This window comes from Coregonus lavaretus (genome assembly GCF_964263955.1).
Source record: "Coregonus lavaretus genome assembly, chromosome: 12".
Classification (NCBI taxonomy): domain Eukaryota; kingdom Metazoa; phylum Chordata; class Actinopteri; order Salmoniformes; family Salmonidae; genus Coregonus; species Coregonus lavaretus.
The window spans coordinates 1-72089 of NC_139999.1; the positions used below are offsets into that span (position 1 = coordinate 1).

A 72089-nucleotide genomic window follows, 5' to 3' on the forward strand; every position below is an offset into this window, starting at 1 on the left:
GATCACATGGACGCCTGCTTCAAAGACTCAGACTATGGTAACTAGAGATATCTAGAGATATTATACATGTTCTACTAGAGATATGATACATGTTCTACTAGAGATATGATACATGATCTACTAGAGATATGATACATGTTCTACTAGAGATATGATACATGTTTTACTAGAGATATTATACATGTTCTACTAGATATATGATTCATGTTCTACTAGAGATATGATACATGTTCTACTAGAGATATGATTCATGTTCTACTAGAGATATGATTCATGTTCTACTAGAGATATGATACATGTTCTACTAGAGATATTATACTTGTTCTACTAGAGATATGATACATGTTCTACTAGAGATATGATACATGTTCTACTAGAGATATGATACATGTTCTACTATAGATATGATTCATGTTCTACTAGAGATATGATACATGTTCTACTAGAGATATGATACATGTTCTACTAGAGATATGATACATGTTCTACTAGAGATATGATACATGTTCTACTAGAGATATGATTAATGTTCTACTAGAGATATGGTTCATGTTCTACTAGAGATATGATACATGTTCTACTAGAGATATGATACATGTTCTACTAGAGATATGATACATGTTCTACTAGAGATATGATACATGTTCTACTAGAGATATGATACATGTTCTACTAGAGATATGATACATGTTCTACTAGAGATATGATACATGTTCTACTAGAGATATGATACATGTTCTAGTAGAGATGTGATACATGTTCTACTAGAGATATGATACATGTTCTACTAGAGATATGATACATGTTCTACTAGAGATATGATACATGTTCTACTAGAGATATGATTCATGTTCTACTAGAGATATGATTCATGTTCTACTAGAGATATGATACATGTTCTACTAGAGATATGATACATGTTCTACTAGAGATATTATACTTGTTCTACTAGAGATATGATACATGTTCTACTAGGGATATGATACATGTTCTACTAGAGATTTGATACATGTTCTACTAGAGATATGATACATGATCTACTAGAGATATTATACATGTTCTACTAGAGATATGATACATGTTCTACTAGAGATATCTAGAGATTCATGATCTACTAGAGAGATGATACATGTTCTACTAGAGATATGATACATGTTCTACTAGAGATATGATACATGTTCTACTAGAGATTTGATACATGATCTACTAGAGATATGATACATGTTCTACTAGAGATATGATACATGTTCTACTAGAGATATGATACATGTTCTACTAGAGATATGATACATGTTCTACTAGAGATATGATACATGATCTACTAGAGATATTATACATGTTCTAGTAGAGATATGATACATGTTCTACTAGAGATATGATACATGTTCTACTAGAGATATTATACATGTTCTACTAGAGATATGATTCATGTTCTACTAGAGATATGATACATGTTCTACTAGAGATATGATTCATGTTCTACTAGAGATATGATACATGTTCTACTAGAGATATGATTCATGTTCTACTAGAGATATGATTAATGTTCTACTAGAGATATGATACATGTTCTACTAGAGATATTATACTTGTTCTACTAGAGATATGATACAGTAGAGTTTCCACTAGAGATATATAGTAGTTTCCTCTAGAGATATGAAATATGTTCTACTAGAGATACAGTAGAGTTTCCACTAGGCTAGAGATATGATACATTATCCATTAGAGATGATACATGTTCCATTAGAGATATGATACATTATCCATTAGAGATGATACATGTTCCATTAGAGATATGATACATTATCCATCAGAGATGATACATGTTCCATTAGAGATATAATACATTATCCATTAGAGATGATACATGTTCCATTAGAGATATGATACATTATCCATTAGAGATGATACATGTTCCATTAGAGATATGATACATTATCCATTAGAGATGATACATGTTCCACTACAGATACGATAGATATTCCTCTGACTAACTGATGGCTGTCAGTTCTAGACACAGGGTCTATGAGAGAAGGTATTTAGCTGAGACAGTGGTTATACAGCCTGTGATTGCAGAGTGGTGCTGGGCCTCTACCCTTCCCTCTGCTAAGGGGAGAGAGGGAGGGATGGTAGGAGGGAGGATGCAGCTGCTGCACAGCTGGAGAGAGAGTAGGAAATCATAATCCAGTTAATGGAGGGGAAACCAATGCACATCATCATCGTTATTATCAACACGTGGAGCAATTAGATTGGTTGGCCTATGAAATGTGTTGGATAGAAATATGCCACTTTCAGGAATGTAACCTTTTAGAATATTGAGAAGAGCAGGAGCAAACGAGGATGAAGGAGGAAGACATAGAGACTGTTGAGCTGTGGAAGACATACAGTGAGGGAAAAAAGTATTTGATCCCCTGCTGATTTTGTACGTTTGCCCACTGACAAAGACATGATCAGTCTATAATTTTAATGGATGGTTTTTTTTAACAGTTAGAGACAGAATAACAACAACAAAAATCCAGAAAAACGCATGTCAAAAATGTTATGAATTGATTTGCATTTTAATGAGGGAAATAAGTGTTTGACCCCTCTGCAAAACATGACTTAGTACTTGGTGGCAAAACCCTTGTTGGAAATCACAGAGGTCAGACGTTTCTTGTAGTTGGCCACCAGCTTTGCACACATCTCAGGAGGGATTTTGTCCCACTCCTCTTTGCAGATCTTCTCCAAGTCATTAAGGTTTCGAGGCTGACATTTGGCAACTCGAACCTTCAGCTCCCTCCACAGATTTTCTATGGGATTAAGGTCTGGAGACTGGCTAGGCCACTCCAGGACCTTAATGTGCTTCTTCTTGAGCCGCTCCTTTGTTGCCTTGGCCGTGTGTTTTGGGTCATTGTCATGCTGGAATACCCATCCACAACCCATTTTCAATGCCCTGGCTGAGGGAAGGAGGTTCTCACCCAAGATTTGACGGTACATGGCCCCGTCCATCGTCCCTTTGATGCGGTGAAGTTGTCCTGTCCCCTTAGCAGAAAAACAACCCCAAAGCATAATGTTTCCACCTCCATGTTTGACGGTGGGGATGGTGTTATTGGGGTCATAGGCAGCATTCCTCCTCCTCCAAACACGGCGAGTTGAGTTGATGCCAAAGAGCTCTATTTTGGTCTCATCTGACCACAACACTTTCACCCAGTTCTCCTCTGAATCATTCAGATGTTCATTGGCAAACTTCAGACGGCCCTGTACAGTGGGGGGAAAAAGTATTTAGTCAGCCACCAATTGTGCAAGTTTTCCCACTTAAAAAGATGAAAGAGGCCTGTAATTTTCATCATAGGTACACGTCAGCTATGACAGACAAATTGAGAAAAAAAAATCCAGAAAATCACATTGTAGGATTTTTAATGAATTTATTTGCAAATTATGGTGGAAAATAAGTATTTGGTCACCTACAAACAAGCAAGATTTCTGGCTCTCACAGACCTGTAAATTCTTCTTTAAGAGGCTCCTCTGTCCTCCACTCGTTACCTGTATTAATAGCACCTGTTTGAACTTGTTATCAGTATAAAAGACTCCTGTCCACAACATCAAACAGTCACACTCCAAACTCCACTATGGCCAAGACCAGAGAGCTGTCAAAGGACACCAGAAACAAAATTTTTGACCTGCACCAGGCTGGGAAGACTGAATATGCAATAGGTAAGCAGCTTGGTTTGAAGAAATCAACTGTGGGAGCAATTATTAGGAAATGGAAGACATACAAGACCACTGATAATCTCCCTCGATCTGGGGCTCCACGCAAGATCTCACCCCGTGGGGTCAAAATGATCACAAGAACGGTGAGCAAAAATCCCAGAACCACACGGGGGGACCTAGTGAATGACCTGCAGAGAGCTGGGACCAAAGTAACAAAGCCTACCATCAGTAACACACTACGCCGCCAGGGACTCAAATCCTGCAGTGCCAGACGTGTCCCCCTGCTTAAGCCAGTACATGTCCAGGCCCGTCTGAAGTTTGCTAGAGTGCATTTGGATGATCCAGAAGAGGATTGGGAGAATGTCATATGGTCAGATGAAACCAAAATAGAACTTTTTGGTAAAAACTCAACTCGTCGTGTTTGGAGAACAAAGAATGCTGAGTTGCATCCAAAGAACACCATACCTACTGTGAAGCATGGGGGTGGAAACATCATGCTTTGGGGCTGTTTTTCTGCAAAGGGACCAGGACGACTGATCCGTGTAAAGGAAAGAATGAATGGGGCCATGTATTGTGAGATTTTGAGTGAAAACCTCCTTCCATCAGCAAGGGCATTGAAGATGAAACGTGGCTGGGTCTTTCAGCATGACAATGATCCCAAACACACCGCCCGGGCAACAAAGGAGTGGCTTCGTAAGAAGCATTTCAAGGTCCTGGAGTGGCCTAGCCAGTCTCCAGATCTCAACCCCATAGAAAATCTTTGGAGGGAGTTGAAAGTCCGTGTTGCCCAGCGACAGCCCCAAAACGTCACTGCTCTAGAAGAGATCTGCATGGAGGAATGGGCCAAAATACCAGCAACAGTGTGTGAAAACCTTGTGAAGACTTACAGAAAACGTTTGACCTGTGTCATTGCCAACAAAGGGTATATAACAAAGTATTGAGAAACTTTTGTTATTGACCAAATACTTATTTTCCACCATCATTTGCAAATAAATTCATAAAAAATCCTACAATGTGATTTTCTGGATTTATTTTTCTCATTTTGTCTGTCATAGTTGACGTGTACCTATAATGAAAATTACAGGCCTCTCTCATCTTTTTAAGTGGGAGAACTTGAACAATTGGTGGCTGACTAAATACTTTTTTCCCCCACTGTATATGTGCTTTCTTGGGCAGGGGGACCTTGCGGGCGCTGCAGGATTTCAGTCCTTCACGGCGTAGTGTGTTACCAATTGTTTTCTTGGTGACTATGGTCCCAGCTGCCTTGAGATCATTGACAAGATCCTCCCGTGTAGTTCTGTGCTGATTCCTCACCGTTCTCATGTTCATTGCAACTCCACGAGGTGAGATCTTGCATGGAGCCCCAGGCCGAGGGAAATTGACAGTTCTTTTGTGTTTCTTCCATTTGCGATATATAGACAGTGTTGAGCTGTGGAAGACATTTAGACAGTGTTGAGCTGAGACATATAGACAGTGTTGAGCTGTGGAAGACATATAGACAGTGTTGAGCTGAGACATATAGACAGTGTTGAGCTGAGACATATAGACAGTGTTGAGCTGAGACATTTAGACAGTGTTGAGCTGAGACATATAGACAGTGTTGAGCTGAGACATATAGACAGTGTTGAGCTGAGACATATAGACAGTGTTGAGCTGAGACATATATACAGTGTTGAGCTGAGACATATAGACAGTGTTGAGCTGTGGAAGACATATAGACAGTGTTGAGCTGTGGAAGACATATAGACAGTGTTGAGCTGAGACATATAGACAGTGTTGAGCTGAGACATATGGACAGTGTTGAGCTGAGACATATAGACAGTGTTGAGCTGTGGAAGACATATAGACAGTGTTGAGCTGTGGAAGACATATGGACAGTGTTGAGCTGAGACATATAGACAGTGTTGAGGTGAGACATACAGACAGTGTTGAGCTGAGACATATAGACAGTGTTGAGCTGAGACATATAGACAGTGTTGAGCTGAGGAAGACATATGGACAGTGTTGAGCTGTGGAAGACATATGGACAGTGTTGAGCTGAGACATATAGACAGTGTTGAGCTGAGGAAGACATATGGACAGTGTTGAGCTGAGACAGATGACAGTGTTGAGCTGTGGAAGACATATAGACAGTGTTGAGCTGAGACATATAGACAGTGTTGAGCTGAGACATATAGACAGTGTTGAGCTGTGGAAGACATATAGACAGTGTTGAGCTGAGACATATAGACAGTGTTGAGCTGAGGAAGACATATGGACAGTGTTGAGCTGTGGAAGACATATGGACAGTGTTGAGCTGAGACATATAGACAGTGTTGAGCTGTGGAAGACAAATAGACAGTGTTGAGCTGTGGAAGACATATGGACAGTGTTGAGCTGAGACATTTAGACAGTGTTGAGCTGAGACATATAGACAGTGTTGAGCTGAGACATATAGACAGTGTTGAGCTGTGGAAGACATATAGACAGTGTTGAGCTGAGACATTTAGACAGTGTTGAGCTGAGACATATAAACAGTGTTGAGCTGAGATATATAGACAGTGTTGAGCTGTGGAAGACATATAGACAGTGTTGAGCTGTGGAAGACATATAGACAGTGTTGAGCTGAGACATATAGACAGTGTTGAGCTGAGACAAATAGACAGTGTTGAGCTGAGACATATAGACAGTGTTGAGCTGAGACATATAGACAGTGTTGAGCTGAGACATTTAGACAGTGTTGAGCTGAGACATATAGACAGTGTTGAGCTGTGGAAGACATATAGACAGTGTTGAGCTGAGACATATAGACAGTGTTGAGCTGAGACATATAGACAGTGTTGAGCTGTGGAAGACATATAGACAGTGTTGAGCTGTGGAAGACATATAGACAGTGTTGAGCTGAGACATTTAGACAGTGTTGAGCTGAGACATATAGACAGTGTTGAGCTGTGGAAGACATATAGACAGTGTTGAGCTGTGGAAGACATATAGACAGTGTTGAGCTGAGACATTTAGACAGTGTTGAGCTGAGACAAATAGACAGTGTTGAGCTGAGACATATAGACAGTGTTGAGCTGAGACATTTAGACAGTGTTGAGCTGTGGAAGACATATGGACAGTGTTGAGCTGTGGAAGACATATGGACAGTGTTGAGCTGAGACATTTAGACAGTGTTGAGCTGTGGAAGACATATAGACAGTGTTGAGCTGAGACATATAGACAGTGTTGAGCTGAGACATTTAGACAGTGTTGAGCTGTGGAAGACATATAGACAGTGTTGAGCTGTGGAAGACATATGGACAGTGTTGAGCTGTGGAAGACATATAGACAGTGTTGAGCTGTGGAAGACATATAGACAGTGTTGAGCTGAGACATATAGACAGTGTTGAGCTGTGGAAGACATATGGACAGTGTTGAGCTGTGGAAGATATATAGACAGTGTTGAGCTGAGACATTTAGACAGTGTTGAGCTGAGACATATAGACAGTGTTGAGCTGAGACATATAGACAGTGTTGAGCTGAGACATATAGACAGTGTTGAGCTGAGACATATAGACAGTGTTGAGCTGAGACATATAGACAGTGTTGAGCTGTGGAAGACATATGGACAGTGTTGAGCTGAGACATTTAGACAGTGTTGAGCTGTGGAAGACATATAGACAGTGTTGAGCTGTGGAAGACATATGGACAGTGTTGAGCTGTGGAAGACATATAGACAGTGTTGAGCTGAGACATATAGACAGTGTTGAGCTGTGGAAGACATATGGACAGTATTGAGCTGTGGAAGATATATAGACAGTGTTGAGCTGAGACATTTAGACAGTGTTGAGCTGAGACATATAGACAGTGTTGAGCTGAGACATATAGACAGTGTTGAGCTGAGACATATAGACAGTGTTGAGCTGAGACATATAGACAGTGTTGAGCTGAGACATATAGACAGTGTTGAGCTGTGGAAGACGTATAGACAGTTTTGAGCTGAGACATATAGACAGTGTTGAGCTGAGGAAGACATATGGACAGTGTTGAGCTGTGGAAGACATATGGACAGTGTTGAGCTGAGACATATAGACAGTGTTGAGCTGTGGAAGACAAATAGACAGTGTTGAGCTGAGACATATAGACAGTGTTGAGCTGAGACATATAGACAGTGTTGAGCTGTGGAAGACATATGGACAGTGTTGAGCTGTGGAAGACATATGGACAGTGTTGAGCTGAGACATTTAGACAGTGTTGAGCTGAGACATATAGACAGTGTTGAGCTGAGGAAGACATATGGACAGTGTTGAGCTGTGGAAGACATATGGACAGTGTTGAGCTGAGACATATAGACAGTGTTGAGCTGTGGAAGACAAATAGACAGTGTTGAGCTGTGGAAGACATATGGACAGTGTTGAGCTGAGACATTTAGACAGTGTTGAGCTGAGACATATAGACAGTGTTGAGCTGAGACATATAGACAGTGTTGAGCTGTGGAAGACATATAGACAGTGTTGAGCTGAGACATTTAGACAGTGTTGAGCTGAGACATATAAACAGTGTTGAGCTGAGACATATAGACAGTGTTGAGCTGTGGAAGACATATAGACAGTGTTGAGCTGTGGAAGACATATAGACAGTGTTGAGCTGAGACATATAGACAGTGTTGAGCTGAGACAAATAGACAGTGTTGAGCTGAGACATATAGACAGTGTTGAGCTGAGACATATAGACAGTGTTGAGCTGAGACATTTAGACAGTGTTGAGCTGAGACATATAGACAGTGTTGAGCTGTGGAAGACATATAGACAGTGTTGAGCTGAGACATATAGACAGTGTTGAGCTGAAACATATAGACAGTGTTGAGCTGTGGAAGACATATAGACAGTGTTGAGCTGTGGAAGACATATAGACAGTGTTGAGCTGAGACATTTAGACAGTGTTGAGCTGAGACATATAGACAGTGTTGAGCTGTGGAAGACATATAGACAGTGTTGAGCTGTGGAAGACATATAGACAGTGTTGAGCTGAGACATTTAGACAGTGTTGAGCTGTGGAAGACATATGGACAGTGTTGAGCTGAGACATTTAGACAGTGTTGAGCTGAGACATATAGACAGTGTTGAGCTGAGGAAGACATATGGACAGTGTTGAGCTGTGGAAGACATATGGACAGTGTTGAGCTGAGACATATAGACAGTGTTGAGCTGTGGAAGACAAATAGACAATGTTGAGCTGTGGAAGACATATGGACAGTGTTGAGCTGAGACATTTAGACAGTGTTGAGCTGAGACATATAGACAGTGTTGAGCTGAGACATATAGACAGTGTTGAGCTGTGGAAGACATATAGACAGTGTTGAGCTGAGACATTTAGACAGTGTTGAGCTGAGACATATAAACAGTGTTGAGCTGAGACATATAGACAGTGTTGAGCTGTGGAAGACATATAGACAGTGTTGAGCTGTGGAAGACATATAGACAGTGTTGAGCTGAGACATATAGACAGTGTTGAGCTGAGACAAATAGACAGTGTTGAGCTGAGACATATAGACAGTGTTGAGCTGAGACATATAGACAGTGTTGAGCTGAGACATTTAGACAGTGTTGAGCTGAGACATATAGACAGTGTTGAGCTGTGGAAGACATATAGACAGTGTTGAGCTGAGACATATAGACAGTGTTGAGCTGAGACATATAGACAGTGTTGAGCTGTGGAAGACATATAGACAGTGTTGAGCTGTGGTAGACATATAGACAGTGTTGAGCTGAGACATTTAGACAGTGTTGAGCTGAGACATATAGACAGTGTTGAGCTGTGGAAGACATATAGACAGTGTTGAGCTGTGGAAGACATATAGACAGTGTTGAGCTGAGACATTTAGACAGTGTTGAGCTGAGACAAATAGACAGTGTTGAGCTGAGACATATAGACAGTGTTGAGCTGAGACATTTAGACAGTGTTGAGCTGTGGAAGACATATAGACAGTGTTGAGCTGAGACATATAGACAGTGTTGAGCTGAGACATTTAGACAGTGTTGAGCTGTGGAAGACATATAGACAGTGTTGAGCTGTGGAAGACATATGGACAGTGTTGAGCTGTGGAAGACATATAGACAGTGTTGAGCTGTGGAAGACATATAGACAGTGTTGAGCTGAGACATATAGACAGTGTTGAGCTGTGGAAGACATATGGACAGTGTTGAGCTGTGGAAGATATATAGACAGTGTTGAGCTGAGACATTTAGACAGTGTTGAGCTGAGACATATAGACAGTGTTGAGCTGAGACATATAGACAGTGTTGAGCTGAGACATATAGACAGTGTTGAGCTGAGACATATAGACAGTGTTGAGCTGAGACATATAGACAGTGTTGAGCTGAGACATATAGACAGTGTTGAGCTGAGACATATAGACAGTGTTGAGCTGTGGAAGACATGGACAGTGTTGAGCTGAGACATTTAGACAGTGTTGAGCTGTGGAAGACATATAGACAGTGTTGAGCTGTGGAAGACATATGGACAGTGTTGAGCTGTGGAAGACATATAGACAGTGTTGAGCTGAGACATATAGACAGTGTTGAGCTGTGGAAGACATATGGACAGTGTTGAGCTGTGGAAGATATATAGACAGTGTTGAGCTGAGACATTTAGACAGTGTTGAGCTGAGACATATAGACAGTGTTGAGCTGAGACATATAGACAGTGTTGAGCTGAGACATATAGACAGTGTTGAGCTGAGACATATAGACAGTGTTGAGCTGAGACATATAGACAGTGTTGAGCTGAGACATATAGACAGTGTTGAGCTGTGGAAGACGTATAGACAGTTTTGAGCTGAGACATATAGACAGTGTTGAGCTGAGGAAGACATATGGACAGTGTTGAGCTGTGGAAGACATATGGACAGTGTTGAGCTGAGACATATAGACAGTGTTGAGCTGTGGAAGACAAATAGACAGTGTTGAGCTGAGACATATAGACAGTGTTGAGCTGAGACATATAGACAGTGTTGAGCTGTGGAAGACATATGGACAGTGTTGAGCTGTGGAAGACATATCGACAGTGTTGAGCTGAGACATTTAGACAGTGTTGAGCTGAGACATATAGACAGTGTTGAGCTGTGGAAGACATATGGACAGTGTTGAGCTGTGGAAGACATATAGACAGTGTTGAGCTGAGACATATAGACAGTGTTGAGCTGTGGAAGACAAATAGACAGTGTTGAGCTGAGACATATAGACAGTGTTGAGCTGAGACATATAGACAGTGTTGAGCTGAGACATATAGACAGTGTTGAGCTGTGGAAGACATATGGACAGTGTTGAGCTGAGACATTTAGACAGTGTTGAGCTGAGACATATAGACAGTGTTGAGCTGTGGAAGACATATAGACAGTGTTGAGCTGAGACATATAGACAGTGTTGAGCTGAGACATATAGACAGTGTTGAGCTGTGGAAGACATATAGACAGTGTTGAGCTGTGGAAGACATATAGACAGTGTTGAGCTGAGACATATAGACAGTGTTGAGCTGAGACATATAGACAGTGTTGAGCTGTGGAAGACATATGGACAGTGTTCTGGATAATATATGATCAGGGATGGTTTTGTTTACTAGCCCTGGTCGAAACTCTGGGCGATGCGATATTTGAAAAGACAAAATGTATCTCGCCGGCGGGCTAGTTCGGCAACCTTTCTTCTAGCCTGGTCTGAAAAGTACTAGCCTCACTAGCTTAATATCCATCCCTTTACATGAGTGGTATATATGAGTGTTATATATGAGTGTTATATATGAGTGTTATATATGAGTGTTATATATGAGTGTTATATATGAGTGTTATATAACCAGATGGTGTTTGTCCCAGTTTACCCATCTCTAGAGTCTGAAGAGGATAACCCTGTCTTCAAATCCAGATCCAAGAAGAGGAAAGGCTCAGACACTCCATACAGCCCCACAGGTACACTACACCTGTCACTACTATAGACTATAGATCTGCTCAACATACGGTGCATTCGGAAAGGCTCAGACACTCCATACAGCCCCACAGGTACACTACACCTGTCACTACTATAGACTATAGATCTGCTCAACATACGGTGCATTCGGAAAGGCTCAGACACTCCATACAGCCCCACAGGTACACTACACCTGTCACTACTATAGACTATAGATCTGCTCAACATACGGCGCATTCGGAAAGGCTCAGACACTCCATACAGCCCCACAGGTACACTACACCTGTCACTACTATAGACTATAGATCTGCTCAACATACGGTGCATTCGGAAAGGCTCAGACACTCCATACAGCCCCACAGGTACACTACACCTGTCACTACTATAGACTATAGATCTGCTCAACATACGGTGCATTCGGAAAGGCTCAGACACTCCATACAGCCCCACAGGTACACTACACCTGTCACTACTATAGACTATAGATCTGCTCAACATACGGTGCATTCGGAAAGGCTCAGACACTCCATACAGCCCCACAGGTACACTACACCTGTCACTACTATAGACTATAGATCTGCTCAACATACGGTGCATTCGGAAAGGCTCAGACACTCCATACAGCCCCACAGGTACACTACACCTGTCACTACTATAGACTATAGATCTGCTCAACATACGGTGCATTCGGAAAGGCTCAGACACTCCATACAGCCCCACAGGTACACTACACCTGTCACTACTATAGACTATAGATCTGCTCAACATACGGTGCATTCATCTGCTCAACATACGGTGCATTCGGAAAGGCTCAGACACTCCATACAGCCCCACAGGTACACTACACCTGTCACTACTATAGACTATAGATCTGCTCAACATACGGTGCATTCGGAAAGGCTCAGACACTCCATACAGCCCCACAGGTACACTACACCTGTCACTACTATAGACTATAGATCTGCTCAACATACGGTGCATTCGGAAAGGCTCAGACACTCCATACAGCCCCACAGGTACACTACACCTGTCACTACTATAGACTATAGATCTGCTCAACATACGGTGCATTCGGAAAGGCTCAGACACTCCATACAGCCCCACAGGTACACTACACCTGTCACTACTATAGACTATAGATCTGCTCAACATACGGTGCATTCGGAAAGGCTCAGACACTCCATACAGCCCCACAGGTACACTACACCTGTCACTACTATAGACTATAGATCTGCTCAACATACGGTGCATTCGGAAAGGCTCAGACACTCCATACAGCCCCACAGGTACACTACACCTGTCACTACTATAGACTATAGATCTGCTCAACATACGGTGCATTCGGAAAGGCTCAGACACTCCATACAGCCCCACAGGTACACTACACCTGTCACTACTATAGACTATAGATCTGCTCAACATACGGTGCATTCGGAAAGGCTCAGACACTCCATACAGCCCCACAGGTACACTACACCTGTCACTACTATAGACTATAGATCTGCTCAACATACGGTGCATTCGGAAAGGCTCAGACACTCCATACAGCCCCACAGGTACACTACACCTGTCACTACTATAGACTATAGATCTGCCCAACATACGGTGCATTCGGAAAGGCTCAGACACTCCATACAGCCCCACAGGTACACTACACCTGTCACTACTATAGACTATAGATCTGCTCAACATACGGTGCATTCGGAAAGGCTCAGACACTCCATACAGCCCCACAGGTACACTACACCTGTCACTACTATAGACTATAGATCTGCTCAACATACGGTGCATTCGGAAAGGCTCAGACACTCCATACAGCCCCACAGGTACACTACACCTGTCACTACTATAGACTATAGATCTGCTCAACATACGGTGCATTCGGAAAGGCTCAGACACTCCATACAGCCCCACAGGTACACTACACCTGTCACTACTATAGACTATAGATCTGCTCAACATACGGTGCATTCGGAAAGGCTCAGACACTCCATACAGCCCCACAGGTACACTACACCTGTCACTACTATAGACTATAAATCTGCTCAACATACGGTGCATTCGGAAAGGCTCAGACACTCCATACAGCCCCACAGGTACACTACACCTGTCACTACTATAGACTATAGATCTGCTCAACATACGGTGCATTCGGAAAGGCTCAGACACTCCATACAGCCCCACAGGTACACTACACCTGTCACTACTATAGACTATAGATCTGCTCAACATACGGTGCACTCGGAAAGGCTCAGACACTCCATACAGCCCCACAGGTACACTACACCTGTCACTACTATAGACTATAGATCTGCTCAACATACGGTGCATTCGGAAAGGCTCAGACACTCCATACAGCCCCACAGGTACACTACACCTGTCACTACTATAGACTATAGATCTGCTCAACATACGGTGCGTTCGGAAAGGCTCAGACACTCCATACAGCCCCACAGGTACACTACACCTGTCACTACTATAGACTATAGATCTGCTCAACATACGGTGCATTCGGAAAGGCTCAGACACTCCATACAGCCCCACAGGTACACTACACCTGTCACTACTATAGACTATAGATCTGCTCAACATACGGTGCATTCGGAAAGGCTCAGACACTCCATACAGCCCCACAGGTACACTACACCTGTCACTACTATAGACTATAGATCTGCTCAACATACGGTGCATTCGGAAAGGCTCAGACACTCCATACAGCCCCACAGGTACACTACACCTGTCACTACTATAGACTATAGATCTGCTCAACATACGGTGCATTCAGAAAGGCTCAGACACTCCATACAGCCCCACAGGTACACTACACCTGTCACTACTATAGACTATAGATCTGCTCAACATACGGTGCATTCGGAAAGGCTCAGACACTCCATACAGCCCCACAGGTACACTACACCTGTCACTACTATAGACTATAGATCTGCTCAACATACGGTGCATTCGGAAAGTATTCAGACCCCTGGACCGTTTCCACATTTTGTTACGTTACAGCCGTATTGTAAAATCAATTAAATAGTTGTTTTTTTCTCCTCATCAATCTACACGCAATACCCCATAATGACAAAGCAAAAACAGGTTTTTAGACATTTTTGCAATTATTATTATTTTTTTTAACCCGGAAATGTCTAATTTATTCATTATTCAGACCCTTTACTCAGTACTTTGTTGAAGCACCTTTGGCAGCGATTACAGCCTCGAGTCTTCTTGGGTATGACGCTACAAGCTTGGCACACCTGTATTTGGGGAGTTTCTCCCATTCTTCTCTGCAGATCTTCTCAAGCTCTGTCAGGTTGGATGGGGAGCGTCTCTGCACAGCTATTTTTTCATGTCTCTCCAGAGATGTCCGATCGGGTTCAAGTCCAGGCTCTGGCTGGGCCACTCAAGGACATTCGGAGACTTGTCCGGAAGCCACTCCTGCATTTTCTTGGCTGTGTGCTTAGGGTCGTTGTCCTGTTGGAAGGTGAACTTTCGCCCCAGTCTGAGGTCCTGAGCACTCTGGAGCAGGTTTTCATCAAGAATCTCTCTGTACTTTGCTCTGTTCATCTTTCCCTCGATCCTGACTAGTCTCCTAGTCCCTGCCACTGAAAAACATCCCCACAGCATGATGCTGCCACCACCATGCTTCACCGTAGGGATGGTGAATCTTGGCTTTCAGGCCAAAGAGCTCAATCTTGGTTTCATCAGACCAGAGAATCCTGTTTCTAATGGTCTGAGAGTTCTTTAGGTGCCTGTTGACAAACTCCAAGCGGGCTGTCATGTGCCTTTTACTGAGGAGTGGCTTCCGTCTGGACACTCTACCATAAAGGCCTGATTGGTGGAGTGCTGCAGAGATGGATGTCCTTCTGGAAGGTTCTCCCATCTCCACAGAGGAACTCTGGAGCTCCGTCAGAGTGACCATCGGGTTCTTGGTCACCTCCCTGACCAAGGCCTTCTACCCCGATTGCTCAGTTTGGCCGGGCGGCCAGCTCTAGGAAGAGTCTTGGTGGTTCCAAACTTCTTCCATTTAAGAATGATGGAGGCCACTGTGTTCTTGGGGACTTTCAATGCTGCAGTCATTCTTTGGTACCCTTCCCCAGATCTGTGCCTTGACACAATCCTCTACGGACAATTCCTTTGACCTCATGTCTTGGTTTTTGCTCTGACATGCACTGTCAACTGTGGGACCTTATATTGACAGGTGTTTGCCTTTCCAAATCATGTCCAATCAATTGAATTTACCACAGGAGGACTCCAATCAAGTTGTAGAAACATCTCAAGGATGATCAATGGAAACAGGACGCACCTGAGCTCAATTTCGAGTCTCATAGCAAAGGGTCTGAATACTTATGTAAATAAGGCATTTATTTTGTTATGTTTAATACATTTGCAAAAAATTCTAAAAACCTGTTTTCGCTTTGTCATTATGGGGTATTGTGTGTAGATTGATGAGGATTATTTTTTTTAATCCATTATAGAATAAGGCTGTAACGTAAAGATTTTTGTAAAAAGGGAAGGGGGTCTGAATGCTTTCCGAATGCGCCGTAACTGATTTAGTTAAACAGTTGAAGATGATGTGAATATGTGTGGGTGTTCTGACCTGGGAGGTGAGCATGTTTTGGTCTCTGTGGTTGTAGTGCATGTGGGTCCCAGTAGTTATATTCAGTTTGAAGTTGTATTGATCAATGTGTCTGTCTGTCTGTCTGTCTGTCTGTAGCACGTGTCGGTCCCTCTGTGCTTCGTCAGGCGAGGCCGGCCAGAGAAGGAGCGCGAGTGGCGTCAATAGAGACAGGACTGGCGGCTGCCGCAGCCAAACTCTCTCTCCAGGTCAGTGGGACTAACTAACTGTTGCCACACAAAAACTACCCACTTGGACCCTATTGAATTGAACCCACTTGGTGGTTTGAGCTCTTACCAACTGAGACTCGACCCCAGAACACTACATGCAGAGTCTGTATGGCTCCCATAGGGCTCTGGCCACTCTGTATGGCTCTGGCCACTCTGTATGGCTCTGGCCACTCTGTATGGCTCTGGCCACTCTGTATGGCTCTGGCCACTCTGTATGGCTCTGGCCACTCTGTATGGCTCCCATAGGGCTCTGGCCACTCTGTATGGCTCCCATAGGGCTCTGGCCACTCTGTATGGCTCTGGCCACTCTGTATGGCTCCCAGAGGGCTCTGGCCACTCTCTATGGCTCTGGCCACTCTGTATGGCTCCCAGAGGGCTCTGGCCACTCTGTATGGCTCTGGCCACTCTGTATGGCTCTGGCCACTCTGTATGGCTCTAGCCACTCTCTATGGCTCTGGCCACTCTGTATGGCTCCCAGAGGGCTCTGGCCACTCTGTATGGCTCTGGCCACTCTGTATGGCTCTGGCCACTCTGTATGGCTCTGGCCACTCTGTATGGCTCCCAGAGGGCTCTGGCCACTCTGTATGGCTCTGGCCACTCTGTATGGCTCTGGCCACTCTGTATGGCTCCCAGAGGGCTCTGGCCACTCTGTATGGCTCTGGCCACTCTGTATGGCTCTGGCCACTCTGTATGGCTCCCAGAGGGCTCTGGCCACTCTGTATGGCTCTGGCCACTCTGTATGGCTCTGGCCACTCTGTATGGCTCTGGCCACTCTGTATGGCTCCCAGAGGGCTCTGGCCACTCTGTATGGCTCTGGCCACTCTTTATGGCTCTGGCCACTCTGTATGGCTCTGGCCACTCTGTATGGCTCCCAGAGGGCTCTGGCCACTCTGTATGGCTCTGGCCACTCTGTATGGCTCTGGCCACTCTGTATGGCTCTGGCCACTCTGTATGGCTCTGGCCACCCTGTATGGCTCCCAGAGGGCTCTGGCCACTCTGTATGGCTCTGGCCACTCTGTATGGCTCTGGCCACTCTGTATGGCTCTGGCCACTCTGTATGGCTCCCAGAGGGCTCTGGCCACTCTGTATGGCTCCCAGAGGGCTCTGGCCACTCTGTATGGCTCTGGCCACTCTGTATGGCTCTGGCCACTCTGTATGGCTCCCAGAGGGCTCTGGCCACTCTGTATGGCTCCCAGAGGGCTCTGGCCACTCTGTATGGCTCTGGCCACTCTGTATGCTCTGGCCACTCTGTATGGCTCTGGCCACTCTGTATGGCTCTGGCCACTCTGTATGGCTCTGGCCACTCTGTATGGCTCCCAGAGGGCTCTGGCCACTCTGTATGGCTCTGGCCACTCTGTATGGCTCCCAGAGGGCTCTGGCCACTCTGTATGGCTCTGGCCACTCTGTATGGCTCTGGCCACTCTGTATGGCTCCCAGAGGTCTCTGGCCACTCTGTATGGCTCCCAGAGGGCTCTGGCCACTCTGTATGGCTCCCAGAGGGCTCTGGCAACTCTGTATGGTCTGGCCACTCTGTATGGCTCTGGCCACTCTGTATGGCTCCCAGAGGGCTCTGGCCACTCTGTATGGCTCTGGCCACTCTGTATGACTCTGGCCACTCTGTATGGCTCCCAGAGGGCTCTGGCCACTCTGTATGGCTCTGGCCACTCTGTATGGCTCTGGCCACTCTGTATGGCTCTGGCCACTCTGTATGGCTCCCAGAGGGCTCTGGCCACTCTGTATGGCTCTGGCCACTCTGTATGGCTCTGGCCACTCTGTATGGCTCTTGCCACTCTGTATGGCTCTGGCCACTCTGTATGGCTCTGGCCACTCTGTATGGCTCCCAGAGGGCTCTGGCCACTCTGTATGGCTCTGGCCACTCTGTATGGCTCTGGCCACTCTGTATGGCTCTGGCCACTCTGTATGGCTCCCAGAGGGCTCTGGCCACTCTGTATGGCTCTGGCCACTCTGTATGGCTCTGGCCACTCTGTATGGCTCCCAGAGGGCTCTGGCCACTCTATGGCTCTGGCCACTCTGTATGGCTCTGGCCACTCTGTATGGCTCCCAGAGGGCTCTGGCCACTCTGTATGGCTCCCAGAGGGCTCTGGCCACTTTGTATGGCTCTGGCCACTCTGTATGACTCTAGCCACTCTCTATGGCTCTGGCCACTCTGTATGGCTCCCAGAGGGCTCTGGCCACTCTGTATGGCTCTGGCCACTCTGTATGGCTCCCAGAGGGCTCTGGCCACTCTGTATGGCTCTGGCCACTCTGTATGGCTCTGGCCACTCTGTATGGCTCTGGCCACTCTGTATGGCTCCCAGAGGGCTCTGGCCATTCTGTATGGCTCTGGCCACTCTGTATGGCTCTGGCCACTCTGTATGGCTCTGGCCACTCTGTATGGCTCTGGCCACTCTGTATGGCTCCCAGAGGGCTCTGGCCACTCTGTATGGCTCTGGCCACTCTGTATGGCTCTGGCCACTCTGTATGGCTCCCAGAGGGCTCTGGCCACTCTGTATGGCTCTGGCCACTCTGTATGGCTCCCAGAGGGCTCTGGCCACTCTGTATGGCTCCCAGAGGTCTCTGGCCACTCTGTATGGCTCCCAGAGGGCGCTGGCCACTCTGTATGGCTCTGGCCACTCTGTATGGCTCTGGCCACTCTGTATGGCTCCCAGAGGGCTCTGGCCACTCTGTATGGCTCTGGCCACTCTGTATGGCTCTGGCCACTCTGTATGGCTCTGGCCACTCTGTATGGCTCCCAGAGGGCTCTGGCCACTCTGTATGGCTCTGGCCACTCTGTATGGCTCTGGCCACTCTGTATGGCTCTGGCCACTCTGTATGGCTCCCAGAGGGCTCTGGCCACTCTGTATGGCTCTGGCCACTCTGTATGGCTCTGGCCACTCTGTATGGCTCTGGCCACCCTGTATGGCTCCCAGAGGGCTCTGGCCACTCTGTATGGCTCTGGCCACTCTGTATGGCTCTGGCCACTCTGTATGGCTCCCAGAGGGCTCTGGCCACTCTGTATGGCTCTGGCCACTCTGTATGGCTCCCAGAGGGCTCTGGCCACTCTGTATGGCTCTGGCCACTCTGTATGGCTCTGGCCACTCTGTATGGCTCTGGCCACTCTGTATGGCTCCCAGAGGTCTCTGGCCACTCTGTATGGCTCCCAGAGGGCTCTGGCCACTCTGTATGGCTCCCAGAGGGCTCTGGCCACTCTGTATGGCTCTGGCCACTCTGTATGGCTCTGGCCACTCTGTATGGCTCTGGCGACTCTGTATGGCTCCCAGAGGGCTCTGGCCACTCTGTATGGCTCTGACCACTCTGTATGGCTCTGGCCACTCTGTATGGCTCCCAGAGGGCTCTGGCCACTCTGTATGGCTCTGGCCACTCTGTATGGCTCTGGCCACTCTGTATGGCTCCCAGAGGGCTCTGGCCACTCTATGGCTCTGGCCACTCTGTATGGCTCTGGCCACTCTGTATGGCTCCCAGAGGGCTCTGGCCACTCTCTATGGCTCTGGCCACTCTGTATGGCTCCCAGAGGGCTCTGGCCACTCTGTATGGCTCTGGCCACTCTGTATGGCTCCCAGAGGGCTCTGGCCACTCTCTATGGCTCTGGCCACTCTGTATGGCTCCCAGAGGGCTCTGGCCACTCTGTATGGCTCTGGCCACTCTGTATGGCTCTGGCCACTCTGTGTGGCTCTAGCCACTCTCTATGGCTCTGGCCACTCTGTTTGGCTCCCAGAGGGCTCTGGCCACTCTGTATGGCTCTGGCCACTCTGTATGGCTCTGGCCACTCTGTATGGCTCTGGCCACTCTGTATGGCTCCCAGAGGGCTCTGGCCACTCTGTATGGCTCTGGCCACTCTGTATGGCTCTGGCCACTCTGTATGGCTCCCAGAGGGCTCTGGCCACTCTGTATGGCTCTGGCCACTCTGTATGGCTCTGGCCACTCTGTATGGCTCCCAGAGGGCTCTGGCCACTCTGTATGGCTCTGGCCACTCTGTATGGCTCTGGCCACTCTGTATGGCTCTGGCCACTCTGTATGGCTCTGGCCACTCTGTATGGCTCTGGCCACTCTGTATGGCTCCCAGAGGGCTCTGGCCACTCTGTATGGCTCTGGCCACTCTGTATGGCTCTGGCCACTCTGTATGGCTCTGGCCACTCTGTATGGCTCCCAGAGGGCTCTGGCCACTCTGTATGGCTCTGGCCACTCTGTATGGCTCTGGCCACTCTGTATGGCTCTGGCCACCCTGTATGGCTCCCAGAGGGCTCTGGCCACTCTGTATGGCTCTGGCCACTCTGTATGGCTCTGGCCACTCTGTATGGCTCTGGCCACTCTGTATGGCTCCCAGAGGGCTCTGGCCACTCTGTATGGCTCTGGCCACTCTGTATGGCTCTGGCCACTCTGTATGGCTCCCAGAGGGCTCTGGCCACTCTGTATGGCTCCCAGAGGGCTCTGGCCACTCTGTATGGCTCTGGCCACTCTGTATGGCTCTGGCCACTCTGTATGGCTCTGGCCACTCTGTATGGCTCTGGCCACTCTGTATGGCTCCCAGAGGGCTCTGGCCACTCTGTATGGCTCTGGCCACTCTGTATGGCTCCCAGAGGGCTCTGGCCACTCTGTATGGCTCTGGCCACTCTGTATGGCTCTGGCCACTCTGTATGGCTCCCAGAGGTCTCTGGCCACTCTGTATGGCTCCCAGAGGGCTCTGGCCACTCTGTATGGCTCCCAGAGGGCTCTGGCCACTCTGTATGGTCTGGCCACTCTGTATGGCTCCCAGAGGGCTCTGGCCACTCTGTATGGCTCTGGCCACTCTGTATGACTCTGGCCACTCTGTATGGCTCCCAGAGGGCTCTGGCCACTCTGTATGGCTCTGGCCACTCTGAATGGCTCTGGCCAATCTGTATGGCTCTGGCCACTCTGTATGGCTCTGGCCACTCTGTATGGCTCCCAGAGGGCTCTGGCCACTCTGTATGGCTCTGGCCACTCTGTATGGCTTTGGCCACTCTGTATGGCTCTTGCCACTCTGTATGGCTCTGGCCACTCTGTATGGCTCTGGCCACTCTGTATGGCTCCCAGAGGGCTCTGGCCACTCTGTATGGCTCTGGCCACTCTGTATGGCTCTGGCCACTCTGTATGGCTCTGGCCACTCTGTATGGCTCCCAGAGGGCTCTGGCCACTCTGTATGGCTCTGGCCACTCTGTATGGCTCCCAGAGGGCTCTGGCCACTCTGTATGGCTCTGGCCACTCTGTATGACTCTGGCCACTCTGTATGGCTCCCAGAGGGCTCTGGCCACTCTGTATGGCTCCCAGAGGGCTCTGGCCACTCTGTATGGTCTGGCCACTCTGTATGGCTCCCAGAGGGCTCTGGCCACTCTGTATGGCTCTGGCCACTCTGTATGACTCTGGCCACTCTGTATGGCTCCCAGAGGGCTCTGGCCACTCTGTATGGCTCTGGCCACTCTGAATGGCTCTGGCCAATCTGTATGGCTCTGGCCACTCTGTATGGCTCTGGCCACTCTGTATGGCTCCCAGAGGGCTCTGGCCACTCTGTATGTCTCTGGCCACTCTGTATGGCTTTGGCCACTCTGTATGGCTCTTGCCACTCTGTATGGCTCTGGCCACTCTGTATGGCTCTGGCCACTCTGTATGGCTCCCAGAGGGCTCTGGCCACTCTGTATGGCTCTGGCCAGTCTGTATGGCTCTGGCCACTCTGTATGGCTCTGGCCACTCTGTATGGCTCCCAGAGGGCTCTGGCCACTCTGTATGGCTCTGGCCACTCTGTATGGCTCTGGCCACTCTGTATGGCTCTGGCCACTCTGTATGGCTCCCAGAGGGCTCTGGCCACTCTGTATGGCTCTGGCCACTCTGTATGGCTCTGGCCACTCTGTATGGCTCTGGCCACTCTGTATGGCTCCCAGAGGGCTCTGGCCACTCTGTATGGCTCCCAGAGGGCTCTGGCCACTCTGTATGGCTCTGGCCACTCTGTATGGCTCTGGCCACTCTGTATGGCTCTGGCCACTCTGTATGGCTCCCAGAGGGCTCTGGCCACTCTGTATGGCTCTGGCCACTCTGTATGGCTCCCAGAGGGCTCTGGCCACTCTGTATGGCTCTGGCCACTCTGTATGGCTCTGGCCACTCTGTATGGCTCCCAGAGGTCTCTGGCCACTCTGTATGGCTCCCAGAGGGCTCTGGCCACTCTGTATGGCTCCCAGAGGGCTCTGGCCACTCTGTATGGTCTGGCCACTCTGTATGGCTCCCAGAGGGCTCTGGCCACTCTGTATGGCTCTGGCCACTCTGTATGACTCTGGCCACTCTGTATGGCTCCCAGAGGGCTCTGGCCACTCTGTATGGCTCTGGCCACTCTGAATGGCTCTGGCCAATCTGTATGGCTCTGGCCACTCTGTATGGCTCTGGCCACTCTGTATGGCTCCCAGAGGGCTCTGGCCACTCTGTATGGCTCTGGCCACTCTGTATGGCTTTGGCCACTCTGTATGGCTCTTGCCACTCTGTATGGCTCTGGCCACTCTGTATGGCTCTGGCCACTCTGTATGGCTCCCAGAGGGCTCTGGCCACTCTGTATGGCTCTGGCCACTCTGTATGGCTCTGGCCACTCTGTATGGCTCTGGCCACTCTGTATGGCTCCCAGAGGGCTCTGGCCACTCTGTATGGCTCTGGCCACTCTGTATGGCTCCCAGAGGTCTCTGGCCACTCTGTATGGCTCCCAGAGGGCTCTGGCCACTCTGTATGGCTCCCAGAGGGCTCTGGCCACTCTGTATGGTCTGGCCACTCTGTATGGCTCCCAGAGGGCTCTGGCCACTCTGTATGGCTCTGGCCACTCTGTATGACTCTGGCCACTCTGTATGGCTCCCAGAGGGCTCTGGCCACTCTGTATGGCTCTGGCCACTCTGAATGGCTCTGGCCAATCTGTATGGCTCTGGCCACTCTGTATGGCTCTGGCCACTCTGTATGGCTCCCAGAGGGCTCTGGCCACTCTGTATGGCTCTGGCCACTCTGTATGGCTTTGGCGACTCTGTATGGCTCTTGCCACTCTGTATGGCTCTGGCCACTCTGTATGGCTCTGGCCACTCTGTATGGCTCCCAGAGGGCTCTGGCCACTCTGTATGGCTCTGGCCAGTCTGTATGGCTCTGGCCACTCTGTATGGCTCTGGCCACTCTGTATGGCTCCCAGAGGGCTCTGGCCACTCTGTATGGCTCTGGCCACTCTGTATGGCTCTGGCCACTCTGTATGGCTCTGGCCACTCTGTATGGCTCCCAGAGGGCTCTGGCCACTCTGTATGGCTCTGGCCACTCTGTATGGCTCTGGCCACTCTGTATGGCTCTGGCCACTCTGTATGGCTCCCAGAGGGCTCTGGCCACTCTGTATGGCTCCTAGAGGGCTCTGGCCACTCTGTATGGCTCTGGCCACTCTGTATGGCTCTGGCCACTCTGTATGGCTCTGGCCACTCTGTATGGCTCCCAGAGGGCTCTGGCCACTCTGTATGGCTCTGGCCACTCTGTATGGCTCTGGCCACTCTGTATGGCTCCCAGAGGGCTCTGGCCACTCTGTATGGCTCTGGCCACTCTGTATTGCTCTGGCCACTCTGTATGGCTCTGGCCACTCTGTATGGCTCTGGCCACTCTGTATGGCTCCCAGAGGGCTCTGGCCACTCTGTATGGCTCTGGCCACTCTGTATGGCTCCCAGAGGGCTCTGGCCACTCTGTATGGCTCTGGCCACTCTGTATGGCTCTGGCCACTCTGTATGGCTCCCAGAGGGCTCTGGCCACTCTGTATGGCTCTGGCCAATCTGTATGGCTCTGGCCACTCTGTATGGCTCCCAGAGGGCTCTGGCCACTCTGTATGGCTCTGGCCACTCTGTATGGCTCTGGCCACTCTGTATGGCTCTGGCCACTCTGTATGGCTCCCAGAGGGCTCCCAGAGGGCTCTGGCCACTCTGTATGGCTCTGGCCACTCTGTATGGCTCTGGCCACTCTGTATGGCTCTGGCCACTCTGTATGGCTCCCTGAGGGCTCTGGCCACTCTGTATGGCTCTGGCCACTCTGTATGGCTCTGGCCACTCTGTATGGCTCCCAGAGGGCTCTGGCCACTCTGTATGGCTCTGGCCACTCTGTATGGCTCTGGCCACTCTGTATGGCTCCCAGAGGGCTCTGGCCACTCTGTATGGCTCTGGCCACTCTGTATGGCTCTGGCCACTCTGTATGGCTCCCAGAGGGCTCTGGCCACTCTGTATGGCTCTGGCCACTCTGTATGGCTCCCAGAGGGCTCTGGCCACTCTCTATGGCTCTGGCCACTCTGTATGGCTCCCAGAGGGCTCTGGCCACTCTGTATGGCTCTGGCCACTCTGTATGGCTCTAGCCACTCTCTATGGCTCTGGCCACTCTGTATGGCTCCCAGAGGGCTCTGACCACTCTGTATGGCTCTGGCCACTCTGTATGTCTCTGGCCACTCTGTATGGCTCTGGCCACTCTGTATGGCTCCCAGAGGACTCTGGCCACTCTGTATGGCTCTGGCCACTCTGTATGGCTCTAGCCACTCTCTATGGCTCTGGCCACTCTGTATGGCTCCCAGAGGGCTCTGACCACTCTGTATGGCTCTGGCCACTCTGTATGGCTCTGGCCACTCTGTATGGCTCCCAGAGGGCTCTGGCCACTCTGTATGGCTCTGGCCACTCTGTATGGCTCTGGCCACTCTGTATGGCTCTGGCCACCCTGTATGGCTCCCAGAGGGCTCTGGCCACTCTGTATGGCTCTGGCCACTCTGTATGGCTCTGGCCACTCTGTATGGCTCTGGCCACTCTGTATGGCTCCCAGAGGGCTCTGGCCACTCTGTATGGCTCCCAGAGGGCTCTGGCCACTCTGTATGGCTCTGGCCACTCTGTATGGCTCTGGCCACTCTGTATGGCTCCCAGAGGGCTCTGGCCACTCTATGGCTCTGGCCACTCTGTATGGCTCTGGCCACTCTGTATGGCTCCCAGAGGGCTCTGGCCACTCTATGGCTCTGGCCACTCTGTATGGCTCTGGCCACTCTGTATGGCTCCCAGAGGGCTCTGGCCACTCTGTATGGCTCTGGCCACTCTGTATGGCTCCCAGAGGGCTCTGGCCACTCTCTATGGCTCTGGCCACTCTGTATGGCTCCCAGAGGGCTCTGGCCACTCTGTATGGCTCTGGCCACTCTGTATGGCTCTGGCCACTCTGTATGGCTCCCAGAGGGCTCTGGCCACTCTGTATGGCTCTGGCCACTCTGTATGGCTCTGGCCACTCTGTATGGCTCTGGCCACTCTGTATGGCTCCCAGAGGGCTCTGGCCACTCTGTATGGCTCCCAGAGGGCTCTGGCCACTCTGTATGGCTCTGGCCACTCTGTATGGCTCTGGCCACTCTGTATGGGTCCCAGTGGGCTCTGGCCACTCTGTATGGCTCTGGCCACTCTGTATGGCTCTGGCCACTCTGTATGGCTCCCAGAGGGCTCTGGCCACTCTGTATGGCTCTGGCCACTCTGTATGGCTCTGGCCACTCTGTATGGCTCCCAGAGGGCTCTGGCCACTCTGTATGGCTCTGGCCACTCTGTATGGCTCCCAGAGGGCTCTGGCCACTCTGTATGGCTCTGGCCACTCTGTATGGCTCTGGCCACTCTGTATGGCTCCCAGAGGTCTCTGGCCACTCTGTATGGCTCCCAGAGGGCTCTGGCCACTCTGTATGGCTCCCAGAGGGCTCTGGCCACTCTGTATGGTCTGGCCACTCTGTATGGCTCCCAGAGGGCTCTGGCCACTCTGTATGGCTCTGGCCACTCTGTATGACTCTGGCCACTCTGTATGGCTCCCAGAGGGCTCTGGCCACTCTGTATGGCTCTGGCCACTCTGAATGGCTCTGGCCAATCTGTATGGCTCTGGCCACTCTGTATGGCTCTGGCCACTCTGTATGGCTCCCAGAGGGCTCTGGCCACTCTGTATGGCTCTGGCCACTCTGTATGGCTTTGGCCACTCTGTATGGCTCTTGCCACTCTGTATGGCTCTGGCCACTCTGTATGGCTCTGGCCACTCTGTATGGCTCCCAGAGGGCTCTGGCCACTCTGTATGGCTCTGGCCACTCTGTATGGCTCTGGCCACTCTGTATGGCTCTGGCCACTCTGTATGGCTCCCAGAGGGCTCTGGCCACTCTGTATGGCTCTGGCCACTCTGTATGGCTCCCAGAGGTCTCTGGCCACTCTGTATGGCTCCCAGAGGGCTCTGGCCACTCTGTATGGCTCCCAGAGGGCTCTGGCCACTCTGTATGGTCTGGCCACTCTGTATGGCTCCCAGAGGGCTCTGGCCACTCTGTATGGCTCTGGCCACTCTGTATGACTCTGGCCACTCTGTATGGCTCCCAGAGGGCTCTGGCCACTCTGTATGGCTCTGGCCACTCTGAATGGCTCTGGCCAATCTGTATGGCTCTGGCCACTCTGTATGGCTCTGGCCACTCTGTATGGCTCCCAGAGGGCTCTGGCCACTCTGTATGGCTCTGGCCACTCTGTATGGCTTTGGCGACTCTGTATGGCTCTTGCCACTCTGTATGGCTCTGGCCACTCTGTATGGCTCTGGCCACTCTGTATGGCTCCCAGAGGGCTCTGGCCACTCTGTATGGCTCTGGCCAGTCTGTATGGCTCTGGCCACTCTGTATGGCTCTGGCCACTCTGTATGGCTCCCAGAGGGCTCTGGCCACTCTGTATGGCTCTGGCCACTCTGTATGGCTCTGGCCACTCTGTATGGCTCTGGCCACTCTGTATGGCTCCCAGAGGGCTCTGGCCACTCTGTATGGCTCTGGCCACTCTGTATGGCTCTGGCCACTCTTTATGGCTCTGGCCACTCTGTATGGCTCCCAGAGGGCTCTGGCCACTCTGTATGGCTCCTAGAGGGCTCTGGCCACTCTGTATGGCTCTGGCCACTCTGTATGGCTCTGGCCACTCTGTATGGCTCTGGCCACTCTGTATGGCTCCCAGAGGGCTCTGGCCACTCTGTATGGCTCTGGCCACTCTGTATGGCTCTGGCCACTCTGTATGGCTCCCAGAGGGCTCTGGCCACTCTGTATGGCTCTGGCCACTCTGTATTGCTCTGGCCACTCTGTATGGCTCTGGCCACTCTGTATGGCTCTGGCCACTCTGTATGGCTCCCAGAGGGCTCTGGCCACTCTGTATGGCTCTGGCCACTCTGTATGGCTCCCAGAGGGCTCTGGCCACTCTGTATGGCTCTGGCCACTCTGTATGGCTCTGGCCACTCTGTATGGCTCCCAGAGGGCTCTGGCCACTCTGTATGGCTCTGGCCAATCTGTATGGCTCTGGCCACTCTGTATGGCTCCCAGAGGGCTCTGGCCACTCTGTATGGCTCTGGCCACTCTGTATGGCTCTGGCCACTCTGTATGGCTCTGGCCACTCTGTATGGCTCCCAGAGGGCTCCCAGAGGGCTCTGGCCACTCTGTATGGCTCTGGCCACTCTGTATGGCTCTGGCCACTCTGTATGGCTCTGGCCACTCTGTATGGCTCCCTGAGGGCTCTGGCCACTCTGTATGGCTCTGGCCACTCTGTATGGCTCTGGCCACTCTGTATGGCTCCCAGAGGGCTCTGGCCACTCTGTATGGCTCTGGCCACTCTGTATGGCTCTGGCCACTCTGTATGGCTCCCAGAGGGCTCTGGCCACTCTGTATGGCTCTGGCCACTCTGTATGGCTCTGGCCACTCTGTATGGCTCCCAGAGGGCTCTGGCCACTCTGTATGGCTCTGGCCACTCTGTATGGCTCCCAGAGGGCTCTGGCCACTCTCTATGGCTCTGGCCACTCTGTATGGCTCCCAGAGGGCTCTGGCCACTCTGTATGGCTCTGGCCACTCTGTATGGCTCTAGCCACTCTCTATGGCTCTGGCCACTCTGTATGGCTCCCAGAGGGCTCTGACCACTCTGTATGGCTCTGGCCACTCTGTATGTCTCTGGCCACTCTGTATGGCTCTGGCCACTCTGTATGGCTCCCAGAGGACTCTGGCCACTCTGTATGGCTCTGGCCACTCTGTATGGCTCTAGCCACTCTCTATGGCTCTGGCCACTCTGTATGGCTCCCAGAGGGCTCTGACCACTCTGTATGGCTCTGGCCACTCTGTATGGCTCTGGCCACTCTGTATGGCTCCCAGAGGGCTCTGGCCACTCTGTATGGCTCTGGCCACTCTGTATGGCTCTGGCCACTCTGTATGGCTCTGGCCACCCTGTATGGCTCCCAGAGGGCTCTGGCCACTCTGTATGGCTCTGGCCACTCTGTATGGCTCTGGCCACTCTGTATGGCTCTGGCCACTCTGTATGGCTCCCAGAGGGCTCTGGCCACTCTGTATGGCTCCCAGAGGGCTCTGGCCACTCTGTATGGCTCTGGCCACTCTGTATGGCTCTGGCCACTCTGTATGGCTCCCAGAGGGCTCTGGCCACTCTATGGCTCTGGCCACTCTGTATGGCTCTGGCCACTCTGTATGGCTCTGGCCACTCTGTATGGCTCCCAGAGGGCTCCCAGAGGGCTCTGGCCACTCTGTATGGCTCTGCCCACTCTGTATGGCTCTGGCCACTCTGTATGGCTCTGGCCACTCTGTATGGCTCCCAGAGGGCTCTGGCCACTCTGTATGGCTCTGGCCACTCTGTATGGCTCTGGCCACTCTGTATGGCTCTGGCCACTCTGTATGGCTCCCAGAGGGCTCTGGCCACTCTGTATGGCTCTGGCCACTCTGTATGGCTCTGGCCACTCTGTATGGCTCCCAGAGGGCTCTGGCCACTCTGTATGGCTCTGGCCACTCTGTATGGCTCTGGCCACTCTGTATGGCTCCCAGAGGGCTCTGGCCACTCTGTATGGCTCTGGCCACTCTGTATGGCTCCCAGAGGGCTCTGGCCACTCTGTATGGCTCCCAGAGGGCTCTGGCCACTCTGTATGGCTCCCAGAGGGCTCTGGCCACTCTGTATGGTCTGGCCACTCTGTATGGCTCTGGCCACTCTGTATGGCTCCCAGAGGGCTCTGGCCACTCTGTATGGCTCTGGCCACTCTGTATGACTCTGGCCACTCTGTATGGCTCCCAGAGGGCTCTGGCCACTCTGTATGGCTCTGGCCACTCTGTATGGCTCCCAGAGGGCTCTGGCCACTCTGTATGGCTCTGGCCACTCTGTATGGCTCCCAGAGGGCTCTGGCCACTCTGTATGGCTCTGGCCACTCTGTATGGCTCTGGCCACTCTGTATGGCTCCCAGAGGTCTCTGGCCACTCTGTATGGCTCCCAGAGGGCTCTGGCCACTCTGTATGGCTCCCAGAGGGCTCTGGCCACTCTGTATGGCTCTGGCCACTCTGTATGGCTCTGGCCACTCTGTATGGCTCTGGCGACTCTGTATGGCTCCCAGAGGGCTCTGTCCTCTCTGTATGGCTCTGGCCACTCTGTATGGCTCTGGCCACTCTGTATGGCTCCCAGAGGGCTCTGGCCACTCTGTATGGCTCTGGCCACTCTGTATGGCTCTGGCCACTCTGTATGGCTCCCAGAGGGCTCTGGCCACTCTATGGCTCTGGCCACTCTGTATGGCTTTGGCCACTCTGTATGGCTCCCAGAGGGTTCTGGCCACTCTGTATGGCTCTGGCCACTCTGTATGGCTCCCAGAGGGCTCTGGCCACTCTCTATGGCTCTGGCCACTCTGTATGGCTCCCAGAGGGCTCTGGCCACTCTGTATGGCTCTGGCCACTCTGTATGGCTCTGGCCACTCTGTATGGCTCTAGCCACTCTCTATGGCTCTGGCCACTCTGTTTGGCTCCCAGAGGGCTCTGGCCACTCTGTATGGCTCTGGCCACTCTGTATGGCTCTGGCCACTCTGTATGGCTCTGGCCACTCTGTATGGCTCCCAGAGGGCTCTGGCCACTCTGTATGGCTCTGGCCACTCTGTATGGCTCTGGCCACTCTGTATGGCTCCCAGAGGGCTCTGGCCACTCTGTATGGCTCTGGCCACTCTGTATGGCTCTGGCCACTCTGTATGGCTCTGGCCACTCTGTATGGCTCTGGCCACTCTGTATGGCTCCCAGAGGGCTCTGGCCACTCTGTATGGCTCTGGCCACTCTGTATGGCTCTGGCCACTCTGTATGGCTCTGGCCACTCTGTATGGCTCCCAGAGGGCTCTGGCCACTCTGTATGGCTCTGGCCACTCTGTATGGCTCTGGCCACTCTGTATGCCTCTGGCCACTCTGTATGGCTCCCAGAGGTCTCTGGCCACTCTGTATGGCTCCCAGAGGGCTCTGGCCACTCTGTATGGCTCCCAGAGGGCTCTGGCCACTCTGTATGGTCTGGCCACTCTGTATGGCTCTGGCCACTCTGTATGGCTCCCAGAGGGCTCTGGCCACTCTTTATGGCTCTGGCCACTCTGTATGGCTCTGGCCACTCTGTATGCCTCTGGCCACTCTGTATGGCTCCCAGAGGTCTCTGGCCACTCTGTATGGCTCCCAGAGGGCTCTGGCCACTCTGTATGGCTCCCAGAGGGCTCTGGCCACTCTGTATGGTCTGGCCACTCTGTATGGCTCTGGCCACTCTGTATGGCTCCCAGAGGGCTCTGGCCACTCTGTATGGCTCTGGCCACTCTGTATGGCTCTGGCCACTCTGTATGGCTCTGGCCACTCTGTATGGCTCCCAGAGGGCTCTGGCCACTCTGTATGGCTCTGGCCACTCTGTATGGCTCTGGCCACTCTGTATGGCTCCCAGAGGGCTCTGGCCACTCTGTATGGCTCTGGCCATTCTGTATTGCTCTGGCCACTCTGTATGGCTCTGGCCACTCTGTATGGCTCTGGCCACTCTGTATGGCTCCCAGAGGGCTCTGGCCACTCTGTATGGCTCTGGCCACTCTGTATGGCTCCCAGAGGGCTCTGGCCACTCTGTATGGCTCTGGCCACTCTGTATGGCTCTGGCCACTCTGTATGGCTCCCAGAGGGCTCTGGCCACTCTGTATGGCTCTGGCCACTCTGTATGGCTCTGGCCACTCTGTATGGCTCCCAGAGGGCTCTGGCCACTCTGTATGGCTCTGGCCACTCTGTATGGCTCTGGCCACTCTGTATGGCTCCCAGAGGGCTCCCAGAGGGCTCTGGCCACTCTGTATGGCTCTGGCCACTCTGTATGGCTCTGGCCACTCTGTATGGCTCTGGCCACTCTGTATGGCTCCCAGAGGGCTCTGGCCACTCTGTATGGCTCTGGCCACTCTGTATGGCTCTGGCCACTCTGTATGGCTCTGGCCACTCTGTATGGCTCCCAGAGGGCTCTGGCCACTCTGTATGGCTCTGGCCACTCTGTATGGCTCTGGCCACTCTGTATGGCTCCCAGAGGGCTCTGGCCACTCTGTATGGCTCTGGCCACTCTGTATGGCTCTGGCCACTCTGTATGGCTCCCAGAGGGCTCTGGCCACTCTGTATGGCTCTGGCCACTCTGTATGGCTCCCAGAGGGCTCTGGCCACTCTGTATGGCTCCCAGAGGGCTCTGGCCACTCTGTATGGCTCCCAGAGGGCTCTGGCCACTCTGTATGGTCTGGCCACTCTGTATGGCTCTGGCCACTCTGTATGGCTCCCAGAGGGCTCTGGCCACTCTGTATGGCTCTGGCCACTCTGTATGACTCTGGCCACTCTGTATGGCTCCCAGAGGGCTCTGGCCACTCTGTATGGCTCTGGCCACTCTGTATGGCTCCCAGAGGGCTCTGGCCACTCTGTATGGCTCTGGCCACTCTGTATGGCTCCCAGAGGGCTCTGGCCACTCTGTATGGCTCTGGCCACTCTGTATGGCTCTGGCCACTCTGTATGGCTCCCAGAGGTCTCTGGCCACTCTGTATGGCTCCCAGAGGGCTCTGGCCACTCTGTATGGCTCCCAGAGGGCTCTGGCCACTCTGTATGGCTCTGGCCACTCTGTATGGCTCTGGCCACTCTGTATGGCTCTGGCGACTCTGTATGGCTCCCAGAGGGCTCTGGCCACTCTGTATGGCTCTGGCCACTCTGTATGGCTCTGGCCACTCTGTATGGCTCCCAGAGGGCTCTGGCCACTCTGTATGGCTCTGGCCACTCTGTATGGCTCTGGCCACTCTGTATGGCTCCCAGAGGGCTCTGGCCACTCTATGGCTCTGGCCACTCTGTATGGCTTTGGCCACTCTGTATGGCTCCCAGAGGGTTCTGGCCACTCTGTATGGCTCTGGCCACTCTGTATGGCTCCCAGAGGGCTCTGGCCACTCTCTATGGCTCTGGCCACTCTGTATGGCTCCCAGAGGGCTCTGGCCACTCTGTATGGCTCTGGCCACTCTGTATGGCTCTGGCCACTCTGTATGGCTCTAGCCACTCTCTATGGCTCTGGCCACTCTGTTTGGCTCCCAGAGGGCTCTGGCCACTCTGTATGGCTCTGGCCACTCTGTATGGCTCTGGCCACTCTGTATGGCTCTGGCCACTCTGTATGGCTCCCAGAGGGCTCTGGCCACTCTGTATGGCTCTGGCCACTCTGTATGGCTCTGGCCACTCTGTATGGCTCCCAGAGGGCTCTGGCCACTCTGTATGGCTCTGGCCACTCTGTATGGCTCTGGCCACTCTGTATGGCTCTGGCCACTCTGTATGGCTCTGGCCACTCTGTATGGCTCCCAGAGGGCTCTGGCCACTCTGTATGGCTCTGGCCACTCTGTATGGCTCTGGCCACTCTGTATGGCTCTGGCCACTCTGTATGGCTCCCAGAGGGCTCTGGCCACTCTGTATGGCTCTGGCCACTCTGTATGGCTCTGGCCACTCTGTATGCCTCTGGCCACTCTGTATGGCTCCCAGAGGTCTCTGGCCACTCTGTATGGCTCCCAGAGGGCTCTGGCCACTCTGTATGGCTCCCAGAGGGCTCTGGCCACTCTGTATGGTCTGGCCACTCTGTATGGCTCTGGCCACTCTGTATGGCTCCCAGAGGGCTCTGGCCACTCTGTATGGCTCTGGCCACTCTGTATGACTCTGGCCACTCTGTATGGCTCCCAGAGGGCTCTGGCCACTCTGTATGGCTCTGGCCACTCTGTATGGCTCTGGCCACTCTGTATGGCTCTGGCCACTCTGTATGGCTCTGGCCACTCTGTATGGCTCCCAGAGGGCTCTGGCCACTCTGTATGGCTCTGGCCACTCTGTATGGCTCTGGCCACTCTGTATGGCTCTTGCCACTCTGTATGGCTCTGGCCACTCTGTATGGCTCTGGCCACTCTGTATGGCTCCCAGAGGGCTCTGGCCACTCTGTATGGCTCTGGCCACTCTGTATGGCTCTGGCCACTCTGTATGGCTCCCAGAGGGCTCTGGCCACTCTGTATGGCTCTGGCCACTCTGTATGGCTCCCAGAGGGCTCTGGCCACTCTGTATGGCTCTGGCCACTGTGTATGGCTCCCAGAGGGCTCTGGCCACTCTGTATGGCTCTGGCCACTCTGTATGGCTCTGGCCACTCTGTATGGCTCTGGCCACTCTGTATGGCTCCCAGAGGGCTCTGGCCATTCTGTATGGCTCTGGCCACTCTGTATGGCTCTGGCCACTCTGTATGGCTCTGGCCACTCTGTATGGCTCTGGCCACTCTGTATGGCTCCCAGAGGGCTCTGGCCACTCTGTATGGCTCTGGCCACTCTGTATTGCTCTGGCCACTCTGTATGGATCTGGCCACTCTGTATGGCTCTGGCCACTCTGTATGGCTCTGGCCACTCTGTATGGCTCTGGCCACTCTGTATGGCTCCCAGAGGGCTCTGGCCACTCTGTATGGCTCTGGCCACTCTGTATGGCTCTGGCCACTCTGTATGGCTCCCAGAGGGCTCTGGCCACTCTGTATGGCTCTGGCCACTCTGTATGGCTCTGGCCACTCTGTATGGCTCCCATAGGGCTCTGGCCACTCTGTATGGCTCTAGCCACTCTGTATGGCTCTGGCCACTCTGTATGGCTCTGGCCACTCTGTATGGCTCCCAGAGGGCTCCCAGAGGGCTCTGGCCACTCTGTATGGCTCTGGCCACTCTGTATGGCTCTGGCCACTCTGTATGGCTCTGGCCACTCTGTATGGCTCCCAGAGGGCTCTGGCCACTCTGTCAAAAGGAGTGCACTATTTAGGTCATACAGTGAGCAGATATTCCTTTCTTCTTCTTTCCCAGGAGGAACAGCAGAAGACCAAGAAGAAGAAGAAAAGCAGCAAAAAGCAGAAGCGTCCTGCTGCCGTGGGGGAGGAGGAAGAGGAGGAGCCAGTGAGGAAGCTGAGCAGGGACAGCAGTTCTCCAGAACCAGACGTGGGCCAGGACTCTGAGCCGGGCCAGACCAACCACGAATACTCCTCTGGGGCAGGAGGGAAGCAGGCTGGCGGGCCCCAGCCCATGGCCCCCGGTGTCTTCCTCACACAGAGACGACCCTCCACATCTTCATCATCTCAGAACAACAACACGGCCAAGGGGGAGCGAGGAGGAGGAGGAGGAGGAGGAGGAGCAGCAGGAGGAGGAGGAGCAGCAGCAGGAGGAGGAGCAGCAGGAGGAGGAGGAGCAGGAGGAGTAGGAGGAGGAGGAGGAGCAGGAGGAGGAGGAGCAGGAGGAGGAGGAGGAGGAGGAGGAGCAGGAGGAGCAGGAGAAGGAGGAGGAGGAGCAGGAGGAGGAGCAGCAGGAGGAGGAGGAGCAGCAGGAGGAGGAGCAGCAGGAGGAGGAGGAGGAGCAGGAGGAGGAGCAGCAGGAGGAGGAGTAGGTGGAGCAGGAGGAGGAGGAGGAGGTGGAGCAGACAGAGGAGCAGGTGGAGCAGACAGAGGAGCAGCATCAGCAGCAAAGGGCGAAGGTCAGTGATCTACCTTACCCAACCAGGAGCCTAGCAGCTCGATTAATCCATTATTACAAACTGGTCCTTGGAGCGGATAGACCTGTGGTGATTCCACACTGCCACCTATAGGTCTCAGTTAATACCCCTACTTTTCACATACGCTTAAAACAACACAGTCTGTTGAATTCCTTTTTAAAAGTCTCTCTCTCTCCCCAGCGAAGCGGCTAAAGAAAGGAATGGCGACGGCCAAACAGAGACTGGGAAAGATCCTGAAGATCCAGCGCAACGGGAAGCTCCTCCTTTAACAGGAAGTGACTCTCTGAGGACGACTGCTATTGGTTCCTGATGCAGTACTATTGGCCAATGAACTGGCCCCTTCTTCACCTCCTCTCTTCTGATAGGTCCAGGGCCAACAGAGACAGACTGCTTTATAACTTTCAGATATTAAAGTGTACAGAATACCTTCTAGAAATATTTTTTAAGAAAAATGTGTCTCATTTTACTACAGTCAGTTTATCAAGGGGTCACAATGTTAGAGATACACTAGTCCTGCGGTCCAAATGGCAGCCTATTCTCTTTATAGTGCACTGGTCACCCATAGGGCTCTGGTCAAAAGTAGTGTCCTATATAGGGAATAGGGTGTCATTCTCTGGTCTAAAGTAGTGCACTATATAGGGAATAGGGTGTCATTTGGGAACACAGCCTAGAAATACATTGCAGTCATTACATTCTAGGGTGGGGTGGGGTTATAGGTTGGGTTTGGGGTGGGGTGGGGTTATAGGTTGGGTTTGGGGTGGGGTTTGGGGTGGGGTTATAGGTTGGGTTTGGGGTGGGGTGGGGTTTGGGGTGGGGTTATAGGTTGGGTTTGGGGTGGGGTTATAGGTTGGGTTTGGGGTGGGGTTTGGGGTGGGGTTATAGGTTGGGTTTGGGGTGGGGTGGGTTATAGGTTGGGTTTGGGGTGGGGTTATAGGTTGGGTTTGGGGTGGGGTGGGGTTATAGGTTGGGTTTGGGGTGGGGTGGGTTATAGGTTGGGTTTGGGGTGGGGTGGGGTTATAGGTTGGGTTTGGGGTGGGGTTATAGGTTGGGTTTGGGGTGGGGTGGGTTATAGGTTGGGTTTGGGGTGGGGTGGGTTATAGGTTGGGTTTGGGGTGGGGTTATAGGTTGGGTTTGGGGTGGGGTGGGTTATAGGTTGGGTTTGGGGTGGGGTTGGTTATAGGTTGGGTTTGGGGTGGGGTTATAGGTTGGGTTTGGGGTGGGGTTACAGGTAATTCATAGGGAATTCATTCTTAATATGTGGATGTGGCTTATCATTACCTTATAATGTTGTTCATGAATTTAGAAAATAAATGTTTTCCTCTGTCCTTCTCAGACCAGACATAGCCTGACACCTCTGTCCTTCTCAGACCAGACATAGCCTGACACCTCTGTCCTTCTCAGACCAGACATAGCCTGACACCTCTGTCCTTCTCAGACCAGACATAGCCTGACACCTCTGTCCTTCTCAGACCAGACATAGCCTGACACCTCTGTCCTTCTCAGACCAGACATAGCCTGACACCTCTGTCCTCCCCAGACCAGACATAGCCTGACACCTCTGTCCTTCTCAGACCAGACATAGCCTGACACCTCTGTCCTTCTCAGACCAGACATAGCCTGACACCTCTGTCCTTCTCAGACCAGACATAGCCTGACACCTCTGTCCTTCTCAGACCAGACATAGCCTGACACCTCTGTCCTCCCCAGACCAGACATAGCCTGACACCTCTGTCCTTCTCAGACCAGACATAGCCTGACACCTCTGTCCTCCCCAGATAGCCTGACACCTCTGTCCTCCCCAGACCAGACATAGCCTGACACCTCTGTCCTCCCCAGACCAGACATAGCCTGACACCTCTGTCCTCCCCAGACCAGACATAGCCTGACACCTCTGTCCTCCCCAGACCAGACATAGCCTGACACCTCTGTCCTCCCCAGACCAGACATAGCCTGACACCTCTGTCCTTCTCAGACCAGACATAGCCTGACACCTCTGTCCTTCTCAGACCAGACATAGCCTGACACCTCTGTCCTTCTCAGACCAGACATAGCCTGACACCTCTGTCCTCCCCAGACCAGACATAGCCTGACACCTCTGTCCTCCCCAGACCAGACATAGCCTGACACCTCTGTCCTCCCCAGACCAGACATAGCCTGACACCTCTGTCCTCCCCAGACCAGACATAGCCTGACATCCAGTCTGTTTGTGCTAACATGGTTGTCATGACGAGGAGTGGGATGTTAGCACAAACAGTGGATTTCAGTCTAGAACCGGACCTTCACTAGATACATTCACCTCCACGCTATTCCTTTGTTTGCTAAGCACTATCAGTTATGATATTTATTGTCCTAAAATAATGTCATAGATAGTTAAGGAAAGCCAAAAAGGCACTTATGAAACAACTATTAAGCACAAAACATGAAGTGATTTTCAGAGTAATCTCAGATGTCAAATATGATGACGGTTACATTTTTACATTTTAGTCATTTAGCAGATGCTCTTATCCAGAGCGACTTACAGTTAGTGAGTGCATACATTTTTCATACTGGCCCCCCGTGGGAATCGAACCCACAACCCTGGCGTTGCAAACGCCATGCTCTACCAACTGAGCTACAGGGGGCCTGTTACAAACATATCAGCGTCTTCTCACAATCTACCATTAGTTCGATATGAAGACCATTGTAAGTGAAATATTGTGATTATAGACCATTGTCTTCCGTCAGATGGCGTCATTCTAATGCAACAAGCGCCTCCAGGAGCCATCTGTTTAGCAAATCGTGGAACTCATCTTTAAAAACCTAGTTTTTGCTCATCAGCCTAACACTACTTCCTAACCCTGTATTATTAAAAATTATATTATTAATTCCTGAAAATGACAGCGGTCTCCCATGACTAGCGTAGCTATAGAACACTGGCTAGTGGCTACTACGGTAAGCCACGCTCCACCAGAAGTCTTATGACAGTTTATTGTAGCCAAACTACTTTTTTTTTTATCTATCCCACAGGGGTTTGCGAGTTATCGGACAGATCGGTGCAGACGGCCGTTGCGCTACCTGACGCAAGACAATGGGTAATAGACCATATGAATGGCTACTTAGAAAATGGAAGGAAACACCAAATGTCTTCTGTATTCTGAATAAGCACATACTTTACCACAGCTGACAGTCACACTGAATAAGCCTTAAAATAATACTGTGTGTTATTGTTAAGATGCATTATTTAATAAGGATGACTTTGGTGTTTACACATTAATAATCCCTAATCTAACAATGACTGTATTGCCAGTCAATGTACACTCTTAACTGTTTTCCAAATGGCACCCTATTCCCTATATAGTGCACTACTTTAGACCAGAGAATGGCACCCTATTCCCTATGTAGTGCACTACTTTAGACCAGAGAATGGCACCCTATTCCCTATGTAGTGCACTACTTTAGACCAGAGAATGGCACCCTATTCCCTATGTAGTGCACTACTTTAGACCAGAGAATGGCACCCTATTCCCTATGTAGTGCACTACTTTAGACCAGAGAATGGCACCCTATTCCCTATATAGTGCACTACTTTCGACCAGGGCCCACAGCACTCTCTGTCTAACTCACTAAAGGAGGATTGTGACGTTATTAAAACACTAGTGACGGGACCTGGAGACCCAATGATATAAATCCCATGTATTATTATTGTCATGGTGATTATAATGACTGGCCTCATCCATCTCTCGCTTTGTGGCTACATGGGGGTACTTTCACTCTTCTGTTGGGTTTAAGGCAGCAACATGAAATATGCATCGTTTCTATGGATTATTATTCACAGTACAGTATGTAGAATGTAGCTTGTACATAGCCTTTTACATGAATACTTTTTGTATTCTTTTTTCTCCCTTAATACTTAATTATTATACATTTCTACTCGTTTTTTGCTAATTGTTTTAAACAAATGTATATGAACATATAGATATTAGTCCATCCTTTTCTATTTGATTGGACACATTAATATCATTCTAGTTGAATGTTTGTTTTTAACCATTGTTTATTTGTTGTTAGACTAAAGGTGTTGCCTGGGAAACAACTGAAGAACAACATAACATGAATTGTCATGTGGCCTTACATGACATCACTACATACACACGTCTAACTGTATTGTGATTCTGTTCAAAACAAGAGAGGAAGTTTTGGGAAAATAAAAAATAAAATAAAAAGATAACAAAAAAATATCTATATTTTCAAAGACCAGCCTCTTGTTTAGGTTCTAGGACCGGGTCCAGATTATGTTGCGCCTTGTGAAGTGTTCTCAGTGTCTGTGATGTAATTTATTAATGTTTGTAGCTTTTTAAACTTGTACAATTCTTAAAGAGTTTTTGTTTTGGATATTTTATCAGCCTGTGAATTAAATTCCCCCCTACTAGTTCCACTGTGTTGTTTTCAGGCGCTGTGTGGTCATTATACTTAGTATTGTTAAAATAATGTTTTTGTTTATTTTTTTCAGATTATTATTTTCATATTGTTTCTAACAACTCACTCTGTGATCATCAGTCAAAATGTTACATTTATTATTATTATTATTATTATTATTATTATTATTATTATTATTATTATTATTATTATTATTATTATTATTATTATTATTATTATTATGATGATGAAGCAGCTATGTCCAATAACCATCATGCCATTGATTTTATTTTGGTATGAAATATCATAATTATAATGTCAATTTTTACTTAAGGTTTGTTAATGTGCTGATTGATAGCAGTGTTTTAGTCTATCAGATGTAAATTATGTATCCACTATAAGATACCACGCTCAGATCAAAACTGTCTTTCAACGGAACTCTTTCAGGTTTTGTTTGTACATGAATACAGTATCTTTGTTGCTTTGTTGTGTTTTTTTTGTACGTCCAACCTATTAAATGTATACACTGTACACTGTTGTCAAATGAATGCAACCTTTATCCTTGTTGACTTTTGCAATACAATATTGTATAAACCAGTATTTTGTCTGTATGTAGTAATGTATCCTGTTGGGGTGGTACACCTCTATAGAACGTACTGTAGTAATGTAGTAATGTATCCTGTTGGGATGGTACACCTCTATAGAACGTACTGTAGTAATGTATCCTGTTGGGGTGGTACACCTCTATAGAACATACTGTAGTAATGTAGTAATGTATCCTGTTGGGATGGTACACCTCTATAGAACATACTGTAGTAATGTATCCTGTTGGGATGGGACACCTCTATAGAACGTACTGTAGTAATGTAGTAATGTATCCTGTTGGGATGGTACACCTCTATAGAACATACTGTAGTAATGTAGTAATGTATCCTGTTGGGATGGTACACCTCTATAGAACATACTGTGGTAATGTAGTAATGTATCCTGTTGGGGTGGTACACCTCTATAGAACATACTGTAGTAATGTAGTAATGTATCCTGTTGGGATGGTACACCTCTGTAGAACATATTGTAGTAATGTATCCTGTTGGGATGGTACACCTCTATAGAACATACTGTAGTAATGTATCCTGTTGGGATGGTACACCTCTATAGAACATACTGTAGTAATGTAGTAATGTATCATGTTGGGATGGTACACCTCTATAGAACATAATGTAGTAATGTAGTAATGTATCCTGTTGGGGTGGTACACCTCTATAGAACATACTGTAGTAATGTATCCTGTTGGGGTGGTACACCTCTATAGAACATACTGTAGTAATGTATCCTGTTGGGATGGTACACCTCTATAGAACATACTATAGTAATGTAGTAATGTATCCTGTTGGGGTGGTACACCTCTATAGAACATACTGTAGTAATGTATCCTGTTGGGGTGGTACACCTCTATAGAACATACTGTAGTAATGTAGTAATGTATCCTGTTGGGGTGGTACACCTCTATAGAACATAATGTAGTAATGTATCCTGTTGGGATGGTACACCTCTATAGAACATACTGTAGTAATGTATCCTGTTGGGATGGTACACCTCTATAGAACATACTGTAGTAATGTATCCTGTTGGGATGGTACACCTCTATAGAACATACTGTAATAATGTAGTAATGTATCCTGTTGGGATGGTACACCTCTATAGAACATACTGTAGTAATGTAGTAATGTATCCTGTTGGGATGGTACACCTCTATAGAACATACTGTAGTAATGTATCCTGTTGGGGTGGTACACCTCTATAGAACATACTGTAGTAATGTAGTAATGTATCCTGTTGGGATGGTACACCTCTATAGAACATACTGTGGTAATGTAGTAATGTATCCTGTTGGGATGGTACACCTCTATAGAACGTACTGTAGTAATGTAGTAATGTATCCTGTTGGGATGGTACACCTCTATAGAACGTACTGTAGTAATGTATCCTGTTGGGGTGGTACACCTCTATAGAACATACTGTAGTAATGTAGTAATGTATCCTGTTGGGATGGTACACCTCTATAGAACATACTGTAGTAATGTATCCTGTTGGGATGGTACACCTCTATAGAACGTAATGTAGTAATGTATCCTGTTGGGATGGTACACCTCTATAGAACATACTGTAGTAATGTAGTAATGTATCCTGTTGGGATGGTACACCTCTATAGAACATACTGTGGTAATGTAGTAATGTATCCTGTTGGGATGGTACACCTCTATAGAACGTACTGTAGTAATGTAGTAATGTATCCTGTTGGGATGGTACACCTCTATAGAACGTACTGTAGTAATGTATCCTGTTGGGGTGGTACACCTCTATAGAACATACTGTAGTAATGTAGTAATGTATCCTGTTGGGATGGTACACCTCTATAGAACATACTGTAGTAATGTATCCTGTTGGGATGGTACACCTCTATAGAACGTAATGTAGTAATGTATCCTGTTGGGATGGTACACCTCTATAGAACATACTGTAGTAATGTAGTAATGTATCCTGTTGGGATGGTACACCTCTATAGAACATACTGTGGTAATGTAGTAATGTATCCTGTTGGGGTGGTACACCTCTATAGAACATACTGTAGTAATGTAGTAATGTATCCTGTTGGGATGGTACACCTCTGTAGAACATATTGTAGTAATGTATCCTGTTGGGATGGTACACCTCTATAGAACATACTGTAGTAATGTATCCTGTTGGGATGGTACACCTCTATAGAACATACTGTAGTAATGTAGTAATGTATCATGTTGGGATGGTACACCTCTATAGAACATAATGTAGTAATGTAGTAATGTATCCTGTTGGGGTGGTACACCTCTATAGAACATACTGTAGTAATGTATCCTGTTGGGGTGGTACACCTCTATAGAACATACTGTAGTAATGTAGTAATGTATCCTGTTGGGGTGGTACACCTCTATAGAACATAATGTAGTAATGTATCCTGTTGGGATGGTACACCTCTATAGAACATACTGTAGTAATGTATCCTGTTGGGATGGTACACCTCTATAGAACATACTGTAGTAATGTATCCTGTTGGGATGGTACACCTCTATAGAACATACTGTAGTAATGTAGTAATGTATCCTGTTGGGATGGTACACCTCTATAGAACATACTGTAGTAATGTAGTAATGTATCCTGTTGGGATGGTACACCTCTATAGAACATACTGTAGTAATGTATCCTGTTGGGATGGTACACCTCTATAGAACATACTGTAGTAATGTAGTAATGTATCATGTTGGGATGGTACACCTCTATAGAACATAATGTAGTAATGTAGTAATGTATCCTGTTGGGGTGGTACACCTCTATAGAACATACTGTAGTAATGTATCCTGTTGGGGTGGTACACCTCTATAGAACATACTGTAGTAATGTATCCTGTTGGGATGGTACACCTCTATAGAACATACTGTAGTAATGTAGTAATGTATCCTGTTGGGGTGGTACACCTCTATAGAACATACTGTAGTAATGTATCCTGTTGGGATGGTACACCTCTATAGAACATACTGTAGTAATGTATCCTGTTGGGGTGGTACACCTCTATAGAACATACTGTAGTAATGTAGTAATGTATCCTGTTGGGGTGGTACACCTCTATAGAACATACTGCAGTAATGTATCCTGTTGGGGTGGTACACCTCTATAGAACATACTGTAGTAATGTAGTAATGTATCCTGTTGGGATGGTACACCTCTATAGAACATACTGTAGTAATGTATCCTGTTGGGGTGGTACACCTCTATAGAACATACTGTAGTAATGTAGTAATGTATCCTGTTGGGATGGTACACCTCTATAGAACATACTGTAGTAATGTATCCTGTTGGGGTGGTACACCTCTATAGAACATACTGTAGTAATGTATCCTGTTGGGATGGTACACCTCTATAGAACATAATGTAGTAATGTATCCTGTTGGGATGGTACACCTCTATAGAACATACTGTAGTAATGTAGTAATGTATCCTGTTGGGATGGTACACCTCTATAGAACATACTGTAGTAATGTAGTAATGTATCCTGTTGGGATGGTACACCTCTATAGAACATACTGTGGTAATGTAGTAATGTATCCTGTTGGGGTGGTACACCTCTATAGAAATACTGTAGTAATGTAGTAATGTATCCTGTTGGGATGGTACACCTCTGTAGAACATATTGTAGTAATGTATCCTGTTGGGATGGTACACCTCTATAGAACATACTGTAGTAATGTATCCTGTTGGGATGGTACACCTCTATAGAACATACTGTAGTAATGTAGTAATGTATCATGTTGGGATGGTACACCTCTATAGAACATAATGTAGTAATGTAGTAATGTATCCTGTTGGGGTGGTACACCTCTATAGAACATACTGTAGTAATGTATCCTGTTGGGGTGGTACACCTCTATAGAACATACTGTAGTAATGTATCCTGTTGGGATGGTACACCTCTATAGAACATACTGTAGTAATGTAGTAATGTATCCTGTTGGGGTGGTACACCTCTATAGAACATACTGTAGTAATGTATCCTGTTGGGATGGTACACCTCTATAGAACATACTGTAGTAATGTATCCTGTTGGGGTGGTACACCTCTATAGAACATACTGTAGTAATGTAGTAATGTATCCTGTTGGGGTGGTACACCTCTATAGAACATAATGTAGTAATGTATCCTGTTGGGATGGTACACCTCTATAGAACATACTGTAGTAATGTATCCTGTTGGGATGGTACACCTCTATAGAACATACTGTAGTAATGTATCCTGTTGGGATGGTACACCTCTATAGAACATACTGTAGTAATGTAGTAATGTATCCTGTTGGGATGGTACACCTCTATAGAACATACTGTAGTAATGTAGTAATGTATCCTGTTGGGATGGTACACCTCTATAGAACATACTGTAGTAATGTAGTAATGTATCCTGTTGGGATGGTACACCTCTATAGAACATACTGTAGTAATGTAGTAATGTATCATGTTGGGATGGTACACCTCTATAGAACATAATGTAGTAATGTAGTAATGTATCCTGTTGGGGTGGTACACCTCTATAGAACATACTGTAGTAATGTATCCTGTTGGGGTGGTACACCTCTATAGAACATACTGTAGTAATGTATCCTGTTGGGGTGGTACACCTCTATAGAACATAATGTAGTAATGTATCCTGTTGGGATGGTACACCTCTATAGAACATACTGTAGTAATGTATCCTGTTGGGATGGTACACCTCTATAGAACATACTGTAGTAATGTATCCTGTTGGGATGGTACACCTCTATAGAACATACTGTAGTAATGTAGTAATGTATCCTGTTGGGATGGTACACCTCTATAGAACATACTGTAGTAATGTAGTAATGTATCCTGTTGGGATGGTACACCTCTATAGAACATACTGTAGTAATGTAGTAATGTATCCTGTTGGGATGGTACACCTCTATAGAACATACTGTAGTAATGTAGTAATGTATCATGTTGGGATGGTACACCTCTATAGAACATAATGTAGTAATGTAGTAATGTATCCTGTTGGGGTGGTACACCTCTATAGAACATACTGTAGTAATGTATCCTGTTGGGGTGGTACACCTCTATAGAACATACTGTAGTAATGTATCCTGTTGGGATGGTACACCTCTATAGAACATACTGTAGTAATGTAGTAATGTATCCTGTTGGGGTGGTACACCTCTATAGAACATACTGTAGTAATGTATCCTGTTGGGATGGTACACCTCTATAGAACATACTGTAGTAATGTATCCTGTTGGGGTGGTACACCTCTATAGAACATACTGTAGTAATGTAGTAATGTATCCTGTTGGGGTGGTACACCTCTATAGAACATACTGTAGTAATGTATCCTGTTGGGGTGGTACACCTCTATAGAACATACTGTAGTAATGTAGTAATGTATCCTGTTGGGATGGTACACCTCTATAGAACATACTGTAGTAATGTATCCTGTTGGGGTGGTACACCTCTATAGAACATACTGTAGTAATGTAGTAATGTATCCTGTTGGGATGGTACACCTCTATAGAACATACTGTAGTAATGTATCCTGTTGGGGTGGTACACCTCTATAGAACATACTGTAGTAATGTATCCTGTTGGGATGGTACACCTCTATAGAACATAATGTAGTAATGTATCCTGTTGGGATGGTACACCTCTATAGAACATACTGTAGTAATGTAGTAATCTATCCTGTTGGGATGGTACACCTCTATAGAACATACTGTAGTAATGTAGTAATGTATCCTGTTGGGATGGTAGACCTCTATAGAACATACTGTGGTAATGTAGTAATGTATCCTGTTGGGGTGGTACACCTCTATAGAACATACTGTAGTAATGTAGTAATGTATCCTGTTGGGATGGTACACCTCTGTAGAACATATTGTAGTAATGTATCCTGTTGGGATGGTACACCTCTATAGAACATACTGTAGTAATGTATCCTGTTGGGATGGTACACCTCTATAGAACATACTGTAGTAATGTAGTAATGTATCATGTTGGGATGGTACACCTCTATAGAACATAATGTAGTAATGTAGTAATGTATCCTGTTGGGGTGGTACACCTCTATAGAACATACTGTAGTAATGTATCCTGTTAGGGTGGTACAACTCTATAGAACATACTGTAGTAATGTATCCTGTTGGGATGGTACACCTCTATAGAACATACTGTAGTAATGTAGTAATGTATCCTGTTGGGGTGGTACACCTCTATAGAACATACTGTAGTAATGTATCCTGTTGGGATGGTACACCTCTATAGAACATACTGTAGTAATGTATCCTGTTGGGGTGGTACACCTCTATAGAACATACTGTAGTAATGTAGTAATGTATCCTGTTGGGGTGGTACACCTCTATAGAACATAATGTAGTAATGTATCCTGTTGGGATGGTACACCTCTATAGAACATACTGTAGTAATGTATCCTGTTGGGATGGTACACCTCTATAGAACATACTGTAGTAATGTATCCTGTTGGGATGGTACACCTCTATAGAACATACTGTAGTAATGTAGTAATGTATCCTGTTGGGATGGTACACCTCTATAGAACATACTGTAGTAATGTAGTAATGTATCCTGTTGGGATGGTACACCTCTATAGAACATACTGTAGTAATGTAGTAATGTATCCTGTTGGGATGGTACACCTCTATAGAACATACTGTAGTAATGTAGTAATGTATCATGTTGGGATGGTACACCTCTATAGAACATAATGTAGTAATGTAGTAATGTATCCTGTTGGGGTGGTACACCTCTATAGAACATACTGTAGTAATGTTTCCTGTTGGGGTGGTACACCTCTATAGAACATACTGTAGTAATGTATCCTGTTGGGATGGTACACCTCTATAGAACATACTGTAGTAATGTAGTAATGTATCCTGTTGGGGTGGTACACCTCTATAGAACATACTGTAGTAATGTATCCTGTTGGGATGGTACACCTCTATAGAACATACTGTAGTAATGTATCCTGTTGGGGTGGTACACCTCTATAGAACATACTGTAGTAATGTAGTAATGTATCCTGTTGGGGTGGTACACCTCTATAGAACATACTGTAGTAATGTATCCTGTTGGGGTGGTACACCTCTATAGAACATACTGTAGTAATGTAGTAATGTATCCTGTTGGGATGGTACACCTCTATAGAACATACTGTAGTAATGTATCCTGTTGGGGTGGTACACCTCTATAGAACATACTGTAGTAATGTAGTAATGTATCCTGTTGGGATGGTACACCTCTATAGAACATACTGTAGTAATGTATCCTGTTGGGGTGGTACACCTCTATAGAACATACTGTAGTAATGTATCCTGTTGGGATGGTACACCTCTATAGAACATAATGTAGTAATGTATCCTGTTGGGATGGTACACCTCTATAGAACATACTGTAGTAATGTGGTAATGTATCCTGTTGGGATGGTACACCTCTATAGAACATACTGTAGTAATGTAGTAATGTATCCTGTTGGGATGGTACACCTCTATAGAACATACTGTAGTAATGTATCCTGTTGGGATGGTACACCTCTATAGAACATACTGTAGTAATGTATCCTGTTGGGGTGGTACACCTCTATAGAACTTACTGTAGTAATGTAGTAATGTATCCTGTTGGGATGGTACACCTCTATAGAACATACTGTAGTAATTTATCCTGTTGGGATGGTACACCTCTATAGAACATACTGTAGTAATGTAGTAATGTATCCTGTTGGGATGGTACACCTCTATAGAACGTACTGTAGTAATGTATCCTGTTGGGGTGGTACACCTCTATAGAACATACTGTAGTAATGTAGTAATGTATCCTGTTGGGATGGTACACCTCTATAGAACATACTGTAGTAATGTATCCTGTTGGGGTGGTACACCTCTATAGAACATACTGTAGTAATGTATCCTGTTGGGATGGTACACCTCTATAGAACATACTGTAGTAATGTATCCTGTTGGGATGGTACACCTCTATAGAACATACTGTAGTAATGTATCCTGTTGGGGTGGTACACCTCTATAGAACATACTGTAGTAATGTAGTAATGTATCCTGTTGGGATGGTACACCTCTATAGAACATACTGTAGTAATGTATCCTGTTGGGGTGGTACACCTCTATAGAACATACTGTAGTAATGTAGTAATGTATCCTGTTGGGATGGTACACCTCTATAGAACATACTGTAGTAATGTATCCTGTTGGGATGGTACACCTCTATAGAACATACTGTAGTAATGTATCCTGTTGGGATGGTACACCTCTATAGAACATACTGTAGTAATGTATCCTGTTGGGATGGTACACCTCTATAGAACATACTGTAGTAATGTATCCTGTTGGGGTGGTACACCTCTATAGAACATACTGTAGTAATGTATCCTGTTGGGATGGTACACCTCTATAGAACATACTGGAGTAATGTATCCTGTTGGGGTGGTACACCTCTATAGAACATACTGTAGTAATGTAGTAATGTATCCTGTTGGGATGGTACACCTCTATAGAACATACTGTAGTAATGTATCCTGTTGGGATGGTACACCTCTATAGAACATACTGTAGTAATGTATCCTGTTGGGGTGGTACACCTCTATAGAACATACTGTAGGAATGTATCCTGTTGGGATGGTACACCTCTATAGAACATACTGTAGTAATGTATCCTGTTGGGGTGGTACACCTCTATAGAACATACTGTAGTAATGTATCCTGTTGGGGTGGTACACCTCTATAGAACATACTGTAGTAATGTATCCTGTTGGGATGGTACACCTCTATAGAACATACTGTAGTAATGTAGTAATGTATCCTGTTGGGATGGTACACCTCTATAGAACATACTGTAGTAATGTATCCTGTTGGGGTGGTACACCTCTATAGAACATACTGTAGTAATGTATCCTGTTGGGGTGGTACACCTCTATAGAACATACTGTAGTAATGTATCCTGTTGGGGTGGTACACCTCTATAGAACATACTGTAGTAATGTATCCTGTTGGGGTGGTACACCTCTATAGAACATACTGTAGTAATGTATCCTGTTGGGGTGGTACACCTCTATAGAACATACTGTAGTAATGTATCCTGTTGGGGTGGTACACCTCTATAGAACATACTGTAGTAATGTATCCTGTTGGGATGGTACACCTCTATAGAACATAATGTAGTAATGTATCCTGTTGGGGTGGTACACCTCTATAGAACATACTGTAGTAATGTATCCTGTTGGGATGGTACACCTCTATAGAACATACTGTAGTAGTGTATCCTGTTGGGATGGTACACCTCTATAGAACATACTGTAGTAATGTAGTAATGTATCCTGTTGGGGTGGTACACCTCTATAGAACATACTGTAGTAATGTATCCTGTTGGGGTGGTACACCTCTATAGAACATACTGTAGTAATGTATCCTGTTGGGATGGTACACCTCTATAGAACATACTGTAGTAATGTATCTTGTTGGGGTAGTACACCTCTATAGAACATACTGTAGTAATGTATCCTGTTGGGGTGGTACACCTCTATAGAACATACTGTAGTAATGTATCCTGTTGGGATGGTACACCTCTATAGAACATACTGTAGTAATGTAGTAATGTATCCTGTTGGGATGGTACACCTCTATAGAACATACTGTAGTAATGTATCCTGTTGGGGTGGTACACCTCTATAGAACATACTGTAGTAATGTATCCTGTTGGGGTGGTACACCTCTATAGAACATACTGTAGTAATGTATCCTGTTGGGATGGTACACCTCTATAGAACATACTGTAGTAATGTAGTAATGTATCCTGTTGGGATGGTACACCTCTATAGAACATACTGTAGTAATGTATCCTGTTGGGGTGGTACACCTCTATAGAACATACTGTAGTAATGTATCCTGTTGGGATGGTACACCTCTATAGAACATAATGTAGTAATGTATCCTGTTGGGGTGGTACACCTCTATATAACATACTGTAGTAATGTAGTAATGTATCCTGTTGGGATGATACACCTCTATAGAACATACTGTAGTAATGTAGTAATGTATCCTGTTGGGGTGGTACACCTCTATAGAACATACTGTAGTAATGTATCCTGTTGGGGTGGTACACCTCTATAGAACATACTGTAGTAATGTATCCTGTTGGGGTGGTACACCTCTATAGAACATACTGTAGTAATGTATCCTGTTGGGGTGGTACACCTCTATAGAACATACTGTAGTAATGTATCCTGTTGGGGTGGTACACCTCTATAGAACATACTGTAGTAATGTATCCTGTTGGGATGGTACACCTCTATAGAACATAATGTAGTAATGTATCCTGTTGGGGTGGTACACCTCTATAGAACATACTGTAGTAATGTATCCTGTTGGGATGGTACACCTCTATAGAACATACTGTAGTAGTGTATCCTGTTGGGATGGTACACCTCTATAGAACATACTGTAGTAATGTAGTAATGTATCCTGTTGGGGTGGTACACCTCTATAGAACATACTGTAGTAATGTATCCTGTTGGGGTGGTACACCTCTATAGAACATACTGTAGTAATGTATCCTGTTGGGATGGTACACCTCTATAGAACGTACTGTAGTAATGTATCCTGTTGGGGTGGTACACCTCTATAGAACATACTGTAGTAATGTATCCTGTTGGGGTGGTACACCTCTATAGAACATACTGTAGTAATGTATCCTGTTGGGATGGTACACCTCTATAGAACATAATGTAGTAATGTATCCTGTTGGGGTGGTACACCTCTATAGAACATACTGTAGTAATGTATCCTGTTGGGATGGTACACCTCTATAGAACATACTGTAGTAATGTATACTGTTGGGATGGTACACCTCTATAGAACTTACTGTAGTAATGTATCCTGTTGGGATGGTACACCTCTATAGAACATACTGTAGTAATGTAGTAATGTATCCTGTTGGGATGGTACACCTCTATAGAACATACTGTAGTAATGTATCCTGTTGGGATGGTACACCTCTATAGAACATAATGTAGTAATGTATCCTGTTGGGGTGGTACACCTCTATAGAACATACTGTAGTAATGTATCCTGTTGGGATGGTACACCTCTATAGAACATACTGTAGTAATGTATACTGTTGGGATGGTACACCTCTATAGAACTTACTGTAGTAATGTATCCTGTTGGGATGGTACACCTCTATAGAACATACTGTAGTAATGTAGTAATGTATCCTGTTGGGATGGTACACCTCTATAGAACATACTGTAGTAATGTATCCTGTTGGGATGGTACACCTCTATAGAACATAATGTAGTAATGTATCCTGTTGGGATGGTACACCTCTATAGAACATAATGTAGTAATGTATCCTGTTGGGATGGTACACCTCTATAGAACATACTGTAGTAATGTATTCTGTTGGGATGGTACACCTCTATAGAACATACTGTAGTAATGTATCCTGTTGGGATGGTACACCTCTATAGAACATAATGTAGTAATGTAGTAATGTATCCTGTTGGGGTGGTACACCTCTATAGAACATACTGTAGTAATGTGGTAATGTATCCTGTTGGGGTGGTACACCTCTATAGAACATACTGTAGTAATGTATCCTGTTGGGATGGTACACCTCTATAGAACATACTGTAGTAATGTATCCTGTTGGGGTGGTACACCTCTATAGAACATACTGTAGTAATGTAGTAATGTATCCTGTTGGGATGGTACACCTCTATAGAACATACTGTAGTAATGTATCCTGTTGGGATGGTACACCTCTATAGAACATAATGTAGTAATGTATCCTGTTGGGATGGTACACCTCTATAGAACATAATGTAGTAATGTATCCTGTTGGGATGGTACACCTCTATAGAACATACTGTAGTAATGTATTCTGTTGGGATGGTACACCTCTATAGAACATACTGTAGTAATGTATCCTGTTGGGATGGTACACCTCTATAGAACATAATGTAGTAATGTAGTAATGTATCCTGTTGGGGTGGTACACCTCTATAGAACATACTGTAGTAATGTGGTAATGTATCCTGTTGGGGTGGTACACCTCTATAGAACATACTGTAGTAATGTATCCTGTTGGGATGGTACACCTCTATAGAACATACTGTAGTAATGTATCCTGTTGGGGTGGTACACCTCTATAGAACATACTGTAGTAATGTAGTAATGTATCCTGTTGGGATGGTACACCTCTATAGAACATACTGTAGTAATGTAGTAATGTATCCTGTTGGGATGGTACACCTCTGTAGAACATATTGTAGTAATGTATCCTGTTGGGATGGTACACCTCTATAGAACATACTGTAGTAATGTATCCTGTTGGGGTGGTACACCTCTATAGAACATACTGTAGTAATGTAGTAATGTATCCTGTTGGGATGGTACACCTCTATAGAACATACTGTGGTAATGTAGTAATGTATCCTGTTGGGGTGGTACACCTCTATAGAACATACTGTAGTAATGTAGTAATGTATCATGTTGGGATGGTACACCTCTATAGAACATAATGTAGTAATGTATCCTGTTGGGATGGTACACCTCTATAGAACATAATGTAGTAATGTATCCTGTTGGGATGGTACACCTCTATAGAACATACTGTAGTAATGTATCCTGTTGGGATGGTACACCTCTATAGAACATACTGTAGTAATGTATCCTGTTGGGCTGGTACACCTCTATAGAACATAATGTAGTAATGTAGTAATGTATCCTGTTGGGGTGGTACACCTCTATAGAACATACTGTAGTAATGTGGTAATGTATCCTGTTGGGATGGTACACCTCTATAGAACATACTGTAGTAATGTAGTAATGTATCCTGTTGGGATGGTACACCTCTATAGAACATACTGTAGTAATGTAGTAATGTATCCTGTTGGGGTGGTACACCTCTATAGAACATACTGTAGTAATGTAGTAATGTATCCTGTTGGGATGGTACACCTCTATAGAACATACTGTAGTAATGTAGTAATGTATCCTGTTGGGGTGGTACACCTCTATAGAACATACTGTAGTAATGTAGTAATGTATCCTGTTGGGATGGTACACCTCTATAGAAAATACTGTAGTAATGTATCCTGTTGGGGTGGTACACCTCTATAGAACGTACTGTAGTAATGTATCCTGTTGGGGTGGTACACCTCTATAGAACATACTGTAGTAATGTATCCTGTTGGGGTGGTACACCTCTATAGAACATTCTGTAGTAATGTGGTAATGTATCCTGTTGGGATGGTACACCTCTATAGAACATACTGTAGTAATGTAGTAATGTATCCTGTTGGGATGGTACACCTCTATAGAACATACTGTAGTAATGTAGTAATGTATCCTGTTGGGGTGGTACACCTCTATAGAACATACTGTAGTAATGTAGTAATGTATCCTGTTGGGATGGTACACCTCTATAGAACATACTGTAGTAATGTAGTAATGTATCCTGTTGGGGTGGTACACCTCTATAGAACATACTGTAGTAATGTAGTAATGTATCCTGTTGGGATGGTACACAACCTATAGAAAATACTGTAGTAATGTATCCTGTTGGGGTGGTACACCTCTATAGAACGTACTGTAGTAATGTATCCTGTTGGGGTGGTACACCTCTATAGAACATACTGTAGTAATGTAGTAATGTATCCTGTTGGGATGGTACACCTCTATAGAACATACTGTAGTAATGTAGTAATGTATCCTGTTGGGATGGTACACCTCTGTAGAACATATTGTAGTAATGTATCCTGTTGGGGTGGTACACCTCTATAGAACATACTGTAGTAATGTAGTAATAGATCCTGTTAGGATGGTACACCTCTATAGAACATACTGTAGTAATGTATCCTGTTGGGGTGGTACACCTCTATAGAACATACTGTAGTAATGTAGTAATGTATCCTGTTGGGATGGTACACCTCTATAGAACATACTGTAGTAATGTATCCTGTTGGGGTGGTACACCTCTATAGAACATACTGTAGTAATGTAGTAATGTATCCTGTTGGGATGGTACACCTCTGTAGAACATATTGTAGTAATGTATCCTGTTGGGATGGTACACCTCTATAGAACATACTGTAGTAATGTAGTAATGTATCCTGTTGGGATGGTACACCTCTATAGAACATACTGTAGTAATGTATCCTGTTGGGATGGTACACCTCTGTAGAACATATTGTAGTAATGTATCATGTTGGGGTGGTACACCTCTATAGAATATACTGTAGTAATGTATCCTGTTGGGATGGTACACCTCTATAGAACATACTGTAGTAATGTATCATGTTGGGGTGGTACACCGCTATAGAACATACTGTAGTAATGTATCCTGTTGGGGTGGTACACCTCTATAGAACATACTGTAGTAATGTAGTAATGTATCCTGTTGGGATGGTACACCTCTATAGAAAATACTGTAGTAATGTATCCTGTTGGGGTGGTACACCTCTATAGAACGTACTGTAGTAATGTATCCTGTTGGGGTGGTACACCTCTATAGAACATACTGTAGTAATGTAGTAATGTATCCTGTTGGGATGGTACACCTCTATATAACATACTGTAGTAATGTATCCTGTTGGGGTGGTACACCTCTATAGAACATACTGTAGTAATGTAGTAATGTATCCTGTTGGGATGGTACACCTCTGTAGAACATATTGTAGTAATGTATCCTGTTGGGATGGTACACCTCTATAGAACATACTGTAGTAATGTATCCTGTTGGGATGGTACACCTCTATAGAACATAATGTAGTAATGTAGTAATGTATCCTGTTGGGGTGGTACACCTCTATAGAACATACTGTAGTAATGTATCCTGTTGGGATGGTACACCTCTATAGAACATACTGTAGTAATGTATCCTGTTGGGGTGGTACACCTCTATAGAACATTCTGTAGTAATGTGGTAATGTATCCTGTTGGGATGGTACACCTCTATAGAACATACTGTAGTAATGTAGTAATGTATCCTGTTGGGATGGTACACCTCTATAGAACATACTGTAGTAATGTAGTAATGTATCCTGTTGGGGTGGTACACCTCTATAGAACATACTGTAGTAATGTAGTAATGTATCCTGTTGGGATGGTACACCTCTATAGAACATACTGTAGTAATGTAGTAATGTATCCTGTTGGGGTGGTACACCTCTATAGAACATACTGTAGTAATGTAGTAATGTATCCTGTTGGGATGGTACACCTCTATAGAAAATACTGTAGTAATGTATCCTGTTGGGGTGGTACACCTCTATAGAACGTACTGTAGTAATGTATCCTGTTGGGGTGGTACACCTCTATAGAACATACTGTAGTAATGTAGTAATGTATCCTGTTGGGATGGTACACCTCTATAGAACATACTGTAGTAATGTAGTAATGTATCCTGTTGGGATGGTACACCTCTGTAGAACATATTGTAGTAATGTATCCTGTTGGGGTGGTACACCTCTATAGAACATACTGTAGTAATGTAGTAATAGATCCTGTTAGGATGGTACACCTCTATAGAACATACTGTAGTAATGTATCCTGTTGGGGTGGTACACCTCTATAGAACATACTGTAGTAATGTAGTAATGTATCCTGTTGGGATGGTACACCTCTATAGAACATACTGTAGTAATGTATCCTGTTGGGGTGGTACACCTCTATAGAACATACTGTAGTAATGTAGTAATGTATCCTGTTGGGATGGTACACCTCTGTAGAACATATTGTAGTAATGTATCCTGTTGGGATGGTACACCTCTATAGAACATACTGTAGTAATGTAGTAATGTATCCTGTTGGGATGGTACACCTCTATAGAACATACTGTAGTAATGTATCCTGTTGGGATGGTACACCTCTGTAGAACATATTGTAGTAATGTATCATGTTGGGGTGGTACACCTCTATAGAACATACTGTAGTAATGTATCCTGTTGGGATGGTACACCTCTATAGAACATACTGTAGTAATGTATCATGTTGGGGTGGTACACCGCTATAGAACATACTGTAGTAATGTATCCTGTTGGGATGGTACACCTCTATAGAACATACTGTAGTAATGTATCCTGTTGGGGTGGTACACCGCTATAGAACATACTGTAGTAATGTATCCTGTTGGGATGGTACACCTCTATAGAACATAATGTAGTAATGTATCCTGTTGGGATGGTACACCTCTATAGAACATACTGTAGTAATGTAGTAATGTATCCTGTTGGGGTGGTACACCTCTATAGAACATAATGTAGTAATGTATCCTGTTGGGATGGTACACCTCTATAGAACATACTGTAGTAATGTAGTAATGTATCCTCTTGGGGTGGTACACCTCTATAGAACATAATGTAGTAATGTATCCTGTTGGGATGGTACACCTCTATAGAACATACTGTAGTAATGTAGTAATGTATCCTGTTGGGGTGGTACACCTCTATAGAACATACTGTAGTAATGTATCCTGTTGGGATGGTACACCTCTATAGAACATACTGTAGTAATGTAGTAATGTATCCTATTTGGGTGGTACACCTCTATAGAACATACTGTAGTAATGTAGTTATGTATCCTTTTGGGATGGTACACCTCTATAGAACATACTGTAGTAATGTAGTAATGTATCCTGTTGGGGTGGTACACCTCTATAGAACATACTGTAGTAATGTAGTAATGTATCCTGTTGGGATGGTACACCTCTATAGAACATACTGTAGTAATGTAGTAATGTATCCTGTTGGGATGGTACACCTCTATAGAACATACTGTAGTAATGTATCCTGTTGGGGTGGTACACCTCTATAGAACGTACTGTAGTAATGTATCCTGTTGGGGTTGTACACCTGTATAGAACATACTGTAGTAATGTATCCTGTTGGGATGGTACACCTCTATAGAACATACTGTAGTAATGTAGTAATGTATCCTGTTGGGGTGGTACACCTCTATAGAACATACTGTAGTAATGTATCCTGTTGGGATGGTACACCTCTATATAACATACTGTAGTAATGTATCCTGTTGGGGTGGTACACCTCTATAGAACATACTGTAGTAATGTAGTAATGTATCCTGTTGGGGTGGTACACCTCTATAGAACATAATGTAGTAATGTATCCTGTTGGGATGGTACACCTCTATAGAACATACTGTAGTAATGTATCCTGTTGGGATGGTACACCTCTATAGAACATACTGTAGTAATGTATCCTGTTGGGATGGTACACCTCTATAGAACATACTGTAGTAATGTAGTAATGTATCCTGTTGGGATGGTACACCTCTATAGAACATACTGTAGTAATGTAGTAATGTATCCTGTTGGGATGGTACACCTCTATAGAACATACTGTAGTAATGTAGTAATGTATCCTGTTGGGATGGTACACCTCTATAGAACATACTGTAGTAATGTAGTAATGTATCATGTTGGGATGGTACACCTCTATAGAACATAATGTAGTAATGTAGTAATGTATCCTGTTGGGGTGGTACACCTCTATAGAACATACTGTAGTAATGTATCCTGTTGGGGTGGTACACCTCTATAGAACATACTGTAGTAATGTATCCTGTTGGGATGGTACACCTCTATAGAACATACTGTAGTAATGTAGTAATGTATCCTGTTGGGGTGGTACACCTCTATAGAACATACTGTAGTAATGTATCCTGTTGGGATGGTACACCTCTATAGAACATACTGTAGTAATGTATCCTGTTGGGGTGGTACACCTCTATAGAACATACTGTAGTAATGTAGTAATGTATCCTGTTGGGGTGGTACACCTCTATAGAACATACTGTAGTAATGTATCCTGTTGGGGTGGTACACCTCTATAGAACATACTGTAGTAATGTAGTAATGTATCCTGTTGGGATGGTACACCTCTATAGAACATACTGTAGTAATGTATCCTGTTGGGGTGGTACACCTCTATAGAACATACTGTAGTAATGTAGTAATGTATCCTGTTGGGATGTTACACCTCTATAGAACATACTGTAGTAATGTATCCTGTTGGGGTGGTACACCTCTATAGAACATACTGTAGTAATGTATCCTGTTGGGATGGTACACCTCTATAGAACATAATGTAGTAATGTATCCTGTTGGGATGGTACACCTCTATAGAACATACTGTAGTAATGTAGTAATGTATCCTGTTGGGATGGTACACCTCTATAGAACATACTGTAGTAATGTATCCTGTTGGGGTGGTACACCTCTATAGAACATACTGTAGTAATGTAGTAATGTATCCTGTTGGGATGGTACACCTCTATAGAACATACTGTAGTAATGTAGTAATGTATCCTGTTGGGATGGTACACCTCTATAGAACATACTGTAGTAATGTAGTAATGTATCCTGTTGGGATGGTACACCTCTATAGAACATAATGTAGTAATGTATCCTGTTGGGATGGTACACCTCTATAGAACATACTGTAGTAATGTAGTAATGTATCCTGTTGGGATGGTACACCTCTATAGAACATACTGTAGTAATGTATCCTGTTGGGGTGGTACACCTCTATAGAACATACTGTAGTAATGTAGTAATGTATCCTGTTGGGATGGTACACCTCTATAGAACATACTGTAGTAATGTAGTAATGTATCCTGTTGGGATGGTACACCTCTATAGAACATACTGTAGTAATGTAGTAATGTATCCTGTTGGGATGGTACACCTCTATAGAACATACTGTAGTAATGTATCCTGTTGGGGTGGTACACCTCTATAGAACATACTGTAGTAATGTAGTAATGTATCCTGTTGGGATGGTACACCTCTATAGAACATACTGTAGTAATGTAGTAATGTATCCTGTTGGGATGGTACACCTCTATAGAACATACTGTAGTAATGTAGTAATGTATCCTGTTGGGATGGTACACCTCTATAGAACATAATGTAGTAATGTATCCTGTTGGGATGGTACACCTCTATAGAACATACTGTAGTAATGTAGTAATGTATCCTGTTGGGATGGTACACCTCTATAGAACATACTGTAGTAATGTATCCTGTTGGGGTGGTACACCTCTATAGAACATACTGTAGTAATGTAGTAATGTATCCTGTTGGGATGGTACACCTCTATAGAACATACTGTAGTAATGTAGTAATGTATCCTGTTGGGATGGTACACCTCTATAGAACATACTGTAGTAATGTAGTAATGTATCCTGTTGGGATGGTACATCTCTATAGAACATACTGTAGTAATGTATCCTGTTGGGATGGTACACCTCTATAGAACATACTGTAGTAATGTATCCTGTTGGGATGGTACACCTCTATAGAACATACTGTAGTAATGTATCCTGTTGGGGTGGTACACCTCTATAGAACATACTGTAGTAATGTAGTAATGTATCCTGTTGGGATGGTACACCTCTGTAGAACATACTGTAGTAATGTATCCTGTTGGGATGGTACACCTCTATAGAACATACTGTAGTAATGTATCCTGTTGGGGTGGTACACCTCTATAGAACATACTGTAGTAATGTAGTAATGTATCCTGTTGGGATGGTACACCTCTATAGAACATACTGTAGTAATGTATCCTGTTGGGGTGGTACACCTCTATAGAACATACTGTAGTAATGTATCCTGTTGAGATGGTACACCTCTATAGAACATACTGTAGTAATGTAGTAATGTATCCTGTTGGGGTGGTACACCTCTATAGAACATACTGTAGTAATGTATCCTGTTGGGGTGGTACACCTCTATAGAACATACTGTAGTACTGTAGTAATGTATCCTGTTGGGATGGTGCACCTCTATAGAACATACTGTAGTAATGTATCATGTTGGGGTGGTACACCTCTATAGAACATACTGTAGTAATGTATCCTGTTGGGATGGTACACCTCTATAGAACATACTGTAGTAATGTATCCTGTTGGGGTGGTACACCTCTATAGAACGTACTGTAGTACTGTATCCTGTTGGGATGGTACACCTCTATAGAACATACTGTAGTAATGTATCCTGTTGGGGTGGTACACCTCTATAGAACATACTGTAGTAATGTAGTAATGTATCCTGTTGGGGTGGTACACCTCTATAGAACATACTGTAGTAATGTATCCTGTTGGGATGGTACACCTCTATAGAACATACTGTAGTAATGTATCCTGTTGGGGTGGTACACCTCTATAGAACATACTGTAGTAATGTATCCTGTTGGGATGGTACACCTCTATAGAACATACTGTAGTAATGTATCCTGTTGGGGTGGTACACCTCTATAGAACTTACTGTAGTAATGTAGTAATGTATCCTGTTGGGATGGTACACCTCTATAGAACATACTGTAGTAATGTATCCTGTTGGGATGGTACACCTCTATAGAACATACTGTAGTAATGTAGTAATGTATCCTGTTGGGATGGTACACCTCTATAGAACGTACTGTAGTAATGTATCCTGTTGGGGTGGTACACCTCTATAGAACATACTGTAGTAATGTAGTAATGTATCCTGTTGGGATGGTACACCTCTATAGAACATACTGTAGTAATGTATCCTGTTGGGGTGGTACACCTCTATAGAACATACTGTAGTAATGTATCCTGTTGGGATGGTACACCTCTATAGAACATACTGTAGTAATGTATCCTGTTGGGATGGTACACCTCTATAGAACATACTGTAGTAATGTATCCTGTTGGGGTGGTACACCTCTATAGAACATACTGTAGTAATGTAGTAATGTATCCTGTTGGGATGGTACACCTCTATAGAACATACTGTAGTAATGTATCCTGTTGGGGTGGTACACCTCTATAGAACATACTGTAGTAATGTAGTAATGTATCCTGTTGGGATGGTACACCTCTATAGAACATACTGTAGTAATGTATCCTGTTGGGATGGTACACCTCTATAGAACATACTGTAGTAATGTATCCTGTTGGGATGGTACACCTCTATAGAACATACTGTAGTAATGTATCCTGTTGGGATGGTACACCTCTATAGAACATACTGTAGTAATGTATTCTGTTGGGGTGGTACACCTCTATAGAACATACTGTAGTAATGTATCCTGTTGGGATGGTACACCTCTATAGAACATACTGGAGTAATGTATCTTGTTGGGGTGGTACACCTCTATAGAACATACTGTAGTAATGTAATAATGTATCCTGTTGGGATGGTACACCTCTATAGAACATACTGTAGTAATGTATCCTGTTGGGATGGTACACCTCTATAGAACATACTGTAGTAATGTATCCTGTTGGGGTGGTACACCTCTATAGAACATACTGTAGTAATGTATCCTGTTGGGATGGTACACCTCTATAGAACATACTGTAGTAATGTATCCTGTTGGGGTGGTACACCTCTATAGAACATACTGTAGTAATGTATCCTGTTGGGGTAGTACACCTCTATAGAACATACTGTAGTAATGTATCCTGTTTGGTTGTACACCTCTATAGAACATACTGTAGTAATGTATCCTGTTGGGGTGGTACACCTCTATAGAACATACTGTAGTAATGTAGTAATGTATCATGTTGGGATGGTACACCTCTATAGAACATAATGTAGTAATGTAGTAATGTATCCTGTTGGGGTGGTACACCTCTATAGAACATACTGTAGTAATGTATCCTGTTGGGGTGGTACACCTCTATAGAACATACTGTAGTAATGTATCCTGTTGGGATGGTACACCTCTATAGAACATACTGTAGTAATGTAGTAATGTATCCTGTTGGGGTGGTACACCTCTATAGAACATACTGTAGTAATGTATCCTGTTGGGATGGTACACCTCTATAGAACATACTGTAGTAATGTATCCTGTTGGGGTGGTACACCTCTATAGAACATACTGTAGTAATGTAGTAATGTATCCTGTTGGGGTGGTACACCTCTATAGAACATACTGTAGTAATGTATCCTGTTGGGGTGGTACACCTCTATAGAACATACTGTAGTAATGTAGTAATGTATCCTGTTGGGATGGTACACCTCTATAGAACATACTGTAGTAATGTATCCTGTTGGGGTGGTACACCTCTATAGAACATACTGTAGTAATGTAGTAATGTATCCTGTTGGGATGTTACACCTCTATAGAACATACTGTAGTAATGTATCCTGTTGGGGTGGTACACCTCTATAGAACATACTGTAGTAATGTATCCTGTTGGGATGGTACACCTCTATAGAACATAATGTAGTAATGTATCCTGTTGGGATGGTACACCTCTATAGAACATACTGTAGTAATGTGGTAATGTATCCTGTTGGGATGGTACACCTCTATAGAACATACTGTAGTAATGTAGTAATGTATCCTGTTGGGATGGTACACCTCTATAGAACATACTGTAGTAATGTATCCTGTTGGGGTGGTACACCTCTATAGAACATACTGTAGTAATGTAGTAATGTATCCTGTTGGGATGGTACACCTCTATAGAACATACTGTAGTAATGTAGTAATGTATCCTGTTGGGATGGTACACCTCTATAGAACATACTGTAGTAATGTAGTAATGTATCCTGTTGGGATGGTACATCTCTATAGAACATACTGTAGTAATGTATCCTGTTGGGATGGTACACCTCTATAGAACATACTGTAGTAATGTATCCTGTTGGGATGGTACACCTCTATAGAACATACTGTAGTAATGTATCCTGTTGGGATGGTACACCTCTATAGAACATACTGTAGTAATGTATCCTGTTGGGGTGGTACACCTCTATAGAACATACTGTAGTAATGTGGTAATGTATCCTGTTGGGATGGTACACCTCTATAGAACATACTGTAGTAATGTAGTAATGTATCCTGTTGGGATGGTACACCTCTATAGAACATACTGTAGTAATGTATCCTGTTGGGGTGGTACACCTCTATAGAACATACTGTAGTAATGTAGTAATGTATCCTGTTGGGATGGTACACCTCTATAGAACATACTGTAGTAATGTAGTAATGTATCCTGTTGGGATGGTACACCTCTATAGAACATACTGTAGTAATGTAGTAATGTATCCTGTTGGGATGGTACATCTCTATAGAACATACTGTAGTAATGTATCCTGTTGGGATGGTACACCTCTATAGAACATACTGTAGTAATGTATCCTGTTGGGATGGTACACCTCTATAGAACATACTGTAGTAATGTATCCTGTTGGGATGGTACACCTCTATAGAACATACTGTAGTAATGTATCCTGTTGGGGTGGTACACCTCTATAGAACATACTGTAGTAATGTAGTAATGTATCCTGTTGGGATGGTACACCTCTGTAGAACATACTGTAGTAATGTATCCTGTTGGGATGGTACACCTCTATAGAACATACTGTAGTAATGTATCCTGTTGGGGTGGTACACCTCTATAGAACATACTGTAGTAATGTAGTAATGTATCCTGTTGGGATGGTACACCTCTATAGAACATACTGTAGTAATGTATCCTGTTGGGGTGGTACACCTCTATAGAACATACTGTAGTAATGTATCCTGTTGAGATGGTACACCTCTATAGAACATACTGTAGTAATGTAGTAATGTATCCTGTTGGGGTGGTACACCTCTATAGAACATACTGTAGTAATGTATCCTGTTGGGGTGGTACACCTCTATAGAACATACTGTAGTACTGTAGTAATGTATCCTGTTGGGATGGTGCACCTCTATAGAACATACTGTAGTAATGTATCATGTTGGGGTGGTACACCTCTATAGAACATACTGTAGTAATGTATCCTGTTGGGATGGTACACCTCTATAGAACATACTGTAGTAATGTATCCTGTTGGGGTGGTACACCTCTATAGAACGTACTGTAGTACTGTATCCTGTTGGGATGGTACACCTCTATAGAACATACTGTAGTAATGTATCCTGTTGGGGTGGTACACCTCTATAGAACATACTGTAGTAATGTAGTAATGTATCCTGTTGGGGTGGTACACCTCTATAGAACATACTGTAGTAATGTATCCTGTTGGGATGGTACACCTCTATAGAACATACTGTAGTAATGTATCCTGTTGGGGTGGTACACCTCTATAGAACATACTGTAGTAATGTATCCTGTTGGGATGGTACACCTCTATAGAACATACTGTAGTAATGTATCCTGTTGGGGTGGTACACCTCTATAGAACTTACTGTAGTAATGTAGTAATGTATCCTGTTGGGATGGTACACCTCTATAGAACATACTGTAGTAATGTATCCTGTTGGGATGGTACACCTCTATAGAACATACTGTAGTAATGTAGTAATGTATCCTGTTGGGATGGTACACCTCTATAGAACGTACTGTAGTAATGTATCCTGTTGGGGTGGTACACCTCTATAGAACATACTGTAGTAATGTAGTAATGTATCCTGTTGGGATGGTACACCTCTATAGAACATACTGTAGTAATGTATCCTGTTGGGGTGGTACACCTCTATAGAACATACTGTAGTAATGTATCCTGTTGGGATGGTACACCTCTATAGAACATACTGTAGTAATGTATCCTGTTGGGATGGTACACCTCTATAGAACATACTGTAGTAATGTATCCTGTTGGGGTGGTACACCTCTATAGAACATACTGTAGTAATGTAGTAATGTATCCTGTTGGGATGGTACACCTCTATAGAACATACTGTAGTAATGTATCCTGTTGGGGTGGTACACCTCTATAGAACATACTGTAGTAATGTAGTAATGTATCCTGTTGGGATGGTACACCTCTATAGAACATACTGTAGTAATGTATCCTGTTGGGATGGTACACCTCTATAGAACATACTGTAGTAATGTATCCTGTTGGGATGGTACACCTCTATAGAACATACTGTAGTAATGTATCCTGTTGGGATGGTACACCTCTATAGAACATACTGTAGTAATGTATTCTGTTGGGGTGGTACACCTCTATAGAACATACTGTAGTAATGTATCCTGTTGGGATGGTACACCTCTATAGAACATACTGGAGTAATGTATCTTGTTGGGGTGGTACACCTCTATAGAACATACTGTAGTAATGTAATAATGTATCCTGTTGGGATGGTACACCTCTATAGAACATACTGTAGTAATGTATCCTGTTGGGATGGTACACCTCTATAGAACATACTGTAGTAATGTATCCTGTTGGGGTGGTACACCTCTATAGAACATACTGTAGTAATGTATCCTGTTGGGATGGTACACCTCTATAGAACATACTGTAGTAATGTATCCTGTTGGGGTGGTACACCTCTATAGAACATACTGTAGTAATGTATCCTGTTGGGGTAGTACACCTCTATAGAACATACTGTAGTAATGTATCCTGTTTGGTTGTACACCTCTATAGAACATACTGTAGTAATGTATCCTGTTGGGGTGGTACACCTCTATAGAACATACTGTAGTAATGTAGTAATGTATCCTGTTGGGATGGTACACCTCTATAGAACATACTGTAGTAATGTATCCTGTTGGGGTGGTACACCTCTATAGAACATACTGTAGTAATGTATCCTGTTGGGATGGTACACCTCTATAGAACATAATGTAGTAATGTATCCTGTTGGGGTGGTACACCTCTATAGAACATACTGTAGTAATGTAGTAATGTATCCTGTTGGGATGATACACCTCTATAGAACATACTGTAGTAATGTAGTAATGTATCCTGTTGGGGTGGTACACCTCTATAGAACATACTGTAGTAATGTATCCTGTTGGGGTGGTACACCTCTATAGAACATAATGTAGTAATGTATCCTGTTGGGGTGGTACACCTCTATAGAACATACTGTAGTAATGTATCCTGTTGGGATGGTACACCTCTATAGAACATACTGTAGTAATGTATACTGTTGGGATGGTACACCTCTATAGAACATACTGTAGTAATGTATCCTGTTGGGATGGTACACCTCTATAGAACATACTGTAGTAATGTAGTAATGTATCCTGTTGGGATGGTACACCTCTATAGAACATACTGTAGTAATGTATCCTGTTGGGATGGTACACCTCTATAGAACATAATGTAGTAATGTATCCTGTTGGGATGGTACACCTCTATAGAACATAATGTAGTAATGTATCCTGTTGGGATGGTACACCTCTATAGAACATACTGTAGTAATGTATCCTGTTGGGATGGTACACCTCTATAGAACATACTGTAGTAATGTATCCTGTTGGGATGGTACACCTCTATAGAACATAATGTAGTAATGTAGTAATGTATCCTGTTGGGGTTGTACACCTCTATAGAACATACTGTAGTAATGTGGTAATGTATCCTGTTGGGGTGGTACACCTCTATAGAACATACTGTAGTAATGTATCCTGTTGGGATGGTACACCTCTATAGAACATACTGTAGTAATGTATCCTGTTGGGGTGGTACACCTCTATAGAACATACTGTAGTAATGTAGTAATGTATCCTGTTGGGATGGTACACCTCTATAGAACATACTGTAGTAATGTAGTAATGTATCCTGTTGGGATGGTACACCTCTGTAGAACATATTGTAGTAATGTATCCTGTTGGGATGGTACACCTCTATAGAACATACTGTAGTAATGTATCCTGTTGGGGTGGTACACCTCTATAGAACATACTGTAGTAATGTAGTAATGTATCCTGTTGGGATGGTACACCTCTATAGAACATACTGTGGTAATGTAGTAATGTATCCTGTTGGGGTGGTACACCTCTATAGAACATACTGTAGTAATGTAGTAATGTATCATGTTGGGATGGTACACCTCTATAGAACATAATGTAGTAATGTATCCTGTTGGGATGGTACACCTCTATAGAACATAATGTAGTAATGTATCCTGTTGGGATGGTACACCTCTATAGAACATACTGTAGTAATGTATCCTGTTGGGATGGTACACCTCTATAGAACATACTGTAGTAATGTATCCTGTTGGGATGGTACACCTCTATAGAACATAATGTAGTAATGTAGTAATGTATCCTGTTGGGGTGGTACACCTCTATAGAACATACTGTAGTAATGTATCCTGTTGGGGTGGTACACATCTATAGAACATACTGTAGTACTGTAGTAATGTATCCTGTTGGGATGGTGCACCTCTATAGAACATACTGTAGTAATGTATCATGTTGGGGTGGTACACCTCTATAGAACATACTGTAGTAATGTATCCTGTTGGGATGGTACACCTCTATAGAACATACTGTAGTAATGTATCCTGTTGGGGTGGTACACCTCTATAGAACGTACTGTAGTAATGTATCCTGTTGGGATGGTACACCTCTATAGAACATACTGTAGTAATGTATCCTGTTGGGGTGGTACACCTCTATAGAACATACTGTAGTAATGTAGTAATGTATCCTGTTGGGGTGGTACACCTCTATATAACATACTGTAGTAATGTATCCTGTTGGGATGGTACACCTCTATAGAACATACTGTAGTAATGTATCCTGTTGGGGTGGTACACCTCTATAGAACATACTGTAGTAATGTATCCTGTTGGGATGGTACACCTCTATAGAACATACTGTAGTAATGTATCCTGTTGGGGTGGTACACCTCTATAGAACTTACTGTAGTAATGTAGTAATGTATCCTGTTGGGATGGTACACCTCTATAGAACATACTGTAGTAATGTATCCTGTTGGGATGGTACACCTCTATAGAACATACTGTAGTAATGTAGTAATGTATCCTGTTGGGATGGTACACCTCTATAGAACATACTGTAGTAATGTATCCTGTTGGGGTGGTACACCTCTATAGAACATACTGTAGTAATGTAGTAATGTATCCTGTTGGGATGGTACACCTCTATAGAACATACTGTAGTAATGTATCCTGTTGGGGTGGTACACCTCTATAGAACATACTGTAGTAATGTATCCTGTTGGGATGGTACACCTCTATAGAACATACTGTAGTAATGTATCCTGTTGGGATGGTACACCTCTATAGAACATACTGTAGTAATGTATCCTGTTGGGGTGGTACACCTCTATAGAACATACTGTAGTAATGTAGTAATGTATCCTGTTGGGATGGTACACCTCTATAGAACATACTGTAGTAATGTATCCTGTTGGGGTGGTACACCTCTATAGAACATACTGTAGTAATGTAGTAATGTATCCTGTTGGGATGGTACACCTCTATAGAACATACTGTAGTAATGTATCCTGTTGGGATGGTACACCTCTATAGAACATACTGTAGTAATGTATCCTGTTGGGATGGTACACCTCTATAGAACATACTGTAGTAATGTATCCTGTTGGGATGGTACACCTCTATAGAACATACTGTAGTAATGTATTCTGTTGGGGTGGTACACCTCTATAGAACATACTGTAGTAATGTATCCTGTTGGGATGGTACACCTCTATAGAACATACTGGAGTAATGTATCTTGTTGGGGTGGTACACCTCTATAGAACATACTGTAGTAATGTAGTAATGTATCCTTTTGGGATGGTACACCTCTATAGAACATACTGTAGTAATGTATCCTGTTGGGATGGTACACCTCTATAGAACATACTGTAGTAATGTATCCTGTTGGGGTGGTACACCTCTATAGAACATAATGTAGTAATGTATCCTGTTGGGATGGTACACCTCTATAGAACATACTGTAGTAATGTATCCTGTTGGGGTGGTACACCTCTATAGAACATACTGTAGTAATGTATCCTGTTGGGGTAGTACACCTCTATAGAACATACTGTAGTAATGTATCCTGTTTGGTTGTACACCTCTATAGAACATACTGTAGTAATGTATCCTGTTGGGGTGGTACACCTCTATAGAACATACTGTAGTAATGTAGTAATGTATCCTGTTGGGATGGTACACCTCTATAGAACATACTGTAGTAATGTATCCTGTTGGGGTGGTACACCTCTATAGAACATACTGTAGTAATGTATCCTGTTGGGATGGTACACCTCTATAGAACATAATGTAGTAATGTATCCTGTTGGGGTGGTACACCTCTATAGAACATACTGTAGTAATGTAGTAATGTATCCTGTTGGGATGATACACCTCTATAGAACATACTGTAGTAATGTAGTAATGTATCCTGTTGGGGTGGTACACCTCTATAGAACATACTGTAGTAATGTATCCTGTTGGGGTGGTACACCTCTATAGAACATAATGTAGTAATGTATCCTGTTGGGGTGGTACACCTCTATAGAACATACTGTAGTAATGTATCCTGTTGGGATGGTACACCTCTATAGAACATACTGTAGTAATGTATACTGTTGGGATGGTACACCTCTATAGAACATACTGTAGTAATGTATCCTGTTGGGATGGTACACCTCTATAGAACATACTGTAGTAATGTAGTAATGTATCCTGTTGGGATGGTACACCTCTATAGAACATACTGTAGTAATGTATCCTGTTGGGATGGTACACCTCTATAGAACATAATGTAGTAATGTATCCTGTTGGGATGGTACACCTCTATAGAACATAATGTAGTAATGTATCCTGTTGGGATGGTACACCTCTATAGAACATACTGTAGTAATGTATCCTGTTGGGATGGTACACCTCTATAGAACATACTGTAGTAATGTATCCTGTTGGGATGGTACACCTCTATAGAACATAATGTAGTAATGTAGTAATGTATCCTGTTGGGGTTGTACACCTCTATAGAACATACTGTAGTAATGTGGTAATGTATCCTGTTGGGGTGGTACACCTCTATAGAACATACTGTAGTAATGTATCCTGTTGGGATGGTACACCTCTATAGAACATACTGTAGTAATGTATCCTGTTGGGGTGGTACACCTCTATAGAACATACTGTAGTAATGTAGTAATGTATCCTGTTGGGATGGTACACCTCTATAGAACATACTGTAGTAATGTAGTAATGTATCCTGTTGGGATGGTACACCTCTGTAGAACATATTGTAGTAATGTATCCTGTTGGGATGGTACACCTCTATAGAACATACTGTAGTAATGTATCCTGTTGGGGTGGTACACCTCTATAGAACATACTGTAGTAATGTAGTAATGTATCCTGTTGGGATGGTACACCTCTATAGAACATACTGTGGTAATGTAGTAATGTATCCTGTTGGGGTGGTACACCTCTATAGAACATACTGTAGTAATGTAGTAATGTATCATGTTGGGATGGTACACCTCTATAGAACATAATGTAGTAATGTATCCTGTTGGGATGGTACACCTCTATAGAACATAATGTAGTAATGTATCCTGTTGGGATGGTACACCTCTATAGAACATACTGTAGTAATGTATCCTGTTGGGATGGTACACCTCTATAGAACATACTGTAGTAATGTATCCTGTTGGGATGGTACACCTCTATAGAACATAATGTAGTAATGTAGTAATGTATCCTGTTGGGGTGGTACACCTCTATAGAACATACTGTAGTAATGTGGTAATGTATCCTGTTGGGATGGTACACCTCTATAGAACATACTGTAGTAATGTAGTAATGTATCCTGTTGGGATGGTACACCTCTATAGAACATACTGTAGTAATGTAGTAATGTATCCTGTTGGGGTGGTACACCTCTATAGAACATACTGTAGTAATGTAGTAATGTATCCTGTTGGGATGGTACACCTCTATAGAACATACTGTAGTAATGTAGTAATGTATCCTGTTGGGGTGGTACAGCTCTATAGAACATACTGTAGTAATGTAGTAATGTATCCTGTTGGGATGGTACACCTCTATAGAAAATACTGTAGTAATGTATCCTGTTGGGGTGGTACACCTCTATAGAACGTACTGTAGTAATGTATCCTGTTGGGGTGGTACACCTCTATAGAACATACTGTAGTAATGTAGTAATGTATCCTGTTGGGATGGTACACCTCTATATAACATACTGTAGTAATGTATCCTGTTGGGGTGGTACACCTCTATAGAACATACTGTAGTAATGTAGTAATGTATCCTGTTGGGATGGTACACCTCTGTAGAACATATTGTAGTAATGTATCCTGTTGGGATGGTACACCTCTATAGAACATACTGTAGTAATGTATCCTTTTGGGATGGTACACCTCTATAGAACATAATGTAGTAATGTAGTAATGTATCCTGTTGGGGTGGTACACCTCTATAGAACATACTGTAGTAATGTATCCTGTTGGGATGGTACACCTCTATAGAACATACTGTAGTAATGTAGTAATGTATCCTGTTGGGGTGGTACACCTCTATAGAACATTCTGTAGTAATGTGGTAATGTATCCTGTTGGGATGGTACACCTCTATAGAACATACTGTAGTAATGTAGTAATGTATCCTGTTGGGATGGTACACCTCTATAGAACATACTGTAGTAATGTAGTAATGTATCCTGTTGGGGTGGTACACCTCTATAGAACATACTGTAGTAATGTAGTAATGTATCCTGTTGGGATGGTACACCTCTATAGAACATACTGTAGTAATGTAGTAATGTATCCTGTTGGGGTGGTACACCTCTATAGAACATACTGTAGTAATGTAGTAATGTATCCTGTTGGGATGGTACACCTCTATAGAAAATACTGTAGTAATGTATCCTGTTGGGGTGGTACACCTCTATAGAACGTACTGTAGTAATGTATCCTGTTGGGGTGGTACACCTCTATAGAACATACTGTAGTAATGTAGTAATGTATCCTGTTGGGATGGTACACCTCTATAGAACATACTGTAGTAATGTAGTAATGTATCCTGTTGGGATGGTACACCTCTGTAGA

General features: G+C 45.4%; 1 protein-coding gene across 1 annotated transcript; it reads left to right on the forward strand.

Annotated features, from left to right (window-relative positions):
• Nucleotides 1-6: 6 nt before the first annotated feature.
• LOC311138280 (lysine-specific demethylase phf2-like) lies at nucleotides 7-34989 on the forward strand (the record flags this gene model as incomplete). The annotated part of the gene is made up of 5 exons (XM_084172962.1): nucleotides 7-37; nucleotides 11519-11611; nucleotides 16324-16433; nucleotides 34599-34925; nucleotides 34981-34989. The coding sequence occupies 5 exons, from the start codon at nucleotides 7-9 to the stop codon at nucleotides 34987-34989; spliced, it is 570 nt and encodes a 189-aa protein (XP_084029088.1).
• Nucleotides 34990-72089: the final 37100 nt, after the last annotated feature.